Consider the following 71,148-nt stretch of genomic DNA (forward strand, 5'->3'; position numbering starts at 1 on the left):
GGTGACTGAGCAAGCCCCACACGACGACAGGCAGGCAGGGAGGAAAGTGAGGCAGCCCACCCTCACAGAGAGCTCCTCTCCATGGACCAGCCCCACACGACAACAATGGGCCTGACAAAGACACTGGAGGAGGAATTTCCACTTCCCTCCCACATTAATACACTCAGTCCATACAGCCTGATGCAGAGGCTGTAGGCTGCATTAAAGGTCGAATGGAGACATTTTTATCACAATATCAAATCATTTCTGGGTAATAATTAAGTTCCTTCCCGTGATTGTTTTCGATTAAAATGGTCAAAAAGAAAGAAAAATAGCTTCTTAACAAAGAGCAATTTCTCAAGCAAGAATTTGGCTTGGACTACCTGGGAGTGGTCTAAGTGGGGAGGGGGAAACTGAGAATTAACTGTTATTGGGAGAGAAGTTTGGAACTCTCTTTCTCTATTTGTCTATTAACTAATTTACCTGCATCATGTGTAACTCCAACCCACCAAAACAAGCAGAAATTTCAGGTGGTCTTTTCAAACAGCTCTTACACTAGAAGGGCATTGTCATCATTTTCACATTTTCACAGTATCATTCCAACCTCATAGTGTGGAAATATATACAAAACACAGGAAATCACGTTTTTGACTACACTGGGCCTTTAAAATCTGCAGCGTGCCAAGATTAATTGGATACTAATGGCTTTCATTTGTTACCATTATCATAATTGAACATGTGTCAGAAAAAGACCAAGATGAAGGGAGATAGCTGCATTAAAACCTCAATGCTAGGAGTCTGGATTTAAAATGACCAGCTGTATTGTCACATCATTTTCAATGAATTCATATGTTTACTTGGCATATTCTACTATGACAGAATTGATCTAAATGAATGCAGTGATTACAATGCATTGATTATGCTTTTTTTCCAAGCGTGCAAACAAAATCACTTCCTTCCCCATAATAGAGTTGCTAATTCGACAAGGCTTGGAATAAGCTAAACCGCATTGTCGAAAATCCAAGTGTTTCAAGGTTGCCAGATATACAGTATACAGCTTGAAGAATCTCAAACTGCATTCTCATGGAGGGAAAACGTCCCCTCCTAATTCTGTGCGTCTCCCCCTCTCCCTGCCACATCAGCCTGTTTGATAGGGGGGCTTAATGACCGCCCACTGAGCGTTGTGAGAATGGCTGTAGGGCCCTCTTAACATTTTTGTAATACCCCCCAACCCCTTCTACCCCTCTACCCCTCCACTCTGTCCCCTCATCCAATCCTCTTTTCTTCCATCTTTCTGTGAGAGATGAATCAGATGCTTGGCTGAGCAATGCAGGCATCCGTTGTGGTCCTGCTGCTGTTACTGCTGCTGGTGCTGCTGCCTCTCTCTCTCTCTCTCTCATATCTCTCTTTTTCTCTCCTCTTTCCCTCCTCCCATCCCTCCCGTTCTAATGCTCTTCTCCTTCTCTTTTTGACATTTCCTCTCCCTCTCTTTGCCCTCTTCACTCTCTCCTCTTTCTCTTGTATTCTCTCCCTCTTCTGCCCCACTTTGCCCTGCCACCCAGATCTCTCCATTTCACCAGTTGGCACAGTCTGGGCACTACAAGTGCCAAGCCCTCTCTAAGCAGACACCATTTTGTGGGTTGGATGATTATACAGGCAGGCTGTGAGAGAGAGACTGTGAGCAGAGAGAGAGAGAGAGAGAGGCTCTGGGATGAGTCTGTGAAAAGGTCATAGTCTGGGATCTCACCCAGCATCACTCTCCTCACCGCCTCATGACTCCCCACGGTGAGGGGAGCAGAGATCACGGTTTAGCCTGACCCTGGGCCCTGCTGAACACACACAGATATACACACACGCACACAGGCACACACACAGGCACACACATACACAAAACATGCACACACCTCTTTCTCAATCTCTTTTACTCTCTCACTTCCTGGAGAGCTGCAGACCTCTCTTGCCCTATGAGGTATAGTGAAGATCTACACACAGCGCAAATGTACACAAGTAATAACGAAATACAACATATGAGACTACAGCATTTGTGTATTCTATAAAGAATGTTCCTGCCCAAAGGCTTAGCCCAGTCTGATAAACAGTGGTAAACCATCAGTTATTTCATGTATTAAATGGCACAGTGCTTCCACCATCCATTCTATGATAAATGAGCTACCCATGTGATGACGGAACAGAACGCTTCTACATTCTAACCCAGGCCCATGTATGTACATGCATATCTAACATTCGTTTGCTGTAACACCGTCATGGACATTCCAATGGAGTTGCAATCCACCGCATTTTGACCTTCATATCTGATAGCTTAACAATAGCAGAAATGTTTTACATTTTTAGAACCTGTGCCATGCCATTTCTCATTTGAAAACATTTATTCTGTCTTTTTGGCTCGGCTGTCGTGTCAATTTTACAGTCGCTTTACACTACAAAAACGAGGTATTTTGTTTCTCAGACTTGAGAAGTTAGTGTAAATAAAATAACGTAGTAATTGTGGGTAAACATCGTCCACGGTTCATACAAGATCATACAAGATCGGTTACAAATAGACACAACTTATATAGACTTAGACTATGAACGTATGTCATGGAGAAACGTTGAAATACACTGCGTGCAGCATTGGTACATTGTGCCTACCGTTTTACGCATAGGCCTATTCCCGCTTTATAAAGTGCAATTATCTGTTAATAAACTTCAATCAATTCAAGTAATTTTTTTTGTTCAATTGCTGCTTTCATAACTATATAATTATTTTACAATGTTTGGATTCAACACGGCTAAATAAATGCTCTCTATAAAATAAACAATGTGGTGCTATAGAAACACTGTCGGAATGGAAGAGCTACTATCTTCAATACACATCCAACAATATGAATTAGAAACGGTTGTATTTAAGCATCCTAATCCTTTATTAGTCGGAATGAACAATCGAAGTTGATTGCCTTTATCTAAAACTATTGGCACAGCTATTGACTAGAGATGCATCAGAGTCTGGAGTCAAACCAGTGAGTTTTTGTACCTGTGTGTTCAGAGGCGGATATAATGATCATATGGGTCGAGAACAACATTGGCTATAGGCCAACACGGCGGGAAACGTATCATGTAATCAAGGTGTGAGACCATGTATTAAAAGAGTCTACTTGCAAATGTGCAACCACACCCAAATGATGACCAATTCTCGCAGGGTTGGCAGGTTGGTTTATTTAGCCTACACCTGAATTCTCACAGCCTACAGTAGTTTGTGAGTCTGGAATAGGGTTTATTAAATGGGGCGATATTTGTTTTACTTGAAAACTAAATGCTGAAACAAAAACAAAAACTACAACATAAAACCATATCACGTAGTTCAAACAGACCTTCTGAAACAACAATGTATTTATGTGCAATGCGTTTCTAAGCCTACTTTAGTAGGCTCGTTCGTCTCTGTTCAGTGGTGATTATACAAGGTTAGTTAGTGTGTTATGTGGTTGTGCTGAGTTGGATGTTTGTATCGACGTGAGAGACAACACAAAAATGCACTTGCGACATTCCATCAAACTCTTATCAGGGAAAAGTCGGCAGCAGAATGACAGAATGGCTGCGTCAGGAGCAGCCAATGAACAATGAATGATCCCTTCAATGTGTCATAAAATCATCCCTACTAATATCACTTCATGGAAGGGGAATGAATGCATGTAGCCTACTACTATATACAATTTTACAGCCATTGAAAAGAACACCTCTAAATTATAGATATCGTCTTCACTCCACGGCTTCATGTTGCCTCCAGCCATGCATTTCGTTTCTAAAACGCTTAACTAATAAGACAGGAAATTCGCAAACGATAGAAAAACGTGAGCGCTACCTATGACATTTAATTACGGGCTGTATTGGCTCTACAGTCCCAGTTAAATTGTATTTCGCTCCGAATGCTGTTGCTAAGGGAGCAGGGCGTATTCGCTCTCTGACCGCAGTTGAAGGGCAAATGAAAACCGTGAATATGATCCAAATCCGTCGTTTTCACGAGCGCTTTTACGGCAGGCGGTATCAGGACGTCGCCCAGTATGTATTTCGAGTGTGAAACATGGCTTTTAATTATTACACGGTGTGATATTACACTCGTTTCTATCCATTACCTTATAAGGAAGGGCAGCGCTGTATCGTGCCTGGTTGCAATAGGCTGGCGGTTGCCGCTCTATGCAAGATCGTGCATTAACCCTTTTGGTGCTGAATTATAGTTGAGAGGGAAACGCTTTATGTAATCAGCTAGAATACTTGGCATTTTGGTGTTGACTTCTCGACTTACCCCTCGTCTAATCGTTTCGAGGTAGACCTGATCAAAATGTGTCACCATTGCGGCATATACACCAAATGCGCAATGGTGTTATCGGTCGTCTAATCAATCATTAATTTCCTACAAACGAGTAGCTTAAATATTAATGGCACAACTATTAAATGAAGTAGTACCCGACACAGCAGGGTAGCATATGAAGTTGCTTTACTATAGCTCGTATCTTTCTGCACATGCATTTTAATAGCCTATTGAAATATTATTGAGTTACATTTTAGAGAGCACATTTAGCCATATATGGCTAATATAAGCCTAAAGTTACGCAAAATATCGATTACAGCAGTCGTCTGATGTCTATCAATGTTCAAATGGCATTTGTGAAGGACAGGGGTATACGAAAGTGGTTTCGGTGTAGAGTAGCCTAGTGCATGACCTAGATATTTGGTAACCTCATAACCGATAGGCTCTCCACATTTTACAATAATTCAAGCAGGCTACTGCATTGAGTATGATCATGAAAGTTAAAAGGTAAAGTCAATAGGCAGCTTTTGGTCGTCGTTGAAGAACATGACGCATAGCCTAGCCTACTGGGGTCGCATTAAACCAATGCCCACTGAATGCCCCTCTTCATTGAATTGTGCCCATTTCTTTAGGAAACCTTAAAATATGACACAATTTCCCTTTGAATAATGTAAAGTTATTATTAACATTTTCAGCATCCACAACAACACGTTTATATTAATCTGAAGGTTGACACGTGTTGTCCCACTGACCAATTTCGGCTCTTCGGCTTCATTATGAAAACTCTTTCATAACGTATTTTGATTAGCAATTCTTGAAACCATTGCATAATGTATGTATTACATTTACAGACACGATCATCGTATCGCGCCTATTGTGCCTAACATTCGGAGAAGACTTTGCACCTGCGCCTTATATTATATTATGTTCAATTCCATTCTATTCCCAGCAAGTTGATGATACAAATAGCCAAGTATCATTTTTGGGGAAAATAGACTATAAAGCATCAATAGCATGTTGTTATACACCTCTGAAAAGTCCTAAACATAAAATACAAACTACATTTTTGTATTTTATTTTTCTAAATGGCATTGGAAGATTCCAATTCAACATACACATTGTGCAGATCGAATGAACCTGGTATAGGATACATATTTAGTCAACAAAGGTATGGTTTGCTCGTGGATGTAAATGATACAGTAATGGATTATCATTTCCATAGCTGCCTGTCTCTTGCAGCCCAACTCTGCTCCACACACACGGAGCGGGCACAAACCTCTGCCTTTCACCTCCCCCTCTTCGCTCTGACGTCATGTGCCTGGCTATTGCATGAAGTGTTCTTGCAGCCCCACTAGTGTGGACTGTGGATATCTTTCTGTTTACTGCCTTCGAGCCAGGACCCAGCTAGAGTGTGTGTGTGTGAGAGAGAGGGGGCAAGAGAGCGACAGAGAGAGCGAGAAGGAGCGAGAGAGAGGAGTGGTGGAGGGATTACAGTTTGGTTTCTTATAACTGGAAAATTACCAAAGGAGAGAACGCACCGAGTGAACGAAGGCATCGACGTATTTCAACGTTCGTTCGTTTCAAACGGATTCAAGCCAGAATGGAGCTACCTGCCGCGGGAGAGCACGTCTTTGCGGTGGAGGGTATCGAAAAGAAGCGCATTCGGAAGGTAAAACTTATCTCCAATGCACATTTCAATAGCGTTGAGCTCAATTAGAATGTTATCGGTTTTCTCACCGAATCTCTCTCTTTCTCCCTTCTCCTACAGGGCAAAATAGAATACCTGGTAAAGTGGAGAGGGTGGTCTCCCAAGTAAGTGTGAAACATTGTATTGCTCATATGATTTTAAATGCTCGGACACACGATAGTACCCATATGTGGATTTTGCAGACAGCAACCGATTTTGTTTTTCAAAAAATAAATCCTCGCTCGAAAGGCAGCTACGGGGACGCGCACGCGAGCTAAATAGAGATAGAGGGGAGCGAGAAAGCCAGCGAGAAAGAGAGGGAGAGCGATACGGATGCCTTCACTAATTTATGCGAGGGAAGGGGGTAGGCACAGCCATGTAATCCCGTTTTAATTATTTCTGCACTGCCAGCGAATTTACGAGACAGTGGTGTTAAAATGGCCGACTGTAACTCGGTGCACAGTGCAAAGAGTATTGGTCTTATACCGTTCGCGTTTGGATAGAGCAGGGACCCTACCCTGTCTTTTGAATGGTGTACTGCTCTCTCTCTCGCGCAGCCTACTTGAGACATACCCAGGGTTATTTGCTATGGCAGGCATGATCCGCATTGGTTTTGGAATTGGCTTCCCTTGCCAGACATAGTGAATCATCCAAGAGATGAACCCATTAGTAGGCTATAACACATTTTTGGAACATGCTGGTGTATAGGCTACTTTACGCATGAAGACTATTGTAACGACGTTGTGGGCTAGAGTCAAGGACAGTATGTAATTCATAACCTATAATATATTGAGACAACCTTAGCCTCTATATTGTAAAAGGGAATAGTCTATGTTGTTTTTCTCAACATGGATGACATATTGTTTTCTGTTCTTTCTACAGATACAACACATGGGAACCCGAGGAAAACATCCTTGACCCGCGCCTTCTCGTGGCGTTCCAAAACAGGTGAGAGACCTTGGATATGGCCTAGCAGCCTCGAGTTGAGTCATGACCTTATATGGTCACGAGAGGAGGGGGGCGGTGGGTAGCAGCGCATGTTATTCATACACCACACCGCCTCCCATGGGGGGATGTGTTTGAATGTTGGGAGAACTTTTTAGGAATAAATTCTGCATTTTAATAGCCTAGACTATGCCATGGGTTGTTGTCAAGGTCTGGGTCCCAATGAGTCCATGCTCCACGGCATGGCAGTTAATGTAGGCTAGTCCTATGCAAAGAACTGCTACAAAATAAAATAAACTTGAGAAAAATAAACGGAGGAAGATGTTGTAATTAGACATTCGGTGTGAGGTTGTCCATCAATAACCTGTGTAAATATATATAATGAAGTCAATATCCTTCATTAGCAATCTTCCTATTGGCCTAATTTACCCTTTTACGGCCCTATTGTGTAGCCTATTACAATCGAAGACTTGGGCTGCTGTCAAAAGTGAGCCAGTTTTGGAGGAAATAACGGCGCTGGGATGCTATTGTGAATGAACGACGAATTTGTGCATATAGGCCTAATACTATTTTGATAGTCTGGTCCCTGTGAGTCAATTCATGAATATGTCATTGTGAAAGTCCTTATAATGACAAAACCACTCTTGTGTAGTCCGAAACATGGGCTGATTTCAACAATTAGCTTTAAGACGAATGATTAGGCCTATCGTTTGGCTACATTCAAACGCAATGGGATATTTTAAACCACATTTTATTTAATAACTATTGATCGGAATACTCTTTGTATTAGCTAAAACCTTTGGAGTATCTATGAGAGTTGATTATAAGCAAGGCTGCATAAAAGTATCATGTCTGTGCGAAAGCCAATAGGGCTTAAACAATTTTGCGCCGCAAATTCACAAATGGCCTACATCACATGCAATGTCATGCATACTCGATTGCGTTGATGACCACATATCTCGCAATCATTTCACTCCAACAACCTATCACAACAGCATTGCGTGGTGCAGGCGGCTGGTCTCTCTCTCACCCACGGGATAACCTAGGCTACCCGCCCCAAAGGCCACCACCACCACTCCGTGCTTCACGTCGGTGTGGGGACAGGGAGATGCATAGAAGGCTGAAAGCCTAAAGCACGGGGGATGGGTATCACATTTATGGAAACCGTAATTGACATCCACTGCTCTCCGGCATTTCCAGTTGGCGACCTCATATTCTCCAGTCCCCCGGCGGCCTTGTCGGTGTCGGCTGGACGGTCGGTCTCAGAGCGCTGCTTCTGCGCTGTGTGGGGAGGGAAGGAGCAGGCCTGTGTGTTCGGCTCGCTCTGCTCTGGTCCCGGGGGATGGGGGAGGGGAATCGACATGGGAGGTTGTAATTGCCAAATCTTCTATAAAGGGAGGTTGCCCCGCTGGACGTCTCCGGTGTAAAATCACACCACGTTATTGCTTTATGATGCCGAATGTTCACGGGGACTGGCCGTGTCATCACGGGTTTGCTCAGTGTTTTGCTTAAACATATAATACATAGAATACATACTACATTAATGCTGTGTGTTAGCCACATTCGCTAATGCACAGCGGTGCGGGTGGGTCGAGTCCAGCTGCCATTGGGCTAGTGGGTCATATTTACGAGAATGTTATGACTTAAGGCCTCAACCAGGGAGCAATTATTTCATATGGACATGACTGTGCATATGATCACAACAGAATAATAACGTCCTGCACAGCTCTCTCTCTTCTTTTTGTGGGAAGAGTTTTGTAAACCCAAACAAATATAATGTTATTCTTGGTAGGCTATAGTTCTCTGGAATCTAGTTATACATTCATTTATTCAGTGAGTACAATTTACTCGGGAATACAACCCAATATATTCAAATGTGCATAGTTAATAATAGACCATTGTGTTCACCTAATCTTTATGCAGGGTAGATGCTGTTGTGCTGCAGTTATTTCATTTTCAGTAAACCCTACTTCAACCTTGTATTTATTCAATTTCATACACACCATGTGACCCTAATTAGGATTTGACTGTGACAGAAGCATAGGGAGGTGTAAGGACTGGCTGTGGGAGAGGATGTGGAAGAGAGGGGGAGATTCTCCCCCTGCTGTAGAACTAATTGAATTCCTTCATTATAATGGGAATATGGAATGATGGGCATATTACTATGGAGAGAGTTATGCAAATACAGACAGACCAGAATGCTTTGCAGCATGTCACACATGGGTCTTCATTAGCCTTCAAAATCAGAATTCCACTTTCGACCTTGAAGAGATTATTTCAAAAATAAATTGGTCTAGAGATGCTATGGAATTATTAATAAGACCAATAGAGGGATATATTTGCAAACTTAGTTTTGTTTGTGCACATCTGTCAATATGTACTGTTCATTAATATGTTGTAAAGCTACCAGTATGTCAATACGTCAACCATCTTTTGATGACACAAGATGATGTTTCCTGCCAACCTCCACCCTCATGGTAAATATATGTTTTTTCATCATCTTTTACAGAGAGAGACAGGAACAGTTGATGGGATATCGTAAACGTGGACCAAAACCAAAACATCTCTTAGTCCAGGTAACGATCATCATCCCCGCCTTATTGTCCATATTGTTGTTATGTTTAATAGTTCCATTTGTTTAAAAATAACTGGATTTTCAGTCAGCCATTCTGTTGCCATGCCACTGAACAGCAGAGAGAGAGAGAGAGAGAGAGAGAGAGAGAGAGAGAGAGAGAGAGAGAGAGAGAGAGAGAGAGAGAGAGAGAGAGAGAGAGAGAGAGAGAGAGAGAGAGAGAGAGAGAGAGAGAGAGAGAGAGAGAGAGAGAGAGAGAGAAGAGAAAGAGAGAGAGAGAGAGAAAGAGAGAGAGAGAGAGAGAGAGAGAGAGAGAGAGAGAGAGAGGAGAAGTTTCTGTAACACACAAGTGTCAGGTGTTTTGGAGATCCCTGTCATTATATCTGTGGTTATTTTGAGTAGATTTGCATTAGGAAAGAGAGAGAGAGGTATGGGGCCCTCCAGCTGGTCTGACCTACACACTCATCATGAAACCCAGTTTGTTGCCTCAGGCTCTGGAAGTATTGCTTGAGCGCATTCATTTTATTTTATGCTAATAGCCACATGTGCAAATGGCTGTTTCCCTTTTAAGATTTTACAAGTGTTATTTTCTCCTCCCCAAATGAATAACCATGTTGCCTATGGGAAATTTGGTATGCCATTCCATTTTCACGCAAGCAATTTGTTAGCTCTAAAATGTGCCTTTTCTAGAATTATTCAAAGCAGAAGTGAAAGAATAACAGAACATAGTTCACAGTTCCCTGAGGTTGAGTATTTTGTAAGAACACACTTGGAGCCAGATTTAATTACAAACGGCTAGTGATTTAGTGCCACTGTGTTTATTACTACGAGTAGTCAAGCCCTGAAAAACCCACTTAATTTGAAAAACAACAAAATGGCAGCCCTGCCACTTAGTTTGCTACAAAGCTGACGGATAAGGCTGGAGAAATGTAACCACTCTCAAGTTCATAGATATGGATGCAAGGATAGACAATCCTCAAAAATGTCTCTACAAAGTGGGCCTTTAAGAGACACCACATTGCTACAACCGCACGTGGTTTGACATCAAGGATCAAGCGTGACATGTCTAGTGGCACTTCAGTGACCCTGAGGTCACAGACATAGCGTCTTCCTCCCCTTTCTGAAATAGCATTCTCATGGCCTGGGGGGTGGGTCATGCATGGGAAGTAGAGAGGGAAAGAGGGGGAGGGATCTGAGAAGATGGAGGAAGGAATCCCAGGAGGAGAACACTGACTGGATGCTCTCCTCACACAAAGTTATAGATCGGTTGTCTGTGTCCTTTATGCCAGGTTAGCCAAGAACTAGAATGTAATGTTCCGATAACATCTGAATCCCAATGTACAAATGTAGCCATTAGCCAAGGCCTGTGTGTTGCATTTAGGCTTACAGTATGTGGATAATTTATGCAATGATATTGTGCTCCGACAATGTCTTGAATTACCCTTGAGGGGATTTATAATGTCCTTTTGAATTGGATTGGATTGCTGGCTACGGCTAAGGACTAGTTATGAGAAGCAACATAGCATAAATGTAGACTTAGGATAGATTTCTGTTGGTTATCTTTTGCCTCTTCTATCTCCCTCATCAGTTAAACCCGAACAATAAAAGATGAAAGGAGTGCCTTCATTTTTCAGAATAATAACCTTCCATTGTCTTCCGACTTTTTCAGCTTCCGTCGTTTGCACGGAGATCCAGCATCCCTGCTGGATTTGAGGAGTCTCCGGAGGCCGAGAACCACCTCAGATCAGACCCGATCCAGATGCACCGCTCCCAGCCCCAACAGTACCAGCTGAACAGCAAGAAGCACCACCAGTACCAGCCCAGCAAACAGGAAGTCTCAGCGGACCAGCTAGGCAACGGGAAGAAGAAGTTATTCTATCAGCTCAACAGCAAGAAACACCACCACTACCAGCCTGACCCTAATATGTACAACACCCAGTCCACCAGGCCCAAAGACATGGTCAAAGGTCAGGAACCCAGTCCGCCCACCAATCCCAACCCTGGGTGGAACCTGCCGCCGGCACTGCAGCAGAAATGGGTTCGCGACAAAAACACGGGCTGCCTGAGCAAAGTCAAAGACGTGACAGTGGTGGAGCTGAAGAAAGCAGCGGTGCGTGTCAACGAGGCTGAGAGCGAATGCGCCCTGAAGCCCAGCCCAAAGGAGGCAGCGCTTCCCAGTGCTGTCAGCAGCAAGATGAAGATCATCAAGAACAAGAACAAGAATGGACGCATTGTCATCGTCATGAGCAAGTACATGGACGGCAACAAGGCTGGGGCGGCCAAGGGTAAACACTCTTCAGACTTGACTGGAGAAGAGAAACCTCAACACACTGAGCAGTCAGACATGTCCAAGGTACAGGGAACCACCAATGTCCCTAAAGAGATCTGTAATGCCAGTTCCACGCCGGCCGCTGAGCATCCCAAGAAACACTCTCCAGAAGACGGACATTTCTCCAAACCATCGCCCAGCACGGCTGAGGAATACAACACAGAGGTTGCGAGGGGCCAGGCGGACTTACCGGATGATCACCCCCTACAGCTAACCACCAACCCAACCCCTTCCCCCTGGGCGATGGATACTAGTCTCCCCACCCCTAGCCCTATGGACCAGATCCGGACACTCCCCACCACAAATAACGACCGCAAACGCAAGCTCTCCCACCCCGAGGAGGACAGGGGCGCGTGTAAAAAGTTTCTGAGCTCCAGGAGCATCAGTGTCCCTAGTGCTGTGCCCACTCCGCCCCAGGACAAACCCATGGACCTCCACCTCATTGTCCCCCGCCGGAGCAGCAGTAGCGGGTATGGGTATGAGATTACGGACACCAGCACCAGTCAGGAAGAACCTATGGATCTTAGCTGTTCTAGAACCAGAAAGCAACCTGAACCTGAGCCAGTGCCAGAGCCAGAACCGGAGCATAAGGATACAACTGCAGTGGTACAGGAGTCAGAGACAACGACAACGACAACAACAACAACAACTACAGAGGAAGCTAAAGAAGAGTCTGTCTTAATGTTCTCTCCTTTTATGGGCAACATTGTCATCACTGACATCACCACGAACTGTCTCACGGTCACTTTTAAGGAATACGTTTCTGTTTAACAGTCCCTGGATCAATCAAAACAGAGGACTTCTGATTTGACGGCCTTATCAATATGTGTATATGTAAAAAGAAACGTGAAGATTTGTACATATGGAGATTTATAATTTATAATTCAAAATCAATACATTTCTTATGATGTTTTATACTTCAACTCTTCGGTAATGTGGTTGCCAAGAAAGTGCCCTCGTGGATTTCAGTGACTGCATTCAGGTGGATGTTAATTACTAGTGAAATGTCCATTATGAAATACCAAGTCATATAGAATAACTTTTGCTGTTGTGGCTTGATGGTATATACCAAACATATACAATCTTAGAAAAAAGGGTTTGAAAAGTTTTTTTTGTCTGTCCCCATATGAGAACCCTTTCTGGTTCCAAGTAGAACCCTTTTGTGTTCCTTGTAGAACCCTCTGTGGAAAGGGTTCTGCATCGGACCCAAAAGGGTTCTACCTGGAACCAAAAGGGTTCTACCTCGTACCGAAAAGAGTCCTACAAAGGGTTCTCCTATGTAGACAGCCGAATGACCCTTTTAGGTTCTAGATAGCACCTTTTTTTCCTAAGAGTTTAGCCTGAGATGTAAGCCGTTTTATACATACAGTATGTTCTACTTAATAATGGTGGTTATTTTGGTCCATAAGTAGATGATGTTGAGTAACTATGGTGATCAAAGATCCGTTTAAAAGCACTTCATTGCATTCACCTATGTGTGTATATTCATTTGTACTATGTACTGTATATGTATTCTCCATATGATTTATACGTATGTCCATTGCTTTACAATCCCCTCCAGCCAGGTGTGCTCAGTCTGAGGCTACTGTGTCATATTTCACGTTGGTGACTTTTGTTATTGTTTGTGAGTGCAGGAGAAATGAATGGAAGAAGAAATGCAAATATGAATGTTGGGTGTGCCGGGCACCCACAGCAACATCATACAGACCCAGTTTCACCGAGGGGTGTACTCTGACATGAGATTGAAGCGAACTTCCGACAAATCCTCCAATGCTCTCGTTTGAAAACTAGAGTTACACACATATATTTCAATTAACTGAACACCGGTTTCAGCAAACCCTGTCAATCTTAGCCATGAGCTGCTACATTGCATGTTTTCCTTTTGAGGAAACAAAGTGTATAATATAACGTGCACTATTGAATTGCACGGTGGCAGGAAGGCAAACCATTTAAGAAATTAGCTCTCAGAGGTGAGTAATGATGACCAGAGTTTTCATTTATCAACTGAGTCATTTTTCCTTTAAGATAAATTCTGATGAATTGACTTGTGACCCTAATTAGGTTGATGCATTGCATTGGTGAAGACCCCACAGATGGTCTACTAAGCCCATACAGCAGGTCTATGTAGGACTATTTGTGGCAGGTCTATGCAGAACTATTTGTGGCAGGTCTATGTAGGACTATTTTTGCATTTAAGTTGACCTTATGACAGGGTGACATTTTTCTCCAGAGGAGGCTGGTAGGAAAGGCTTATCGTAATGGCTGGAGTGGAATAAATGGATTGGAGTCAAACATATCAAACATATGGAAACCACATGTTTGACTCTGTTCCATTAATTCCATCCCATCCATTATAATGACTGTCCTCCTATAGCTCCTCCCACCAGCCTCCTCTGCATTTCACACATACAGTAGGGGCATTCATCTTAACTTGCGATTGACGCTTGCTTTACAAAGGCCTGATAGATTGACATGTATAACTTCTTTGTCTTTAGCTTATCGAAGCTACCTGGGTTACAAGTCATAGATGTGTATTTTCAGTGTTTCCTAACACCCATCTCTGTGCAAAATATAAAAGCTAATTGTGAGTCGCTTATGTTTAGAGGCTGATATTTTGATCCTAACACACATGATCCAATGAGCACAAGCTCTTTTGATATTGCTGCTAAAGTGTATGTTAGAGTTGTTTCTTCTGTCGTTGAAACCTTGTTGGATGTAACCTACATTACAGTCTAAATTGCCTTCGATGCACACTGAATGCAAAGCAAGAAAGAAAATGACAGATTATGGATTTACATATGATTGTTATGATGATAATGATTAAATAGATATTATTTATTATCATTATTATTTTGCTGTCCAAAACTAAGCTCACTTAGATGCCCTCTGCATTAGAGATGGAACATCTTATACCTGTCTGTACAACATTTAGCACAACTCTGTCACTTTTTGAATCCTTTTGGTTACCATTGATTTGTTGGAGTCAGGTTACATTTCCCTGCACTTGTTGGTTCAAAGGCAAAATAACTGTTTTAAGGTGTGTTCCGATGGGGAGGGGCTGGAATTAGTACTGTTGGCACAGCTATGGTATGTTTTACAATAAAGCAAGAGAACGGACCTTTTTCTGACATTGTCTGACTTTGGCCTGCTATGGGGACATGCTGTGCATGACATTCAGTTCTTAAGGCAAATGAATTGAAGTATTATTTCAGTCAGTATGGGAAAAAATATATTTTTAGACTGGCACATTGTAACAGGCATTATAATTGCCTTCAACTACCCCCCCAAAATATTATATATATATATTTATATTTTTTAAATAATGATTCACCTTATTCTACTTATATGCCATGTGATGTTCTTTATTTGGACACTAAAGTTAATATTTAGGCCTTGGCTACCGACCACGTTTTTTGTTTTCAACTTGACAAAAATGGCTAACTTTCCTTTAAAAAACATTAATGTTGGTAATAATGTGACCTCTGAATGGAACCACATATGAAGTTGCATAAGCACATATACAATCCAGAACAAAGGGCCTTCTGTCTTAAATAACTGTTAAATAACTGTCAAATAACTACTGGGCACTTGTGTTATTACTACTTTACTGATGGGTTATTCTTCTGTTGGAGCGAGACAGCTTGACCCTTGGCAGGAATGTAATCAGAACTACCACATAGAGGGGGGGTGAGGGTCTTGTGCAATATCACATTGTGATTGATACCTCTTGTATCACAATGTGAAAGGCTTTGTAGAATGGGAAGGAAGACCTCTATTAGACTTTCACTTCTATCAACCAAGTCTCACGTCTTTTACATTAACTTTGAATGAGACGCACAGCTGCACATGTGGAGGCTGTTTGATGTAGGCTACAACTGACCTATTCTCACACTCACTCCATTTTTGTAAGAACACAACTGAGGCTTTTACAAACTCACGTGCCGTTTCAGCAATGTGTCTTGGTCTGACTACATACAAGATTTGTCCTTCAGGTAAGTTCTGTCATGGGGTGGTAGGCCTCGTCTTCGGTTGTTCTTTTCCCCACACACGCATAACCTTGGCCTATCCAGTAGGCTCGTCTAATGAGCATGCAGTCGATCTATTCATAATTCGGCCGATATAATGGCCGTGAGATGCGTCAGGTTGCCTTGTCTTTTGGTGGGAGACGTTATACATTTGTCAACTGTATCTAGGGTTTCCATAATGACCATTTGAGATGTATGCTTAACTCTATTTAGATGTGCATGGTAGCCTACAGTAACTCCCAAAGCCCAATTGATTGACAACCCAAATTATGGATTCGAATGCAGTTGCAAAAAAGCGCACATACCTGGAATTTTGGCTCAAAATGTGTCAATGTATTGCTTTCTGGAATTTGCGAGTTTACTGGCGGGCGCGCTTCTCAATGATTCGGGCCCAGACCAGTCAAGTGTAACAAGGAAAGTAGAACTATCTATATTGGGAGGGAGTATGCATATACATAAACGTTACATGAACATCAGAACATGTTGAATGGCTTGTTTAGACTTCATAATATGGGCCATGACCTTGTCTATCGACCTAATCTAAAGCCAGTGTAACCGTTACATTGTGAAAGACCTTGGACTGGACTGGAAAACATGCCGAGGTCTTTCATTGGGAGTTACTTATCAAATAATGTTTTTCGGCACTGGGAGTGTGCCATTCAATTTTGGAACAGATAGATATGTCAAGATTGATGGGCCAATTTAACACATTTTGAAAAAAGTTTTAATCGGCTGATAGCCTAGCGGTTAAGAGTATTGGGCCAGTAATTGAAAGGTTGTTGGTTCTAATCCTAGAGCCAACTAGGTGAAAAAATCTGTCGATGTGCCCTTGAGCAAGGCAGTAAATGTTGCTCCTCTATTAAATGTAAATTGGCGATGCCGCACATGGGGAGTGTCCGGTGATGTCCTTATTTGAAAGCATTTTTCGGGAAATAGCTGGTTCTATTAATCCTAAAAGCAGGGACAAATAAAATAATTTCAGCAATTCTCTTTTGGAATGCGTTCGCTTCTAAATTGAATTCCCTTTATTTGATCCATGCACAAAAGTCAAATTACACAATCAACTTTTTTGTAGCTTATCAAATGTTGTTTGATATTTTTGCAGATAGCTCTCATACACAAAACCAAGCGGAGGTTTTCACCAAGTCCTGCACATTTCTAGAAGCACAGCGCATTGCTCTCTGGGCTATATCATGCCAATAAATGTTGAAATTGTCCATAGAATGGAAAACCGTTTCGCCATAGATGTGAGTCTGATCAGGTAGACTATATCGGTGTCATATATAGGCTCACTGACATCCCTTTGCATTTGTTGCAAGTTTGAAATCTCACTTTGGGCTTAATCACTTTGGGCTTAATCACAACTTTAAGAATTCAAAACTCTCAAGTTTGCACTGTCCATGTTCATGGCCACATATTTTAGACATTTTATTTTGTAGGTTAAAGTGTATAACTGTATTATAATCCTGTTAATATAGCCTATATCATTTTACAATCGTCAATGGTTCTTAATCGGATATCAATAGGCTAAGAGCAATAGAGAATGGGTCTATTTTTTTACCTAGAATGGCGGTTCTTTGTTTGGTGAACCATATAGAAAAGTTTCAATGAATTGGTTTGCGTGGTTTCATCATGCATTTCAGGAATGAGGACTTTATCGATGTGTGAATGAAGGTGAATGAAGGCTACATTTCGTTTGTTGAGGCATCTACTTTCCAACTGTCCCCCAAGTAGCCTATGTGTTTGTTTTCCGTTTTCAGCGTTAAATGTTTAGATGTTTACAGCTGCAGTAACTGTTTATAAACAAATGTTTATCATTAAACAATTCGGCACATAGCCAGCTTGTATCAGTCTCCATTTGATTTGCTCTGGAATCCGTTGTAGACGCAAGGGTTAGAGGATAGCTATATTGCATCTACGTTAATAAGTCTTCCTTTTTTAGGATAATATCTTGGCCCTATAGTCAAAGGTTCCATTATTCATACACAGCGTGTGTGACTTGCTTAAAATGAGACAGCCATTTTCTCTCGTCTATACCCGCTTCAAGCAGCGGATCGAATGTTCGCAGGGGCTTTGCGGTGTATGAAATGGTCGCTCGGCATAACGCGCTGAGAGTTGGAGTTGTAGCCTAATAAACTACAGATTTGAGTTGTGCAATGGGCGTTCCATGTCAGTTTCAATACATAATCACATTCTGAATTTGCTTACTGACCGAAGAAGCGCGCCATTTTAGTTTATTACACAGTGTAACATAGGCAAATGCAACGTTGACGTAGGCACATTTCGAGAAATTGTATTTGATCTTAACGAAAGACAGAATCACTAGTAAGGGGAACGTACGACCTTAGTTTTGGACATATGCACTTGGATAGTAAACAACAGAAATGCTTCATCGAAATTCATCAACAAGTCTATTTTCAATCAAGGTGTTAGGTGTGGATAGCAAATTGCCAAAAGTGCACGAAATACAAATCGGAAAATAGGTTTAAATATATCTGGAGTTGGGACATACTCTTGTAAAAATTGGCCCATAAATTGTTCTTCTGCTGTCTAAAGGATAACCTAATGTAGTTCCAGGCAGAACACTTTTTGGTTCCAGGTAGACCCCGTTCACCCAACAAATGAACCCTCAATGAATACTTTAAGAACCCTTTTGGTGAAAATGTTCTGTAACTTAAAGGGGTTCTATATTTGGGAGAGCCGAATATCCCTTTATGATTCAAGGTAGCCCATTTTTACCTCATACACACAGTCATATAAGGCGAGGCCACTTGGCGGTCAATTTGAAGAATATATAATTAGGCTACAAGACGGGCCATTGAACTGGAACAAGAAAACACACACAGGACTATCTTTACAAGTGAAGGACATTAAAGAAATAGCCAACCTCAAGATCGCATAAGAGATCGCATGACTCTGAGATGACTCAGCTTTCTGTAGTCAAACAGAAACCTCGTTGTACACGTTGGAGCATATAAATAGAACAAGTGCGATGTTTCACATTCCCCTTTTATCACCACACCACAACCTTCCAGTGCAGCCAGCCATTGCTGTATCATCTTACATTTACAGACGTAGCCTACTGCAAGGCGTATTTGCAATGAAGCCTAGGGCAAACAACAACTAATAACACCAATCAATTCGAATGACTGTTTTGTGTATTTGTTATGAGATGTTTTAAACACTTCTGATGGGGGCCAGTAGCATACAGCCTATATGCCAGTCTAATTATAAAGGATTCACAAATAAGTCAATTAAATGTCATTTGTGAAGATTACATTTATTTTGTGTTAAATCATGGCCAAACACTAATATAATCCGCCAAGATTTATTTGCAGCATCGAGAGAGAGAGAGAGAGAAAGGCACAGTAAATTCAGTTTGCTTTGAGGCTGTGGTTCTTCTTCTCGAGCTGAAAACATACATGTATTTTGTGTGTCTGTGGTTTTCCTCTTACTCAGGCTACGCGTTTTGCACAACAGATAATGTCCTCCATGAAAGTAGGACAGCGATCAGCACTTGCGAGTAGTGAGCTGAGTAACCGCGGTTGCCCAGAAACGAGCGAGCCAATAATATTTTACCAACTCGCACTGTGCATCCATGTATGGCTGTCGCCATTGCTGCACTGCAGTAAAGCTGAGACCAATCACCGAGACCACAAAATATGGAGTCCTGCAGTTAGGTGTTACCTAGGCTTAACGCGTTCCCTTCATAAAATGTAGTCGTTGTAATACCCACATTGCGCTGAAATGTCGGTATCATGGTTTGAGCGTATCAAAATGGTGGTGCCATATGATTTCCAATGCATCCCATGCATCTTTTGTCCGCTGTCCTTTGTCTCCTCGTCCGTAATAAGGCTACAGTGGCCATATCTACGTGTTATGTTGAACATGTGTTGTTAGGTAACAGTGTAGGGCGAAATAATCTGGCATCTGAAGGTCAAATACGGAACAAATCCGATGTACATTCTGCTCTCCCCTTCGCATAGGCTCTAGAGCCATTCCACCAAACGAACGAGCGTTTTCTTTCCAAACCCGAAGCATATTGTCGGTTTGATGAACCACTAAGGCGTTATAAACACTATATTATCACACATTGTGCACACTAGCCATGCTTTGTATGCTATTCAGTAATAGACTGTAATTGTGTAACAGCAGGCTTTCCCTGTTTCTTTTGATATTGTGGAAACGCCTGAGTAATTTAGTCATATATCAAATCACATTGTTGACAGAAACGCTCCATCATTTCGTTATCATACAAAGTTGTAAAATAGCTATAATGTAATGTTTAGTATGATATGTAAGTCTCTCTCGCGTTCTCTCTCCCCCTCTCCCTCTCCCCCTCTCTCTCCTCTCTCTCTCTCTCCTCTCTCTCTCTCTCTCTCTCTCTCTCTCTCTCTCTCTCTATCTAAATCAAATTCATACATATCTCGTTGTCTCATTATATTTTCATAACTCGTATGATTCCTTTTGGTAACTATGCCCCTTTTCTATAGATTATTATCTTACTTGTACAACGTAGTTGTGTACAAAAAATGCAGGCTACAGTTGATTACTTGATTTTTCCCAATTTCCTTTTCTGAAAAAGTTTAACCTTTGATTTGGACTTGTATAACACTGTACTCTAATGACTTAGGCCTACTCTTAAATACATTCAGAAGATAACAAACATGGGTTTTCGCAGTTTGATCTTTATGTAATTCATAGCTCTGCCTTCAGTACCCTTTATTTTTCACTAAAGAACGGTTGTAGTTTGCATGGATCAAGGGACAGAACTCAAGGGGTTTATATTTTTATTCATTTGTTTAATAAGTTACCTAACGAGGACTGAACGCCACATTTTGTCAAATACTATAGGTTTCAAATACTATAGGTTTCAAATACTATAGGTTTCAAATACTATAGGTTTCAAATACTATAGGTTTCAAATACTATAGGTTTCAAATACTATAGGTTTCAAATACTATAGGTTTCAAATACTATAGGTTTCAAATGAATGTATGTTTCTGTAGGATCTGTTTCAGATCTCAGAGTTATCTCTTTATTATAGGAGGCGTAAATCATATTATTCTTTGTTCATGTATAAAAATTCCGTATAAAAACAAAATCGTTATGAAAAACACAAAGCCTAAAAACTTTCGTAAGTAAGCCTAATTATTAAAAAATGTATAAGTTCACGAGGCAATTAAAGCAACCATAGCGTCTTGACAATAATAATAATAATAATAAACAATAACATTCGTTATAGTAAATACAAAAACTGGTATACATTTTTAACAAACCAACATAATTTATTTGAAGTAATTTGGTTATTTAGCAATGTATTAATATTGTTATCATTATTATTAGTAAGTATACACATCATTATTGTTATTACCTTGTGCTAGATTATGTTATATGTCATTATCATGTCATTCTTTTTTCCAGAGACCTGTTTATTCGTGTTATGGCTATGTTATCACATGTTCACATTTCTATGGCTAAGTTGTGTTTGAAATATTTGATCGTTTTCAGTTGTGTTTACCTATTCATCTTCAGACAGTAAAACTTAAAATTCAACTCTTCTTAATTGGACTTTTAATTGTTTTCATAAATTCATAAATCTTCAACCGAATTAGTTTTTAAAAAACTATCGGAAGACCAGAGAGACCAGAGATTCAGCACCCCACAATAAAGTAAATTACCTATGAAAAACAAACAATATCTTCATGAAAATGATATACTTGAAAGGTCCATTTTAATTGACCTTTGTAGAGTTTAGCCTCACGTAGTTGGACATTAATGAACAATAGCGCAAGATGATAAAATAACATACTTTCCCATCTCTAGGCTACACATAGCTATCCTATGCATTTGTATTTAGGTTGGTGCATGGGATTCCTGGCAACTATAGCTTATCAGTTAGATTCGGTGGAAATACAATCGAGCCTCAAGGTCATGTTCATATTGATTCTCCACTTTGATATTTTCATATCAAATAAATGAATGCTCTTTTTTATATTTCTAAATGCCGATGACTGGCTATTTAAAGATCTGTTCAAGGAAATAGTCACAATGCAAGGTAAGAGGTTGGGTAGACTATACAATGAATTTAAATTAACAAATTATTTTCAAATTGATAATACTTTGGTGTGCCATAGTCAGACGGTTATTTATTCGTTTATGCCAAATACATTCCTGCGCACAAACCAGACAACCACCAAATCAGCGTCATTTCCTTAGACTCAATAGGAATTAACTCCTCCCCTTCACTTAGCAACCCAGAGCACGTAGCAACAGCTGAGCCAATGCGCTCTACCAGATACGGTCCCACCGACTGCGGTGCTTGGCAACCCACATAAAACGTGATGACGTCTTCCTCACTGAGCGTATTATGGGATGTGTGGAATTAAACAGCGAGGGCTGTAGATAGAAAATATATATATAGCTTATAAACGAGGTTGAAGTAAACATGGAGCTATCGGCTGTTGGAGAGCGTGTCTTCGCTGCCGAGTCCATCATCAAACAACGCATAAGAAGAGTACGCAGTTTATTTTCGTTACACCTCCGCGTTTCTAACAATAATGTATGCTAATCGTGTGTTTGTGCACCATCGCAATGACATATCGACAATAAGTAGGCCTAATTCTCTCCCTATTTGTTGTTATATTGCAGGGTCGAATGGAATACCTTGTGAAATGGAAAGGCTGGTCTAAAAAGTGAGTAGGCTACACTCTGGTTTGGAAGCTGACAGCAGAGCTTCCAGCCTGTCGTGTTATCTCTCGAATGCTTGTTTTTATGTGCACCAACGTGTGCTCATGACATGCTAAGGCCATGTAACCGAGGCTTGTTGATTGCGTACAGGGCATGGTTTTGGTAACATTCGCGTACTTTGCTTAGGCTATTTTAACGCACAAGCACACGACAAGAGTGTTGCTAACATTAGCAGATTGCTACCTCCACATACGTCGCTGTCCGCAAAGGCAATGCCATAATGAAAGCAACGAGATTCTTAGCCGACATTGTTTCATTTGGTGAACGCTTTCGCCACAAATGTGATACTCTTCTTACGCTACCGTATCGTTCTTTTGGATAGATATAGCACCTGGGAACCAGAGGAAAACATTCTAGATGCGCGCCTCTTCGCTGCGTTCGAAGAAAGGTAAGGTTTTGACAGCACAGCAGGCCTCTTCTGGCAGAGTGCGAATATGTCATCTTGGGCTATCCCCAACAGACGACACGCATTTAACAACTCAAATATGACTCAATTATTTCGAGCGAGTTACGTTTCATACGAAAATTATATGTATTTATTTCACAGGGAGCGTGAAAGGGAGTTATTTGGGCCTAAGAAGAGGGGACCGAAGCCGGAGACATTTCTGCTGAAGGTGGGGGAATTTAACAGTGACTGTCATGAGTTAGTTAGTTCATGTTTCAGTCATATTTCTTTTCTTACTCATCACCTATGTTTTCCGACAATTGATTCATGAGTCTTGTGGTCTGATAGAATGTCAGACTAGAAAATGTCTGATATTCAGCTAATAAATTGATGAAAGTGCAACATTGTCTGTTATCTTGCTCTTTAATTGTTTACCTCTGCTTTAATTTCCGTTGTGATGTTATTGTTCAAACTCCAAGTTGAATAAAGTAACACACGTTTCCAAGTTAAAGTGGGAAATAAATGTATCGCAAAAGAGTGAATGCATGGGGCTTACTTTTTGTTCAAACATTGTCATTACCAACCAAATTGGCATCATTGTAATAAGGATTTTGGTGTAGGGAAATGGCATGTGGATGAACAATGGTAAATAGGCTATAGGCCTATTTCATTGTTGGAAAATATATGCAATGATACAGCTTATTAATAACAGGATTTAGCCTTCCAAGTACATGTTTATGAACCCCCATACTTATCTAACTTGACCACCTTTATACAGGCAAAGGCGAAAGCCACAGCAAAGACTTATGAATGCAGAAGAGAAATGCCAAGGGGGATTCGTGTTTCATACCCTGTTCCGATGCCTATGATTACACCGAGAGCTCGAGAGGGACTACGGGCTGTCGTGCCCACAATCTTTCCCCCTAGCACGGTCAACCGAGGAGAGAGCGTGAGGGTCAGACTGCCAGAGACAGAGAGAAGGCCGCGACCGGCGCCTCCGCACCCATTCATGGCTGAGGAATTTGTCAACATCCCTAAAAAAAGGGGACCTAAACCCAAGTTGCGTTTACGATTCAACGTGGAGCCAGACAGCTGTCCAACAGAGGAGCCCACAAAGAGGAGTCGGTTAGAGGAGCAGCAGGTCCCATACGGCCTGTCTAAAATGTCCAGACATTGTCATCATGAAGGCGAAACATCTAAGAGAAGTGTCATCCAGTTGACACGCAGGTTTCAAGAGGGAACGAGCATTGTGCCAAAATCAAACAAAGCTCAAAGACGGGTGGGGACTGTGTCCCATCCTGGCACCCATAGCCATGACGGTAGACTCCTCCATAAGGCTAGACTCGATCAACAGAGCCGCAGGACTTTAGAATGTCCTGGGGGCATGTCTGTCCCACACCCCAAACTGAAGCATGTGTCCAAAAACCATTTCTACAGAGCCAGTGACTCTTCCTCATCCATGCAACAGTCTAGGCCCATTGTTGTCGCCAAATCGCCTGCATGGAGGAGTTCTGGAGAGCAGTCAGCAGTGTCTTGGAGGCCTTGTCTGGATAATGTTGAGAAGGTGGTGGTAACCGATGTGACAACAAACTTTTTGACAGTCACCATCAAAGAGAGCAGCACAGACAAAGGTTTTTTCAAAGATAATAGATGAAATGAAGTCAGTATCTGCTTCACATAACATGACTAAATGCAACAGCTATTTGTAAGAAGTTAGTAATAGCTTAATCATGATCATTTGAGATACATTTTCTATAGGCCTAACTATATCCAGAGTTGTATGTTTAATATGTATTATGCCAAAGTATTTAATGTAATAATGACCAAATTAAACATGTCTATATAGTTTATTTGAATATAATTTTTTGGATAACTATTTCATATTTTAATTTAAACTTTTAAATACATTAATTAAGAGTCTTACATTTCCTCACCTTCTAATGGGGCTTTCAATTCAGCCTGGTTTAAATGTGGTAGGCTATAGAGGTATGTAATGGCTGTTATTTAATATAGCAATAAGGACTTTCCCTAATGTTTCATACCATTTTCTGTACACGTTTAAAAATATATATTTAAAACATATTTTCACATTTTGTATTAACATAATTGCAAGGATAGACATGCATGTAGACCTACCTAGTGTAAAATAGGCCTAATATTTAAAAATATTTGGAAAATACCTTCCATTATCCATAGCATATTCTATGCAATAAATCGAGAATATTCGTGTGAAAATGTATGTCAGGTAAGGTTCAATGGACGACCTTGACCTATAGTTAACAATTACCCTAATACACAACTCTGTGCTCCGGTGCAGCAGCCAGTGCAGTTGGAGCTCGGCGGTTGAAATGTTCCCTGGACTCCCTGATGTGCGTAAAATCAGTTCAGCACAGCTGGGACTGGGACTGGCGATATTTTAGTTATGACTTCCACTGAACTGCTTTAGAAAAATGCACGAGCAAAACACACCAGTTTCCGATGCTGAGTTAATTTGTTTTGGGATTTGAGGTAATCATTTGTAAAAATGTATTTTGTTGGTTTATTCAAATAGCCATTTTGGAATTGTTTTGCGCAATATTCAAAATAACCCATCAGTGGATTTTCATGACACGACTAATTGTTTGCTTGAAGAAACCTTGGAACAAGATAATTAAATGGGACAATGACTAACTGAGGTTTGGGGTTTCTTCAGGCAAACAATTAGTTGTCAAGAAAATTCGGTGTTTAAGGACCGGACTGGTTAGAGTTGAACTTTTTTACGGTGTCTAAACGGTACGTTTACTTCAGTTAGGGTAGATAACAATTAAATACCGTTTAGCTCTGAAGCATTGGTCATGGTGCGAGCTAATGAGTTTTGATGATATATTGCTCGTTAGACCAATTTTGTCCATTCTAATTATTTGTTCACAATCTAGATGGATATTCGCATGGGGTCTTGTTTAGCAGACAAGAACGTGCATGTATGTTGTCAATATTTGATCACTTGACTTATTATTCTTAGGTCTATTGACAGACTGCCGAAAGAAATGGCACACATGGGGCCACAGACTGCTTCATCTTTTGGATCTTGAATTGGACCACAACCTTTTAATTAAATTAGTCGAACGCTCATTAAAAACAATTCAAAATATGTCCAACTGCATCTTAGAAGTATTCCTACTTTTGATAATGCCAATATCTAATGGCTTCTGCGTTGTAGATTTGCTTAGTTATCCATAGCCTAATATAATACAGGTTTTTACATTCATGTCTACCTAACAATTGACGTTTCTATCTTTTGGAAAGTACGAAATATGACTCATCACACACCCTGATGACCCACGCCTCCTTTTATAAACTGAGCTATATGACTCGCCTATTAAATAAAGGTTAAATATTAATACAGTAGGCCACACACACCATTTATCTACTGCAATCAATTTCTGTCGCACGCCCGGGACTATAGGCCAACCCATGTGTATGTGCAACGTTATGTCTCCTAATTGTTTTAGGCCTAAGCATATGTCTTTTGCGACAAGCAATGTATAGACGGTGCCAGACACACGGCAGTTGAGTAAGCTATATTACAATGCAGGGACCAGAGGGCACGGGAGTCTCATTGCAGGTGGTTGCCGTCGGGGACCGTTTTAGCCAGCCATGGGTTGGTCCTGGGCAGGAGGGCCATGATCGTTCAAAAGGTGCAGATGAAACGCGGATGCTGCTGATGTGTGTGATGATGGAACGTCTGTGTGGCATATTTGACTATTTTCATATGATGTGGTCGTGCCTCGATATGGGATGGGGTGCTTGCCCTTGCAGGTACGGCAGTAACCCTCAAGACCCGGGTGGAGTGTCACAGACTCAACTCTATGTTGCCATAAGCCTTTTATTTTATTATTTATGATTTTAATATATATTATTCAATAGGAGTTATAATACCACATTAAAGAAAAATATTACTTTGGCCAATTAGCTAATTCGTTTTATGGACAGATGATGTAACAAAATGTAAATGACATGCCTGCAGGGAGACAGAAATATTACAGTGCTGGAGCTGAGCTAGAGGCTGACTGTGACCTTAAATCATCTCTGCCATTTCTAACACTCTGGCCCATTATTTTATTTGGGGACCCCAAACGAGCCCATTTTATTGCTTGAGGACACCATTATTAGCCAGATAATGATACTTTTGCGAAGAAAAAAACAAGTTATGCAGGCAAAAAATGGACCAGCCCTTCTGGCATTTGCCCGAAATGCCAGATGGCTAGTCTGCCCCTATGGGACACTGAACCACTAGCCTAGAATTCAGTCAGTCTGGGGGCTGAATGCCACTCGGACTAGAGGGTTATTCTCTCTCTTTTTGTAGAATAACAAAGTGTCCATTCATGTTGCTCTCCCCAGGGAACTGGGCTCTGGCCTCCGAACACGTGACTCAAACAGACCAACCTGAGAGCGCGTGTGAAAATGAACCTGGCTGTGACAACAGCGCGAGCCACTCAACTGCCGTTGACATTTACAAGGCCTTCCCTTACAGCTGAATTCTGATAGACGATTGAAAATAATAGCTATTCCTGGGTATAGTTCGGAATACTTTTTATAGACTACATTAAAATAATGTAGGTTAAGAAATACATACATTATTAATGTTTAAAATGAATGAAAGGTGCCCTATTTGAGCTCTTTGCAATTTAAAAAATCTAGCCTATAGACTATGTTATTACTACACAGTAGGCCTATGTCTGTTAAATTTCCACCTGGTTGAGGAAAGGACATATCCCTTTCGTAAGCCTATACCCTAGCAGAGGACTTTCCCCGCAACTGAGAAAACATCTGCCTAAATTCTCCATATGAGTGCAATTTACCAAACTACATTCCCATCAAAACGTATAAGCCTTTGATCTCGCACCACCGGAGGGGGCCAACCAAGTCCTGTGAACAACCAACAGTATTATACACATGTGGTTGCTGAAAAACCCCGCAAGATGTCGCCATGGTCTTGACTTGCACCTTTTGTTGCTTGGGCCCAGAAGGATTGCTATTTTGTTCACAGGTTGTAACCCTCATTAACGTTAAACCGAGACGCGCATGACCTGCATTTTCCAGATGTGCAGTACATGTACACGGCCACTAGATAGAGCCCAAGTATCAAAAATACGTTATACCTTTTTCAGTTCTTGGCCTGGGCCTGTTCCTAGTTGTTCCTAGTTGGGGCCAACATTGGGGTCATCATTACCGTTATTCGCAATCCCCATCTCCTTCACCACCACTCACCACCCAAACTATACTATCTGTGGCCGTTAGGCCTACCATTCGTTTTTATAGAACCAAGCCTATCATTACAAAATGCGATTTAAATTATCTGCATATATATACAAACAAAATCGTATTATTTTGTTCATTTATTTTATGAGTTATTTACTTTTATATGCCAATGTTTAGGGGTTGAATGTGCAAATATAAAGTGTTCGGAAAATACGTATCAATTACTAGCCTACATAAATAAAAGGCTTCGAAATAACAAGTAATTGGCATTTGTCGGCAGTTATTTCCCAAAGTTTCACGAAGGCTCCAATTATCCAGGTGTGGAAAAGCTGTGAGTCGCGCAGTGCACTTGAAGGTAACAGATGGCTGGAGCCTGTACTGCGGATCGTCTTTTCACTGAACTAACCTAAAACAAAAGCTAAAACGCGTATTAAGTCGTGTGGGAACGTAGGCCTAAATAATGCGATTTGAAAAATGTAATTCCGTTTTGGTCAACCTTTTTCGATGACTGGACCCACAGGCTATTCCGATTGATAGCCTATACCTACAATTAGCCACAAATAGCCTACATGTTGTTTTTTCCATTTTACACAACTTCTATCATTAAATGATGTCACGACAAAATACAAATTACCGCGTTTGAAACGGTTTCGATTTACAAATCTTTGGGCTTGGTAATTACGCCATTGATTGATTGATTGAATTTATTTGACAAGATGTAAAATACATACATAAGCGCGCTCCAGCAAGTGACGCCTCCACATACAATTTAAGAAAATCATCAAGGATAACACAATTAAGCTTATTAGCTTATTTCCATTGTGGTCCAACGGTAATGATGACGAAATCCATTCCCGGTTGTATCAACCACAATCATCCTCACACATACACACATACACATAGCGAGGACATCCATAGGACATCCATTTTCTACCAACGCTGTCAGGGGGCGAGGGTGCACGTGGCTAATCATACAACGCAGCCGCAGCGTCAGTCACAGGCGTCCACAGATGTTGCTAAGAGAGCATCTCAGTGAGCTAGCAGAAGGATTGGAGCGGAACATTGGTGATGTTTTCTCGCCAAGTTGATTTTGGATTCTATTTTTATTCCTATATTTGTTGCAATGTCACCAACTCTAAGGCTGATTTTCATGTATGTACTGTTCCTCTGCTGGTTGTCTCCCTGCGCGGCAGACCTATGCAACTGGAGTGGAAGGTGAGGGATTCTGCTTTTTTTTAGTAGCCAGAATTCCAAACTGGTAATTGACTTTGAGATTGCGTTTGCCGTTCTAAAAACCTTGTTGTCTAAATATGTATGGTTATTATCTGTTTATACCAATATCCTCATCGTTTTCAGGTAATTGTGTATTCTTATTGTTGCATATTATTGCAACAACAACAATAATATGCAATAGCACTACTTGCAGTTATCCTATAAATGGGTTTTGCCAAAACAATAAATGTTTTAACACTTGGATTCTCTGCGTTGTTTTCTGAGTGAGTGTGCCCATTTGAACCCTTCTCCTTGTTCATGGATTGCAGTGGTTTGGCGCGTGAGGCTGAGGCTAACTCGCGGACTGTGCAGCAGGTGCGGCTGCGTTGCACAGAGGGTTCGGTGGAGTGGGTCTACCCGGGCCAGGCGCTTCGGGTCGTCCTGGAACCCAACCTGTCCTCTGCGCGCCACACAACGGTCTGCATCAAACCGTTCCGCAGCTTCAACGGTGCCAGCGTCTACATCGAGCGGGCCGGGGAACTTGACCTGTTGATGACGGATGGAGGGCGGCCGGAGCAAGTGTTCTGTTTCCCGGCGGACGGACCTCAGAAGCCAGCCATCTTCCTCCTGGCGAACCCGCAGAGGGATATCAGCCAACGCGCAGTAGGCTTCAGATATGAGTTGCTGGGCGATCGGACCACTGCGCCCAACCTCGGCCAAAGTGTGTTGCAGGGTGAGTATTTGACAGTTGTGAAAAAATTACCCAATTGTCATAGTTGAGTAAAAGTAAAGATTCCTTAATATAAAATGACTTAAGTAAAATAGGAAGTCACCCAGTAAAATACTACTTGAGTAAAAGTCTAAAAGTATTTGGCTTTAAATGTACTTAAATATCAAAAGTAAATGTAATTGCAAAACTATACTTAAGCATGTAAAGTAAAAGTATAAATACTTTAAAAAAAAATGCTTATGTTAAGCAAACCAGACCGCACAAGCTTATTTATCGATAGCCAGGAGCACACTAACACGCAGACATGATCTACAAACGAAGCATTTGTGTTTAGTTAGTTCAGATCAGAGGCAGTAGGGATGAACAGGGATGTTCTCTTGATAAGTGCGTCAATTGGACAATTGTACTGTCCTGCTAACCATTCAAAATGTAACGTATACTTTTGGGTGTCAGGGAAAATGTATGGAGTAAAAAGTACATTATTTTATTTAGGAATGTAGTAAAGTAAAAGTACAAGTTGTCAAAATATAAAGTGAAGTACAGATACCACAAAAAACGACCTAAGTAGTAGGCTACGTTAAATTTTTCGAATTTAAGAAATTTGGACCACTGAAATTTGGAGACGATACGAATTCTCTATTTGTATGACATGGTAATAAGATGTTAATTTGACACTTTTGTTGGAGTTGCAATCCCAATTGTAAATAGATGTAATCATTTATTGATATAACAAAAATAATGTATGTTTTGTCAGTTGTATTGGTGTCAAAAAAGAACATTGCAGTGAAGAATGAAAGTGATCAACAAGTATCCTTAATGCAAATCATCACCTTCAGTTGTTTTTACTTTAGACTCATCTTCTTGACCATCATTTAACCATTTCCAAGAAAGTGCATGAATAATAAAACACTGATACATTCTAACTTAATCATAGAAGACAATAAACTCCTAGCATCACAGCACACGGCACAAGAGGTGGGCCCATTCACTGTGTGGGTGGAGGGGTGTGCTGGGGAGACTGAGGGACAGTTTGGGGCCCAAAGAAATCAGTCAATTATCCAATTAAAAACCAAATCTAATCTTGCCTGGTCTAGGAAGCAGCTGCTGACCGGTCTGTTGTTTTGTCTGGTGGTCTCATTTCCACCGGAGGGACAAAGCTAGGGAGCAGGGGCCAGGGTGGCGGAGGGCCAATGGCCCCCGGGTATCTCAATGGAGAGAGCAAATACTTGTTGGATTCTACAGATGCCTCATCTCTGTGTGGGCCTGTCTCAATGGGGTGACGTCATTCTCCTGTCCTGGTGATGTCTGTCTGTCTGAGTCCTTCTCTCCCAATATTGACAGAGTGGAGGAGTTCAGTGGAGGATACCAGTGATTGGGGTCACCAGTCAGGTCATTCAATTAGACCGCTAAACAATAGAAGTCAAACATGGAGGTTGAGACTCATCAAGGCTTTTGATCTGTGTGGGCAGTGCTAGTATGGTGGAGGAGATGTGAATGGAGTAGAGACGCATGCCAGACATTCCTCCATCTGACCCCTTGCCTTGTTGTCTGGATGAACTGAGGAGGGATGGATGAACGGAGGGATGGAGCTGCTGGTATGTGTGTGTCAATGGAGTGGCAAGCTGTCTGTAATCCCCATCCATCAATCAGTTATCTCAAGCCCAGCCGTCACAGTAGGGTGATGGGTGTGGGCTGAAGTGTTGAAAGTGGACCATCACAGTAGGGTGTTAGTTGTGGTCTGAAGTGTTGAAAGTGGACCATCACAGTAGGGTGTTGGGTATGGTCTGAATTGTTGAAAGTGGACCCTCACAGGTGGGTGTTAGTTGTGGTCTGAAGTGTTGAAAGTGGACCATCACAGTAGGGTGTTAGTTGTGGTCTGAAGTGTTGAAAGTGGACCCTCACAGGTGGGTGTTAGTTGTGGTCTGAAGTGTTGAAAGTGGACCATCACAGTAGGGTGTTAGTTGTGGTCTGAAGTGTTGAAAGTGGACCCTCACAGGTGGGTGTTAGTTGTGGTCTGAAGTGTTGAAAGTGGACCATCACAGTAGGGTGTTAGTTGTGGTCTGAAGTGTTGAAAGTGGACCCTCACAGGTGGGTGTTAGTTGTGGTCTGAAGTGTTGAAAGTGGACCATCACAGTAGGGTGTTAGTTGTGGTCTGAAGTGTTGAAAGTGGACCATCACAGTAGGGTGTTAATTGTGGTCTGAAGTGTTGAAAGTGGACCATCACAGGTGGGTGTTAGTTGTGGTCTGAAGTGTTGAAAGTGGACCCTCACAGTAGGGTGTTAGTTGTGGTCTGAAGTGTTGAAGACCCTCACAGTAGGGTGATAGTGTCCAGTAAGATGATCACTATAAGAAGTGTAGATGATGATGGTTAATATGAGAGAAAGAGAGAAATGGGTGGTGATGCAGAGTATGGAGTGGGCAGAGTGAGAGAGATAGATTCTGAAGCGAGAGAGAGATTCTGAAGCGAGAGAGAGATTCTGAAGCGAGAGAGAGAGTTGTGAGAAGACAAGTGAAGTGAAATGATGTGCATTGGTGCTCCACAGGGTGATGTGTGTCCCTTTCCTCTGCATAGACCAACACTATAAACTTCTCTCTCTCCTCCCACAGCTAGCTGCCGTCCCTGCAATGACACAGAGCTCCTCCTGGCCATCTGCAGCAGTGACTTTGGTATGTATCAATGGAACATAAATAATTCATTATTGTTCTTATTTACAAATCTAGATCCTATATCAAACATTTATAAAAACTGTAAACAACTATAGCTTTTGACTCGTTGTGTCCTATCTCCTTAGTTCTCCATAGATCCATGTAGCCCAATCTGTCCCCTCATCAGCTGGGTATCACCACTCATTTATTCTACAAAGGCCTGGGGTGGAGTGAGTGAGTGAGTGAGTGAGTGGGTGTTGGAAAGGAGATTTTGTGTCTGTGTGGATGTGTTGGGGGGGGTGGTAGTGGCCTGATCTGTTCCCAGCGAACAGCTTCTGTAGCTGGGCAGAGGGGCCTGACAGATGTGAGGGCTGAGGCTGCACAATGGGAGACCCATTGGCCTAAGGCTGCAACAGAGCAGAAGCAATAGTACCATTGAGTCCACTTCATTTATAGGCTGACTCCCGTGCCCTGATCTCACAAGTCGCCATCATCGACTTTTTGATGAGCGAAAATAGCTGGCTAATGAAAGTGTAAATGGCCACAGAGAGTGAAAGGAGGGAATGGAAGGATTTCTGTGGAGTGAGTGGGGGATGTGGAGACTGAGAGACTGAGATGAGGGAGAGTGAGTGGGGGATGTGGAGACTGAGAGGAGGGAGAGTGAGTGGGGGATGTGGAGACTGAGAGGAAGGAGAGTGAGTGGGGGATGTGGAGACTGAGAGGAGGGTGAGTGAGTGGGGGATGTGGAGACTGAGAGGAAGGAGAGTGAGTGGGGGATGTGGAGACTGAGAGGAGGGAGAGTCAGTGGGGGATGTGGCGACTGAGAGGAGGGAGAGTGAGTGGGGGATGTGGAGACTGAGAGGAGGGAGAGTCAGTGGGGGATGTGGCGACTGAGAGGAGGGAGAGTGAGTGGGGGATGTGGAGACTGAGAGGAGGGAGAGTGAGTGGGGGATGTGGAGACTGAGAGGAGGGAGAGTGAGTGGGGGATGTGGAGACTGAGAGGAGGGAGAGTGAGTGGGGGATGTGGAGACTGAGAGGAGGGAGAGTGAGTGGGGGATGTGGAGACTGAGAGGAGGGAGGGAGAGTGAGTGGGGGTTGTGGAGACTGAGAGGAGGGAGAGTGAGTGGGGGATGTGGAGACTGAGAGGAGGGAGAGTGAGTGGGGGATGTGGAGACTGAGAGGAGGGAGAGTGAGTGGGGGATGTGGAGAGTGAGTGGGGGATGTGGAGACTGAGAGTGAAGTTTCTGGAGGGAAGATTTGAATCCTTTTTCCACTCATACTCACACAGCAAGATCCTGTTAACTTTTTAATTTCCCTCTTGGCCGCTTTAAAAAAACACATTATTGAAATGCACATAACAATTTAGATCAGCTGAATCATACTGTATTGGTGGCTGTTTAATTGATACATTTCTCATCTTTCTGTTCATATTAATTGGTTTTCATTACAATAAAACATAACCATAAATGATTGGGATGACTGAAAACAGTCTCTAATGTTAGTCCCCTCCTCTGCCCTTCCAGTGGTTCGCGGCTCCATCAGGAACGTATCCCACAATGCTGAGCGGCAGACATCGTTGGTGGAGGTCTCAGAGGGGAGGGTGTACCGGCAGCGTAGCGGGGTGTTCGAGCGCCACACTGGCACCATAGGGGTTCCCGGTTCCAGTTCCTCATGGCACGGTCACATCCACACACTGTTACAGTGTCACGTAAAGCCTGGGGGCGGAGAGTTCCTATTCACAGGGACAGAACACTTTGGGGAGGCCTGGCTGGGTTGTGCCCCCCGCTATAAAGACTTCATGTCTCTCTACCAATCAGCTTGGGCGGCTCGTCAGAACCCCTGTGAGTTCCCGCTGGACTGAGGGTGTGTCCCAGTTCCGAGTGGCGATCCATGAGCCCTGTGACCTATATGTAGGGTTTATTTTCTTAAATGGAACACATTGAGTCTCTTCTTTCTACCCCAGTTGGCATGGTAGAGATTATGTCGCCGTGGCAGCAAGTGAGCGAGATGAGTTCCTCACGACCACAGCGGTTTGAGAGATGTTGTCCCTTCTACTCCTCATGAATCTATACCGCTCACAACACCAGCAGGGACAAATCTGTTGGAGCACTTGTAGAGCACAAGGACTACAAGGCCCAGGGCAGGGGCCCACAGGGGACCCATCCAACCAGCACTAGAGGGGCCACCCCAGCCCCTGCCGGCCCCAGCGGGGAAAGGCTTAGAGAGCCTGGCCCTTTGTCTGTCTCTCTTCTCAACGCCCACAGCTCCCAGAGACTAAAAATGGTTTGACTGCTGCTTCACTCTTTGTCTCTCCCCACACCAACTGCTACTTCACTCTTTGTCTCTCCCAACACCAACTGCTGCTTCACTCTTTGTCTCTCCCCACACCAACTGCTGCTTCACTCTTTGTCTCTCCCCACACCAACTGCTGCTTCACTCTTTGTCTCTCCCCACACCAACTGCTGCTTCACTCCTTGTCTCTCCCAACACCAACTGATGCTTCACTCTTTGTCTCTCCCCACACCAACTGCTGCTTCACTCCTTGTCTCTCCCAACACCAACTGCTGCTTCACTCCTTGTCTCTCCCCACACCAACTGCTGCTTCACTCTTTGTCTCTCCCAACACCAACTGCTGCTTCACTCTTTGTCTCTCCCAACACCAACTGCTGCTTCACTCTTTGTCTCTCCCCACACCAACTGCTGCTTCACTCTTTGTCTCTCCCAACACCAACTGCTGCTTCACTCTTTGTCTCTCCCCACACCAACTGCTGCTTCACTCCTTGTCTCTCCCCACACCAACTGCTGCTTCACTCCTTGTCTCTCCCCACACCAACTGCTGCTTCACTCTTTGTCTCTCCCCACACAAACTGCTGCTTCACTCTTTGTCTCTCCCCACACCAACTGCTGCTTCACTCTTTGTCTCTCCCCACACCAACTGCTGCTTCACTCCTTGTCTCTCCCCACACCAACTGCTGCTTCACTCTTTGTCTCTCCCCACACCAACTGCTGCTTCACTCCTTGTCTCTCCCCACACCAACTGCTGCTTCACTCCTTGTCTCTCCCCACACCAACTGCTGCTTCACTCTTTGTCTCTCCCCACACCAACTGCTGCTTCACTCCTTGTCTCTCCCAACACCAACTGCTGCTTCACTCTTTGTCTCTCCCAACACCAACTGCTGCTCTCTTCAGGGTCTCGGTGTGAGAGGTGTCTTCTGAACTACTGTGGCAGGAAATCATATGAATTTGATGTCTGATTGTTAGGTTTTATGTGGTCTTGTTTATTCCTTTGTACAATAGATTTTGAAATATTTTATTGTAATGTAAATGAAGTGTTTTGTAAATTCACAAGGATTTGCTTATTTACATATTGACTGTATCATTTTGGTTTTATTACAGGGTATGGGGATGATGCTACAGTGTAGGTGCAAACCTTCAGTTTGATTAACATTTATTGCCAAATATATAAGCAATGCTTGTGGGGATTTCTTGTGTACTTTTTTGATTGACTTGCAATGCACTTTCAAGCAATTACTTAAACTTTTGTTTGAACGAGATTTATTTTATTTTCATAACATTCTTTATTCTGGTTCTTGAGCATTATGGGAAAATATTTGTTGAAAATAGCTCCTCCTGTAGGAAATAATGATTATGAATGTTTGCATTACAATTTTCTGCAACACATTTAAATGACAAAAACATCTATTGCACTATTGTATCTATTGTCTATTAAAATAATACTGTTAAATGTGGTAAAGATGTATTTTCATTTCACTCATTGCGCTTTTGGCATTAAGTGTTAGACAACCCTTAGCATTAGAGGGAGAGTTTGAAAGATGAGGGGATGTCAACCCCAAACCCCCTCACCTCTGCCCCCAATCACCAGGCCTCCCCTCAGTGTTAGCCTGGGCGTGGCAGCCCCTCCTGCTCTATTGTGGGTAGTCAGTGGACTGAGTGACGCAGACAGAGTGGGGTTTTACAGAGCTACTGGGATCGTGAATGAAGAAGACCATTTTTCTTCAGCTTTAAGATTGATTATATGTCTCAGACCCTCTGTCCTTCATCAGCCACATTCAACAGACCTGGGCTTTAGATGGAAGCAGTGGGATTTAAACTCACGTCTCAGAAGAGGCTGGAGCCAAAACTCAAGGCACTATAAAATATTGTATCACATTAGTATTGCCAGTCTTGCTAGCTCAGCAAACTGTGGACCAGACGGACAGAGAGAAAGCTGAGGTGATGAATGTGGGAGTCTTTATTAGACTGCAGAGGTAGATAGTTTGGGCTCTTTCTCTTAGCAATCTCAGCAGTGTTGACGGTGGAATTTTTTAGATTAGAGTTAATAAATACTTAATAGATAGTTAATGGCTAATGTTCAAGGAGATTATTAATATGGCCTCAAATAACCCTCGTGATAGAAAACAGTCCATTTAAAATCTCACTGCTCACAGGTGGAGTGGTTGCTCTAACCAATAATGAGATTTTTCAAAAATCTGAATTTTAAAAGTATTACAACCTGCGTCTGAATGCAAATGATTAATATAGATTTGTATTTAGTCTATCCAGTCCATCTAGCTGTGGTCTATAGAGTGTTTCACAACAGAGACATGAACAGTAAAGTCCAGAGACATGAGCCCCTCCTAAAGACCAGCATGTAAAAGCACACGGCTGTTGTGTCTTTTGATATATCTGTTATGGAATAGTCTTAAATGGGATGTTATACCCCCATCCATATGCTACACAGTGCATCATCTCTGTTTTATAGGGGAATGGGAGTTTAGAGCCAACTGTCCAACACTTTTCTACTTTGGCCCTTTTCCACTGCATCCTATACCGGCCTAATTATAAGCAGTGCTAATGTTAATGGAATAACTCAGAGTAAAATGATATACAAATGGCTAAGATGGGGGACAGAAAATGAGTAGGCTGAATCAGTCTATTCTTTTGGGGCTGTTGCTCCCCGATCACAGCCTGGGAAACAGAGTGAGCAGAGGTGGGAGGGGGACTTTTCGGCCCCCAAAAATCTAAGGCCCCACCCCCAAAAAGATGGAACAATTCATTGACTTTTAAAGCGACTCCTTTTAATGCCTATTCCACACGTCTACTTGGCTGAGCAGGATTCACAAATTGCTGTGTTGAAGGTTTTATTGGGACTAAATGGCTGCCAATGAAAGTGTAAATGACCGTGGGCTGAATGGGGCCCCCACAATGGGCCCACGGTGACAAGGCCCCGACAGACATAATGATCATTGTCACAGACGCTGTTAGCCTCACTGGGCCTCATGAATCCAAGCGGGCAATTTCAAGCCATTAGACCGGCCACTTTATCCACCAAGATCAACTCTATCTTTTAACTCTTTCTTTCTTTCTTTCTTTTTTTCTTTCTTTCTATCTCAGTTCTTTCTCTTTCTATCTCTGTTCTCTTTCTCTTCTCTTTCTATCTTCTCTTTCTATCTCTCTCCTCTTTCTATCTCTGTTCTCTTTCTATCTCCTCTTTCTGTCTTCTCTTTCTATCTCTCTCCTCTTTCTATCTCTTTTCTCTTTCTATCTCTGTTCTCTTTCTATCTCTGTTATTTTTCTGTCTTCTCTTTCTATCTCTCTCCTCTTTCTATCTCTTTTCTGTCCTGGGGCTTTTCTATCTTCTCTTTCTGTCTTCTCTTTCTATCTCTCTCCTCTTTCTATCTCTTTTCTCTTTCTATCGCTGTTCGCTTTCTCTTCTCTTTCTATCTCCTCTTTCTCTCTCTCTCTTCTTTCTATCTTTCTTCTCTTCTCTTTTCTTTCTATCTCTCCTCTTTCTTTCTATCCATCTTCTCTTTCTATCTCTCTTCTATTTCTTTCTGTCTCTTCTCTTATCCTTTCGGTTCGTCCGGTTATTGTCAAACTTAGTTTCTTGGTGAGGTTTTGATCATAATAACTCCTGATGCTAATATCCACTAGGCTTCATCTCTTCACTATTTTTTGTTTCTCTCACTTTCCTCTTTCTTCTCTTCCCACTTGATGAGGTTAAGGTTAAACTTATAAGATCAAACTGCTAAAATCCACTATGTTTGCTGTTCGCCAACTCAGGCAGGACATTTTTCTTAGAAAAGCACCCTTGAAAACCCCTAAATGGCATAGCATTTTAACCAACATTTTAAATACTACTAAATACAAAACTGAGGTGTGAAAAAATTATGAACCCCTTTCAACTCTAATTCATATCTCCTAAAGTCTCCAAAAAAGTATATTTTCAAACTCAGGTCTCCCTCACCAAGTCACCATTGTCCTCCTGAGGGGCGTACCATACCAAATTTCTGAGCTGAATATTGTTTACTCCCTGGGGCTTTTGAGGTCACACAATTCCCATCTTTGGGAATTCTCCAGACGGAATCTGAGGGAACGACGTCCCGGGGGTTTCCAGGAGCGCCTGGAAGCGGGAGGCCGGGAGCCCCTCGGATGGTGTGCCGGCAGGAGTCCCCTCCATCTGGGGGGTAATTGGTTTATCCCGCCGCCTGGCCAGCTTTCCCATGTGGGCCACTGCTGTGGGGAGGCCCGGGGTACAATGTGGAAACAGCATGAGACCCTCCAGGCCAGCCTTTGACTGGGTCTCCTTTACAGGCTATAGGACCAGGAGCATGGGAGCACAACGCTTATGCCAGAGATGGACCCTGTGGTTTTGAAAAGGTCCTTCATTATTTTGCTGTCTGTTGTTTGCGTTTGAACTGAGTGTTTTGGTAATTGACTTATGGGGAAAGTTCATTTGTTTTAATTTTTTTATATCCCCACTGATTTATAAGGTAATGAGATGGAGAGTTGGGCCAAAGGTTTACAAATTTGTGAAGCCCTCCATACACAAAACACCTGGTTGGAAATGGGCTTTTCCACATTCTTTTCTACAAAATGTTCTGCATTTGGGCATTCTTTTGTTGGTCTTCTAAAAGGGAATGCTGAAATTGAGTATCAGTAACTGACAGTGTTGAACACATTTCTACTATTCCTGGGTGTTTGCAATAGTCAGTCCTCGACACAAACTGTTCCGTGCTGATAATAACTTGACTGATATACGCTGAGTGTACAAAACATTAAGAACACCTTTCTAATATTGAGTTGCACCCCCCTTGCCCTCAGAACAGCCTCAGTTTGTCAGGGCATGGACTCTATAAGGTGTTGAAAGCGTTCCACAGGGATGCTGGCCCATGTTGACTCCAATGCTTTCCACAGTTGAGTCAATTTGGCCGGATGTCCTTTGGGTGGTGGACCGTTCTTGATTCACACAGGAAACTTGAGCATGAAAAACTCAGCAGCACTGCAGTTCTTAACACAAACTGGTTCGCCTGGCACCTACTACCATACCCCGTTCAAAGGCACTTAAATCCTTTGTCTCAATTGTCTCAAGGCTTTAAAATCCTTCTTTAACCCGTCTTATCCCCTTCCTCTACATTGATTGAAGTGGATTTAACAAGTGACATCAATAAGGGATCATATCTTTCACCTGGATTCACCTGGTCAGTCTATGTCATGGAAATAGCAGGTGTCTTTTAAATATTTTGTACACTAAGTGTATGTTAAAAATACATGGTTGACAATAGCTTGTCACTTTGTTTATAAAAAGCTTTTAATCTCAAATAGTCACAGGAAAATAGTGTCCCCAAAATATATTGGGAAAACAAAAAAGGTAAAAATATAACAATAATGGTGATAATATATTCAACAACAATGGTGATAATATAACAGTAATTGTGATGATATAATAACAACAATGGTGATAATATAACAGTAATGGTGATAATATAACAACAACAATGGTGATAATATAACAATTATGGTGATAATATATTCAACAACAATGGTGATAATATAGCAATAATGATGATATAATAAAAACAATGGTGATAATATAACAGTAATGGTGATATAACAACAACAATGGTGATAATATAGCAATAATGATGATATAATAACAACAATGGTGATAATATAACAATAATGTTGATAATATACAGTACCAGTAAAACATTTAGACACACCTACTCATTTAAGAATTTCTCTTTATTTGTACTATTTTCTACATTGTATAATAATAGTGAAGACATCAAAACTATGAAATAACACATATGGAATCATGTAGTAACCAAAAACGTGTTAAACAAATCAAAATATATTTTATATTTGAGATTTTTCAAAGTAGCCACCGTTTGCCTTGATGACAACTTTGCACACTCTTGGCATTCTCTCAACCAGCTTCATGAGGTGGTCACCTGGAATGCATTTCAATTAACAGGTGTGCCTTGTTAAACGTTCATTTGTGGAATTTCTTTCCTTCTTAATGCGTTTGAATCAATCAGTTGTGTCGTGACATGATAGGGTTGGTATACAGAAGATAGCCCTATTTGGTAAAAGACCAAGTCCATATTATGGCAAGAACAGCTCAAATAAGCAAAGAGAAAGGACCGTCTATCATTACTTTAAGACATGAAGGTCAGTCAATCCGGAAATTTCAAGAACTGTGAAAGTTTCTTCAAGTGCAGGATGAAAAAACCATCAAGCGCTAAGATGAAACTGGCTCTCATGAGGACCGCTATAGGAAAGGAAGACCCAGACCCTCTGCTGCAGAGGATCAGTTCATTAGAGTTAGAGTTACCAGCCTCAGATTGCAGCCCAAATAAATGCTTCACAGAGTTCAAGTAACACATCTCAACATCAACTGTTCAGAGGAGACAGTGTGAATCAGGCCTTCATGGTCAAATTTCTGTAAAGAAACCACTACTTAAGGACACCAATAATAATAAGAAACTTTCTTGGGCCAAGAAACATGATTAATGGACATAAGACCGGTTGAAATTTGTCCTTTGGTCTGATGAGTCCAAATGTGAGATTTTTGGTTCCAACTGCTATGTCTTTGTGAGACACAGAGTAGGTGAATGAATGATCTCTGCATGTGTGGCTCCCACCGTAAATCATGGAGGAGGTGTGATGGTGTGGGGGTGCTTTGCTGGTGACACTGTCAATGATTTATTTAGATTTCAAGGCACACTTAACCAGCATGGCTACCACAGCATTCTGTAGTTATTCGCCATCCCATCTGGTTTGTGCTTAGTGGGACTATCATTTGTTTTTCAACAGGACCAAGAAGGAGAGTGATGGAGTGCTGCATCAGATGACCTGGCATCCACAGTCTCCCAACCTCAACCCAATTGAGATGGTTTGGGAAGAGTTGGACAGCAGAGTGAAGGAAAAATAGCCAACAAGTGCTCAGCATATGTGGGGAAAGCATTCCAGGTGAAGCTGGTTGGGAGAATACCAAGAGTGTGGAAACGGTGGCTATTTTGAAGAATCTAAAATCTAAAATATATTTGGATATGTTTAACACTTTTTTGGTTACTACATGATTCCATGTGTGTTATTTCATAGTTTAGATGTCTTCACTATTATTCTACAATGTAGAAAATAGTAAAAAATAAAGACAAACCCTTGAATGAGTAGGTGTGTCCAAACTTTTGACTGGTACTGTATGTAACAACAATGGTAATCTCCGACCTGTCAACTCGATATGTGGTATTACTTCATGAGAATACGTGTCTTCCGGTCTCCAAGCAGTAGTCTGAAAAAAACAGATAGCATAAGAGGTTCTGAAGATGATGCTTTATTGTGACATGATAGATCTTCATTCAGTATGCTCGCTTTCACATCAGTAATAATAAGACTACACATTGAGGAACATGAGAAAACACATACAGTGAAATGGTGCGCGAGTACTTCAGTTTCTCAGTGCATCGTCCTGTACAATCTCAAACACATTCTTACAGTATAGCTGCTGAACCAGACTATTCTGTCTGGGACGTAGCCTCATAGAATGATATATTAGAAGTCATTTAGTAGGATCTCTGTGTGTAGTCTATCCTCACCTAACCAGTGCAGCAGCCACCAGTCCACCAGTGATGGGTCCTACCCAGTAAACCCAGTGGTAGGTCCAGTAGTTGGCCACTATAGCAGGACCCAGGGCTCTGGCCGGGTTCAGACACGTTCCAGACACATCTCCACTGAAGAAATAATAACGACAAAGAGTTTCAGAACTATGATAGTATTAAAGATGATTATCTCCACGTATGCAGCAGAATGATGCCCATCAAAACAACCATGTGCTGTATCTCTACCCATGATGCTATGAAACTAAACGTTGAGATAACAAGTATTTCATGTTTTGCCATGATCATGGCGTCGTGTGGGAACAGTAAATACGTTACTTAGAAATGCCCAGAAATGTTATCTGAACTACCTATCTAAGATGTTTATCTAATCTTTATGTCACAATAATGCACGTTTTAGCAATGGCTGTTCCATATCTTCAGTTGTGGATGTAATCGTTGATGACAACTCTACTTGAACGTTTATTTATCTTCCATTATTTCTTTGTTCATTATTAGTTCACATTCCATAAATCAGTATATCATTTGTTTAAACAGTGTATAATAATGCATGCTATATCCATGTAAATAATTTATAACAAACTCTATTTAATAGGGAACACATGATATAATAGTGGTTTATAAATAGTTAATAAACAAACCTTCAAACAAACTTTTTCCAAAACGTATCTATCCAGGCTAATTATTAAGAGAACAAAATTACTTGTACCAGGCCCAGGAAAACCTCTAGGCCCTAGTAACCCTATAGCAAGAACTGACCAGGTAGCCAGGAAAACCTCTAGGCCCTAGTAACCCTATAGCAAGAACTGACCAGGTAGCCAGGAAAACCTCTAGGCCCTAGTAACCCTATAGCAAGAACTGACCAGGTAGCCAGGAAAACCTCTAGGCCCTAGTAACCCTATAGCAAGAACTGACCAGGTAGCCAGGAAAACCTCTAGGCCCTAGTAACCCTATAGCAAGAACTGACCAGGTAGCCAGGAAAACCTCTAGGCCCTAATAACCCTATAGCAAGAACTGACCAGGTAGCCAGGAAAACCTCTAGGCCCTAATAACCCTATAGCAAGAACTGACCAGGTAGCCAGGAAAACCTCTAGGCCCTAATAACCCTATAGCAGGAACTGACCAGGTAGCCAGGAAAACCTCTAGGCCCTAATAACCCTATAGCAAGAACTGACCAGGTAGCCAGGAAAACCTCTAGGCCCTAATAACCCTATAGCAGGAACTGACCAGGTAGCCAGGAAAACCTCTAGACCCTAATAACCCTATAGCAGGAACTGACCAGGTAGCAAGAACTGACCAGGTAGCCAGGAAAAAGCCCTAATAACCCTAGCAGGAACTTGCCAGGAAAACCTCTAGTTACAGCAAGAACTGACCAGGTAGCCAGGAAAGACTTTGGGCCTAGTTACAGTACAAGTGATACATTCCACTCTTGGCCCTCTCAGTATCTCACCCAGCCAGGATGTTGATGATTACAGTACAGCCCACCATGAAGGGAACCATGGGGCTGCTACTCTTGGCGTTGACCGCCCCCAGCAGCACCACCATGGTGACCAGGCAGGTCATGGCTATCTCCCCAAACAGAGCCCCCCACAGCTGATCTTGTGATTGCAGCAGTGCAAACGCTGCCCCCTGGGCCTTGGAGTAGTTCTCTGTTGTGGTCATCAGCTGAGGAACAATGGATTCAGGTTCATTTACTGGCAGTGATGTCATTATACTACTACAAAACCCAATGCATTGTCTGACGAACTAAACTGGGGTCATGACAGTTGTCTGCATATCTAATCACTGTAGTTGTGAATATTCATTTTATAGTTTTGATTTGATTCAATCCAACTGATATTTTTTTCTGCATTTCAAATCATTTCAAGGTGCAAGACAAAATTCTACCTCCACAGATACTGTTCGTCATAGATGTGCATTGAATGACCACTGATATCAGGTTTAACCCTCACCTTTGACATGGAAGCACCTAGCACACCCCCTATGAGCTGACTGATGAGGTAGGGCCCCACCATATTCAGCTTCATGCCTCCACACAGGTAGATAGCAATGGTAAACGGTGGGTTAAAATGGGAGCCGCTGTGGAGGTCAGAGAGAAATAGCAGAATGGTCAGATAGCCCAGGAGTGTTGGGTTTTACACAATATATTTCACAGTTTAACATTACTCACCTTCACACTTTCACCTTTGTATCAGTTCAAGGAGATCGGCTTTAGATATTGATTAGACATTGTTAATATGTTCACTCAATTATTATGTATAACAAAATGAATGGGGTCACAGTTGCTTTATAAACTTGGGATATGTATGTGTCAGGTGCATCTGTGAAATCATAACACATTACACCATAATGGCCACTGTTTCGAAGTTGAATGGCACTCACTGGAATGACAATGGTTTTACAACCTTAGGTCTGTTACCTTTATCTGTGAAAGACTGGTTTTGAACTCTGCACATGACGAAGAAACTCATAATCACCACGAAAAAGAACAAGGGACTTATGGGTTTCCACTCCCTGTGTGTTCAGTATTTTGACCCCAAAATTGTAGCAATATAGAATGTTGTAGCAATATAGAACGTTGCATATATAATGGAATAATGGGCATGTATTACACTCACATACATTCACTCACATTAAAGCACACAACATACTGTTCATGCAAAATATAAATGCTCTATTGAAAACAAATGACTAACGTTCATCTCAAAAGGAGACCAAAGTACAACACTGTAACGATGTAATATGAGACATTTTTACAGACACTTATCCAAAACAGCACAGTACAGTGAGGCAGTTTATCAACACACTGTATATAAACACACAGACCTGATCTCTGCCATGCACGCCACCATGACTGCCACAGCCAGACCATGGACCAGAGCTGGCTGCAGCCTCCCTGCTGCCTCCACGTTCTCTATGACCGACACACAGCCGATGAACACAAAGAACATGGTCCCCACCAGCTCAGCCAGACACGGCTGGACCAGGCGCTCAAACTTGTTGGGAGGCTGGACCGGTGCTTTCTTAGAGTCTGATGCCATCAGGGATGTCCCCATGTCACCCAGTTCCATTGTCCCTTCTGTCATAGTGGAAAGGAGTTTGGAGAGATAGAGTGAGAGTAGAGGAGAGAGCGAATGGAGGAGTTTGGAGGGAAAATAGATGAGAGAGAGGAGTCTTTGTATATAGAGATACAGTGAAGCACTGGAGATAATGTCCGCAGGTGTGTGTCCAAATATCTACCTGCGTTGCTAATCACTTGAACTTTAGTAAGTTCAAAGAACGAAAGGGCGAGATAGAGAGTGGAGAGAGAGAAAGAGAGCGAGAGAGAGAGCATAAAATTGAATTGCTCCATTGACCAACGATGGACTCTTTGACACCGATATCCATGTTATGATTAATCCAAGTCAGTTTACTCTAGTGAACACAGTACAACAGACAACCAGTTTACAGTTTAAAAGTATAGTAATTGTCCAGCAGACAGATATTTTGTTGGCACTGACTTGAAAACAACATTTTCAGGGTAGAGCATATGTCAATATGACTATGATATGTTTTTACTATTTAAATCAACTAAATGTTTTGTTAGTTTGTTAATACAGCAGCCTACTACTAGACATAATATTCTAGATTTCCAGGCCAAACAAAAAAGTTTAATCTTGGTTAACCTGCTTGTATTAACCATGCATAGATCATTGATGTTAGCCAGTCCCAGCTAGATAAGATAAAGCATTAAAACTAGACAGTTTGACGAAGTCTCTGCACCTGTGCAAAGTCTGCTCCTGTTATTCTCTGAAGGGAGGAAAAGAGAATCCAGTGAAACATGAAACTGTCTTTTTACACTTTAGTGTAATATCTTATTATTTGTCCTAAATGGTAGACACATCCATCAGCAAATAACAGGGGATAAATACATTGACATTGTAAATGATAAATTGACATTGTAAATGATAAATTGACATTGTAAATGATAAATTGACATTGTAAATGTGTAGAATGTGGCAAAATCAGACTGTTACTGTGCATACAGGCATCATGTACAGTATGTACTTATTATTGAGGGGGCACTAATGGAATTCATGAATTCATTTAATAATGAATTTGTATTAATTGCGTATGAAAGAAACAGTATCTTCTATATTTCCAACGTACAAATCAATAAATGGACATGACGACAACTCCTCTGCTGTACACATTTATACTTCATTTCTTCAATCTTCACTGCAACATTTTTTGAACGTTCACATACTACTGTCTCAAATGAGTGTCTGCCATAGAAATATAATTACTAGAAGAGAGGTCCCCGTTCAAGTCAATGAGTCCATAATGGGAGGACCGGTTGTCTGAGGGGCTATGTCCTTTCTAGTAATTATATTTCTATGGCTGAGACTTTCAGTCAAGATAGCAATTACAGTGTCAAATTCAATGCTATCTAATGTGGCTAGTTTTTGGATGTCTGTGTGCAGATAATCAGTGAAAAGGCATGATGCATATGGAAGGTTGTATGACAGGACAGTGAGAGTCAGACCAATGCAAGGCTGTAGTTCACCACATAACCAAAAGGTGGCGGTATAAAACACAGACTATGGGCCAGAAGTCACTTCTACTATGTCAAAAGGGATCAATCATAGAAAGAAATATACAATGCAATATTTAATGTACAAAAATGTGTTTATACAAATGGCATTGAATAAAATAGATTGCATGTATGGACAATAGATAATCTATATATACCAGTAGAGAATCCTAGGCGGCAGCGTATCCTAGTGGTTAGAGCGGTGGACTCGCAACCGGAAGGTTGCGAGTTTAAACCCCCGAGCTGACAAGGTCTGTCGTTCTGCCCCTGAACAGGCAGTTAACCCACTGTTCCCAGGCCGTCATTGAAAATAAGAATATGTTCTTAACTGACTTGCCTGGTTAAATAAAGGTAAAAAAAAATAAAAAAAATAAATAAAGTTACATTGGTAAGATTATTTTAAACTAAGAGACATGGAAATAGTAACACAAAAATACTGTTCGAATTTATGTGGATTTTGGAAATTGACTTTTTTATGGACTTGAACTGGAAACCTACATCTGTATCACATCAAGAGAACTCTGGTTTTCTCATCCCCAAGCAGTAATCTGAAAATAGAAAAAACACACCATCAAAATAGTACAGAATTGTTGAATGTAACATCACTCGACAAGTTGTTGCTTCCACACATTGTTTCTTTAGTTATTTTTAACATAAATGTAAATAATTCCCCAAAATATGTCTTAGAAAAACACAAGACTTTAAGAAGGAAAATCCAGATAAGAAGGTGTTAAATCCACACATAGTTAAAACTAGGTTAATGACTCTCCCAGACTTAAGAATTGTATAAAAGCACCCATTGTAGGAGTAACTTTCCCTCACATAGCTAGCCATTGATTTTAGAGGGACCGTTCATGTTTATCAAGCTGAGGACAAACAGCCCTGTCTAACAGCCATGTGACGATACAGCGCTTTATCACACAAGACAACACACCCCGATATGGAGGTGGTAGATTCTCTTGCTGATTTGCCAAAATTTATGGGCAGACAAGGCTTCTAATCCCACACTTGCAGCTAGTGGAGGCAACTTCCATTCAGTAGTAAATATATTCCATTCTAATCTATGGAGCTCCAGTTGGGTCATTATTTTAGTATTAATGGTCATTTCAAGGACAAAGATTAAGGTTGCTTTCCCAACCAAAGTGTTTCAATAGTAGCTTGGGCTCCAGTCTGTTTCTGATTAATACCAAACAGGACAATGATGTAAACAGCCAGGTATCCAGGCCCCAGAAGATCAGAGCCTGACAGTACCGTATGAAGCTGGCGGTTAGCAGGGCTCCAGACATGGGTCCCACCCAGTAGATCCAGTGATAGCTCCAGTAGTCGGCCACCACGGCCGGGACAAAGGCACGAGCTGGGTTCATACATGCCCCAGACACTGCTCCCCTGTAGAGGATGTGATATAAAAGCGATGCATGAATGAATGATAGAGCATGTGGTGTCCTACGGTACACAGTAAGGAGTGTATTGTGGTGTACATTGTGTTTTATTGGTAGTGTACAGGTATTTATCTCAGTAGTAGTTAACTATACTGTACAAAGGTAGGCCATTACATCAAACATCAAGACAAAGGAGATGATTGTGGACAACAGAAAAAAAGAGGACCGAGCACGCCCCCATTCTCATCGACGGGGCTGCAGTGGAGCAGGTTGAGAGCTTCAAGTTCCTTGGTGTCCACTTCACCAACAACAACAACAACAAACTAACATGGTCCAAGCACACCAAGACAGTCGTGAAGAGGTCACAACAAAACCTATTCCCCCTTAGGAGACTGAAAAGATATGTCATGGGTCCTCAGATCCTCAAAAGGTTCTACAGCTGCACCATCGAGAACATCGACTTGTTGCATCACTGCCTGGTATGGCAACTGCTCGTCCTCCGACACTACAAAGGGTAGTGCGAACATCCCAGTACATCACTGGGACCAAGCTTCCTGCCACCCAGGACCTCTATACCAGGCGGTGTCAGAGGAAGGCCCTAAAAATGGTCAAAGACTCCAGCCACCCTAGTCATCTAGTCATAGACTGTTCTCTCTGCTACCGCACGGCTTGTGCGCTCTTGTTCTTGTTCCAAGAGGCTTCTAAACAGCTTTTACCCTCAAGCCATAAAACTCCTGAACATCTAGTTAAATGGCTACCCAGACTATTTGCAGTGCCTCCCTCTTTACACCACTGCTATTCTCTGTTGTCATCTATGCATAGTCACTTTAATAACTCTACCTACATGTACATACTACCTCAAATAACCGGGGCCCCCACACACTGACTCTGTACTGGTACCCCCCTGCATATAGTCTCGCTATTGTTATTTTACTGCTGCTCTTTAATTGCTTGTTACTTTTATCTCTTATTCTTATAATTTTTTAAAACTTCATTGTTGGTTAGGGGCTCGTAAGTAAGCATTTCACTGTAAGGTGTAAGGTTCACTGGTGTTTTCGGCGGATGTGACTAATAACATTTGATTTGATTTGTTTGTATCTGAAAAGTTGTTCTGCAGAATGTACAGTACAGTCATTCTCCAGGCTAATTTCTCAAACCTTTCCAGCCCTCCTCCCATCCTATCCCTTACCCACACACTTTACATCAATCCACTCCACGACCACCCCGCCCACCGCTCTTACACCACACCTTCTACCCCATGGGTCCTCACCCAGCCAGGATGTCTGCGGTCACGGTCAGCCCGATGCAGAGAGGGGCCAACAGGCTGCGCGTGCGTCCATTCACGGCCCCCATACACACCACCATCGTCAGGAACAGAGTCATGATCACCTCTGCCACCGTGGCTGGTACTATCTGGGTGTCGGTCTGCACTGTGTCGAATGCTGCCCCTGAAACTTTGGCATAGTTCATGGATGGGGAAATCACCTGGAGAAGGAGATATTACTGATATGAATATAGGATATGTAGGGAGAAAAGTATAGGTCCAGATACAGAAGAACATTATTTAACATTTGCTTATCGACTGCTACTTTCCACTGGTCATATTATACATCTGTTCAGAGTTTGTCTTTTCAAATGTGATAAAAAATAATATACAGTACGAGCCAAAAGTTTGGACACACCTACTCATTCAAGGGTTTGTCTTTATTTTTTTTACTATTTTCTACATTGTAAAATAATAGTGAAGACAATCAAACTATGAAATAACACATGGAATCATGTACTAACCAAAAAAGTGTTAAACAAATCAAAATACATTTGATATTTTATCTTCTTCAAAGTAGCCACCCTTTGCCTTGATGACAGCTATGCACACTCTTGGCATTCTCTCAAACAGCTTCACCTGGAATGCTTTTCCAACAGTCTTGAAGGAGTTCCCACATATGCTGAGCACTTGCTGGCTGCTTTTCCTTCACTCAGCGGTCCAACTCATCCCAAACCATCTCAATTCGGTTGAGGTCGTGTGATTGTGGAGGCCAGGTCATCTGATACAGCACTCCATCACTCTCCTTCTTGGTCAAATAGCCCTTACACAGCCTGGAGGTGTGTTGAGTCTTTGTCCTGTTGAAAAACAAATGATAGTCCCACTAAGTGCAAACCACCAGAAAAGTGGCCCCACACCATCACACCTCCTCCTCCATGCTTCACAGGGGGTACCACACATGCAGAGGTCATCCGTTCACCTACTCTGCGTCTCACAAGGACACAGCGATTGGAACCAAAAATCTCAAATTTGGACTCATCAGACCAAAGGACAGATTTCCACCAGTCTAATGTCCATTGCTTGTGTCTCTTGGTCCAAGCAAGTCTCTTCTTCATATAAGTGTCCTTTAGTAGTGGTTTCTTTGCTGCAATTCAACCATGAAGGCCTGATTCACTCCGTCTCCTCTGAACAGTTGATGTTGAGATGTGTTACTTGAACTTTGTGAAGCATTTATTTGGGCTGCAATCTGAGGCTGGTAACTCTAATGAACTTATCCTCTGCAGCAGAGGTAACTCTGGGTCTTCCTTTCCTGTAGCGGTCCTCATGGGAGCCAGTTTCATCTAAGCCCTCAATGGTTTTTGCGACAGCACTTGAAGAAACTGTTAAAGTTCTTGAACTGTTTTGGATTGACTGACCTTCATGTCTTAAAGTAATGATGGACTGTCATTTCTCTTTGCTTATTTGAGCTGTTCTTGCCATAATATCAACTTGGTACTTACCAAATAGGGATATCTTCTGTATACCAACCCTATCATGTCACGACACAACTGATTGGCTCAAACGCATTAAGAAGGAAAGGAATTCCACAAATGAACTTTAAACAAGGCAAACCAGTTAATTGAAATGCATTCCAGGTGACTACCTCATGAAGCTGGTTGAGAGAATCCCTAGTTTTCAAAGCTGTCATCAAGGCAAAAATATAAAATGTTAAATATATTTTGATTTGAACAAATACACTACTGTTCAAAAGTTTTGGATCAAATAAGAAAGAAAAGCACATTTTTTTGTCCATTAAAATAACATCAAATTGATCAGAAATACAGTGTAGACATTGTTCATGTTGTCAATGACTACTGTAGCTGGAAACGGCAGATTTTTAATGGAATATCTACAGTACATAGGTGTGCAGAGCCCCATCATTAGAAAAACCTTTTGCAATTATGTTAGCACAGCTGAAAACTGTTGTTCTGATTAAAAAGTAATAAAACTGGCCTTCTTTAGACTAGTTGAGTATCTGGAGCATAAGCATTTGTGGGTTCGATTACAGGCTCAAAATGGCCAAAAACAAATACATTTTCTTCTGAAACTCGTCAGTCTATTCTTGTTCTGAGAAATGAAGGCTATTCCAGGTGAGAAATTGCCAAGAAACTGAAGATCTCGTACAACACTGTGTTCTCCCTTCACAGAACAGCACAAACTGGCTCTAACCTGAATAGGAAGAGGAGTGTGAGGCCCCAGTGCACAACTGAGCAAGAGGACAAGTACATTAGAGTGTCTAGTTTGAGAAACAGATTCCTCACAAGTCCTCAATTGGCAGCTTCATTAAATAGTACCTGCAAAACACAAGAGTGAAGAGGCAACTCCAGGATGTTGGCCTTCTAGGCAGAGTTGCAAAGAAAAAGCCTTATCTCAGACTGGCCAATAAAAATAAAATATTAAGATGGGCAAAAGAACACAGACACTGGACAGAGGAACTCTGCCTGGAAGGCCAGCATCCCGGAGTCGCCTCTTCACTGTTGATGTTGAGACTGGTGTTTTGCAGGTACTATTTAATGAAGCTGCCAGTTGAGGACTTGTGAGGCGTTTGAAAATATTTTTGGGAACCATAGTAAAACATCCTCAGTACCTCCCTGAAACCTAAAAATTAACATTCCCAGAACAAACGAAATTAAATCGAATTGTATTTGTCACATGCACCGAATACAACAGATGTAGATTGTACTGTGAAATGCTTACTTACAAGCCCGTAACCAACAAAGCAGTTAAAAAAAACCTATGTTCTCAGAACGTTTAAAAAACATACCATTTTACCGGTCAGGAAACATATGGCTTCGTTCCCAGAACCAATGGGAAACCAAAAACCTATGTTCCCACAACTTCCAAGGAACCAAATGTGCTTGCAGGGTAATGGCCAATGAGCTCTTGACTTTACAAGGTGGTGAAACACAGACTCAACTAATCTTGTTCAGCTCTAAGGACACTGTACTGGACATGTAAATGACTGCCAATAGAGTAGAGTGGGTGACTGCCTGGTCACTCAACCCTCATGGACGTCAATTGCTTTATCGTTTTACTGTCCTGATAGCAGCCAAGAGAAGAGCAGGGTAGGTGCAGAAAGAGATTATTGTCATGATCCATATCTGAAGTGTTGACAGGATGAGGATGATCATACTGTTAGGTTAAGTGCAGATTGTACAAGTGTTGTGTATTATGGGACGATCAAACCTCTGAAAGTGTGAAAGATCTAGCTGATATTTTCCTGACGTTTACATAGTCTTTAGTGACAGTAGGCCTACCCATTTGGTGCCAGGTAGTTACCAAATACTGTATATTGAATTCTTGAATGTTCGTACTAGAAAGTACATATTGTTACCAAATTATTAAGTTAAATACATGTACATGTCTTCAATGTCAATAAATAAGAACAATTATAATTAAAATCCTATTAAATACCAAGTTAGTACTAGTAGAAGTGCAACCCACCTTTTAGTAGGCTACAGAGTGCCCACCTTTTAGTAGGCTACAGAGTACCCACCTTGGCTAGTCCTGCCCCTATCATCCCTCCACACATCTGAGCCAGTATGTAGGGGACCAGCAGTATGATGTTGAGACCCCCGATCAGAAACACAGACACAGACACTGCTGGGTTGAAGTGCCCCCCACTGCAGAGAGAGACATGGAATAATTGAATTACCCTAATACATTTTAATGAAGTTATTTTATTTTAAACAGTTCACAATAGTTTTTAGAAAACAAAACAAACTATTTTAAATATAGAGGCAAGTAGCAACAATAAAACCATATTAAGAAAAAATGCTAATGTAGATTGCCTCATCAAAATGATACAAGTGTGATTTTAAAATCCTGTTGTGCATTTTAATGATCTATTGTAGGCTACTTTGAAAGCACAGTCATAAAACTTCAAGTCAATGCTGATCAACAGATCCATTACAAGTCTTCATTTTTGCAATGATTTTACACAATCTGTTATGCATCAACATGCTGCATGTTGAAAGCCTAGGAACAGACTCTTCTGTTGCTCTGCTAACATTTGAAAACCTGAGCATCAACTTCCCAGCCTAGTCACAAAACCTATACCATGTCATGGCCAGAAAAGTTGGCTGTACAGCACAAACAGATCTAGGACCAGGTTATCACCTTCCAGCCTCTCACCACCCACCCCCAGAGGGGCCCCCAGCCTTACCTGATCTCCCCCAGCACGGCGATAACGATGCCCAGGGCCAGGCCGTGTGCCAGGGCCGGCTGCAGCCTTCCGGTGCCCTCTGTGTTCTCGATCACAGACAGACACCCCACAAAGATAAACAGAGATGAACCCAGCAGCTCTGCCAGACAGGGCTGGATATAACGTTGGAACGCATCCCTGAACGGCTCGGTACTGCTGTTTCCATCTGTGGCTGGATCTGGACCTTTCCCTTCTGGCTGGATCACATTGATGTCCAGGTCCCAGAGCTCGGTCTTAGACTCATAGAGAGCCATGGTGTTGGGTTAGACTGTGTAAGACTGGAAACAGCCCATGGGTCGTTAGTGCTCTTAAGTCCAGAGGTTACGCAAGAGTGCTGATAAGGAATAAGAAGGGAGGAGGAGGGGTGAGGTGGATGAGGAGGAGGGAGGTGGAGGAATGGGAGGAGGTGGAGGACCGAAGACAAGGAGGGAAGTGGAGGTGAGGGGCGGAGGTGGGGTGAAGATAGCGGAGGGGGAAGTTGATAAGTAATTTTCTTGGAATGGTCCAGATAGCTAGGCAGAAAAATGCTGCCAGATCATCAAACAATGAGACAAAATGCAAGAAATGTTCAGATATTGTTCGCTTACGTGATTACCGTTAAATGCAATACTTTTGGTCTAACTTCAAACATACTTGTCAGGACTTTGTATGGATAAAGAAATGCAATTAATAAATCAAATGATTTCCCCATGACTGTTATTATGAATATTATTATGAATACTAGTTGTGAAATAGCTTACATTTCAATATACATTATGCAGTTAGAATACAGGGACAGAAACCCTGCTTCTGCAGATAGAGCTATTGCCTAAAATACAATAGAAGTACAGCATAGAGGCTCTGTGCCACGTCTTAAATGTATGTAGTTCTGTCCTTGTGCTGTTCTTGTCTATTCATGTTCTGTATTATGTCATGTTTCATGTTTTGTGTGGACCCCAGGACGTGTAGCTGCTGCTATCGCAACAGCTAATGGGGATCCTAATAAAATACCAAAATGATGAGTGTGTTATAGAACATATGGACAAGCGGCCTCATTATATGACTGTCTATATAAGTTGTCATTCTACATAACTACTGAATTACCATCAATCCACTTGTATATCAGTGTAGGCTGCTGAGGGGATGATGGCTCATAATAATGGTTGGAACAGCGCAAATGGAATGGCATCTGTAACACTTCAGGTGTCGTAGGTGTGTGGAGTCAAACGCAGGAGACAGTGAGTGCAAAGCTGTGCGTCTTTAATAGCGCCAACGCATCACAGGGTGCTCACAATAGTAACGGTCCCAAACACAGGGAATGAGAATGTACAACGGAAAAGTAACGACCAGGCACTAACACGTACCTCTAACAACAGAGCCGAAGGTTACACTGAAATAATCCCGCACAACAACCAGGCGGGCCGGCTGTCTAATAAAGACAAACTAATTAACTGATTAACCATGAACAGGTGCTACCACTAAACATACAAGGAGGGAGAGGAAAAACAATCAGTGGCAGCTAATAGGCCGGTGACGACGACCGCCGAGCGCCAACCGCCCGGGAAGGGGAAACACCCTCGGTCGGACTCGTGACAGTACCCCCTCCTGACGCGCGGCTCCCGCAGCGCCGACACCGGCCTCGAGGTCGCCCCAGAGGACGAGGTGCAGGGCGATCCGGATGGAGGCGATGGAAATCCCTCAACATGGATGGATCCAAGATGTCCCTCACCGGTACCCAGCACCTCTCCTCCGGACCGTACCCCTCCCAGTCCACGAGGTACTGCAGGCCCCTCACCCGGCGTCTTGAGTCCAGAATGGCCCGGATCGTGTACGCCGGGGTCCCCTCGATGTCCAGAGGGGGGAGGGACCTCCGGTACCTCACTGTCCTGCAGGGGACCAGCTACCACCGGCCTGAGGAGAGACACATGAAACGAGGGGTTAATTCGATAATAGGAAGGGAGTTGTAATCGATAACACACCTCGTTTATTCTCCTCAGGACTTTAAAGGGCCCTACACACTGCGGACCCAGCTTCCGGCAGGGCAAGCGGAGAGGTAGGTTTCGGGTCGAGAGCCAGACCCTGTCCCCCGGTACAAACACGGGGGGCCTCACTGCGGTGGCGGTCAGCACTCCTCTTCTGCCGTCCACTCGCTTGTCGTAGAGATTCCTGGACGGCCCTCCAGGTCTCCTTGGAGCGCTGTACCCATTCCTCCACCGCAGGAGCCTCGGTCTGGCTCGGATGCCATGGTGCCAGGACCGGCTGGTATCCCAACACACACTGAAAAGGGGACACGTTAGTAGAGGAGTGGCGTAGTGAGTTCTGAGCCATTTCAGCCCAGGGAATGTATCGTGCCCACTCCCCTGGCCGATCCTGGCAATACGACCGCAGAAACCTACCCACCTCCTGGTTCAATCTCTCCACCTGCCCATTACTCTCGGGTGATAACCGGAGGTCAGGCTGACAGAGACCCCCAAGCGTTCCATGAACGCTCCATACCCGAGACGTGAATTGGGGGCCCCGATCAGAAACGATGTCCTCCGGCACCCCGTAGTGCCGAAAGACATGGGTAAATAATGCCTCCGCAGTCTGCAGGGCTGTAGGGATACCGGGCAACGGGAGGAGACGGCAGGACTTAGAAAACCGATCCACAATCACTAGAACCGCGGTGTTCCCCTGAGACGGCGGAAGATCGGTCAGGAAATCTATGGACAGATGTGACCATGGCCGCTGTGGAACGGGGAGGGGTTGTAGCTTCCTCTAGGAAGGTGCCTAGGAGCCTTACTCTGAGCGCACACTGAGCAAGAGGAGACATAACCCTTAACGTCCTTAACCAACGTAGGCCACCAATACCTCCCCTGAAGGCTCCCCACTGTCCTCGTCACCCCAGGGTGACCCGAGGAGGGTAGGACGTGAGCCCACCGAATCAGCTTGTCCCGAACATCAAGCGGCACGTACCTTCGCCCCGCTGGACACTGAGGAGGCGCGGGTTCAGCCCGTAACGCCCGCTCGATGTCCGAGTCCACCTCCCATACCACTGGGGCTACCAGCTTAGAGGCGGGAAGGATGGGAGTAGGTTCGGTGGACCCATCCTCGGTGTCGTAAAGGCGGGACAGTGCGTCAGCCTTCACGTTCTGGGAGCCCGGTCTATAAGACAAAGTAAACCGGAACCGGGTGAAGAATATGGCCCACCTTGCCTGACGTGGGTTAAGTCTCCTTGCAGCCCGAATATACTCCAGATTCTGGTGGTCGGTCCAGATGAGAAAAGGGTGCTTAGCCCCCTCAAGCCAGTGTCTCCACACCTTCAGAGCTCTAACCACCGCTAGCAACTCCCGGTCCCCCACATCATAGTTACGCTCCGCTGGGCTGAGCTTCCTTGAGAAGAAAGCGCAGGGGCGGAGTTTTGGTGGCGTACCCGAGCGCTGTGATAGCACGGCACCCACCCCAGCCTCGGACGCGTCCACCTCCACTATGAATGCTAGAGAGGGATCCGGATGCGCCAACACGGGCGCATCAGTGAACAGCGCCTTCAACTTGTTGAATGCCCTGTCCGCCTGTGCTGACCACTGCAATCGCACCGGGCCCCCCCCCAGCAGTGAGGTAATGGGAGCCGCTATCTGGCCAAAACCCCGGATAAACCTCCGGTAGTAGTTGGCAAAACCCAAAAACCGCTGCACCTCCTTTACCGTGGTTGGAGTCGGCCAATTACGCACGGCCCTAATGCGGTCACCCTCCATCACCACCCCCGAGGTGGAAATGCGATATCCCAGAAAAGAGACGGCTCGTTTAGAGAACACGCATTTCTCAGCCTTGACGTATAGGTCATGCTCCAGCAGTCTTCCAAGCACTTTGCGCACCAGAGACACATGCGCGGTGTGAGTGGCCGAGTAGATCAGAATGTCATCGATATAAACAACCACCCCTGACCGCACAGGTCCCTGAGAATCTCGTCTACAAAGGATTGGAAAACGGCTGGAGCATTCTTTAACCCATACGGCATGACGAGGTACTCATAGTGGCCGGATGTAGTACTAAATGCGGTTTTCCACTCGTCTCCCTTCCGAATACGCACCAGACTATACGCGCTCCTGAGATCCAGTTTTGTGAAGAACTGCGCTCCGTGGAACGATTCCACCGCCGTAGCGATGAGAGGTAGAGGGTAACTATACCCCACTGTGATGGCGTTTAGACCTCTATAATCGATACACGGACGCAAACCTCCCTCCTTTTTCCTCACAAAAAAGAAACTCGAGGAGACGGGTGAAATGGAGGGCCGAATGTACCCCTGTCCCAGCGACTCCGTGACATATGTCTCCATTGCCAACGTCTCCTCCTGGGACAGCGGGTACACATGACTCTTGGGAAGCGCAGCGTCTACCTGGAGATCTATCGTACAATCCCTTCCCGGTCGATAAGGTGGTAATTTAGTCGCTTTCACTTTACTGAAAGCGATTGCCAAATCGGCATACTGGGGAATGCACACCGTGGAACCCTGGTCTGGACTCTCCACCGACGTGGCACCGATGGAAACTCCCAAACACCTTCCAGAACACTCCTCTGACCACCCCTGGAGAACCCCTTGTCTCCACGAAATTTTAGGATTGTGCCGGGCCAGCCAGGGAGTCCCCAGCACCACTGGAAACGCAGGCGAATCAATAATAAAAAAACTGATACGCTCCCTATGATTCCCCTGCGTCACCATGTCCAGTGGGACCGTGGTCTCCCCGACCATCCCTGACCCTAATGGCCGGCTATCTAGGGAGTGCACGGGGAAAGGAGAATCTATCGGCACCAGCGGAACCCCTAACTTAAGGGCGAGTCCGCGATCCATAAAGTTCCCAGCTGCGCCTGAATCGACTAGCGCCCTATGCTGGGAAGAGGGAAAAAAGTGAAGGAAAGAGATTAAGACAAACATATGGCCAACAAGGGATTCTGGGTGAGTCTGATGCTGACTCACCTGGGGTGACCGAGAAGCGTTCCGCCTGCCATCTCTACTCCCAGACGGACCCCCCCAGCACCGATCAGACGTGTGTCCTCTCCGACCACAGTTGGTGCAGGGAAGGCCTCCTCCTCCGGTACCCCTCGGCGCAGCCCCTCCCAACTCCATCGGAATGGGAGCGGAGGGGCTGGGTGGTGGAACGCACAGGACCCTCTCTGAACGCCCGCGGGCAGCCAGCAGATTGTCCAGTCGAATGGACATGTCAATCAGCTGATCCAGTGACAGAGTGGTGTCCCGACACGCTAACTCCCGGCGGATGTCCTCTCGGAGACCACACCTGTAGTGGTCCATAAGGGCCCTGTCGTTCCACCCAGATCCGGCTGCCAAGGTCCGGAACTCCAGCGCGTAATCCTGGGCGCTCCTCCTCTCCTGCCTGAGATGAAAAAGTCGTTCTCCCACCGCTCGGCCGTCTATAGGGTGATCAAATACGGCACGGAAGCGGCAGGAAAACTCTGGGTAGTGCTCCCGCGCTGAGTCTGGGCCATTCCAGACTGCGTTCGCCCACTCCAGAGCACGACCCGTGAGGCAGGAGATGAGGACACTCACCCTCTCCGCTCCTGAGGGAGTGGGTCTAACGGTGGCCAGGTATAGCTCCAGCTGAAGCAGAAACCCCTGGCAACCCGCCGCCGCTCCATCATAAGCCCTCGGTAGCGTCAGACGAAGGGTGCTGGAGTCGAGTGATGGGGAGACCGGAGTCGGGGTGCCGAAGGTGGAGAGAGGAGACCACTCCTCTCCCATCGGTCCATTCTCTCCATCACTTGATCCATCGCGGATCCGATCCGATGGAGAATGGTGGTGTGGTGGAGAACCCGTTCCTCCATCGATGGGAGAGGGTTGGCTGCTGCTCCTGCTGACTCCATTCGATTTGATTTAGGTGCGGGATTCTGTAACACTTCAGGTGTCGTAGGTGTGTGGAGTCAAACGCAGGAGACAGTGAGTGCAAAGCTGTGCGTCTTTAATAGCGCCAACGCATCACAGGGTGCTCACAATAGTAACGGTCCCAAACACAGGGAATGAGAATGTACAACGGAAAAGTAACGACCAGGCACTAACACGTACCTCTAACAACAGAGCCGAAGGTTACACTGAAATAATCCCGCACAACAACCAGGCGGGCCGGCTGTCTAATAAAGACAAACTAATTAACTGATTAACCATGAACAGGTGCTACCACTAAACATACAAGGAGGGAGAGGAAAAACAATCAGTGGCAGCTAATAGGCCGGTGACGACGACCGCCGAGCGCCAACCGCCCGGGAAGGGGAAACACCCTCGGTCGGACTCGTGACAGCATCAAACACATGGAAACCATGTGTTCGATGTGTTTCATACAATTCCACTTATTCCACTCCATCCATTACCACGAGCCCATCCTCCCCAATTAACACCAACCTCCTGTGTTGTATATGTAATGTGACTGAAACATATCTACATAATAATCAGAATAACATATTACGATAACAATCTTTTACATATACAGTGCCTTGCAAAAGCATTCATCCCCCTTGGCGTTTTACATATTTTGTTGTTAAAAATCCATTTTTATTTGGATTTCATGTAATGGACATACACGAAACAGTCCAAATTGGTGAAGTAAAATGAAAATGAGACTAAAATTGAGCTTTTTGGCCATCAAGGAAAATGCTATACCTGTGTTAGGTGTGTATAAGGGAGGCGAAGTCAGGTTCAGGAGAGCAGAGTGAAATAAATAGTCACATTTTAATTCAGTTCCACAAATGACATACATGAAAAATCAACGTGCCAAAATAACACGGAAACAATAATAAAGTATAGCGCCAGACAAAACACCATCTAACAATTAACAATTACACACAAAGACAAGTAGGGGAACAGAGGACTAAATACATTCAGTATGATTAGGGAATGTGTAAGGAACAAGGCAAAACAAAGGGAAAGATGAAAAATGGAGCGGCGATGGCTAGAAAGCCGATGACGTCGATCGCCGAATGCAGCCTGAACAAGGAGAGGAGCCCACTTCAGCGGAAACAGTCTGGCACAAACCCAACACCTCTCATCACCCCAAGAACACCATCCCCACAAATGAAGCATGGTGGTGGCAGCATCATGCTTTGGGATATGTTTTTCATTGGCAGGGACTGGGAAACTGGTCTGAATTGAAGGAATGATGGATGGTACTAAATACAGGGAAATTCTTGAGGAAAACCTGTTTCAGTCTTCCAGAGATTTGAGACTGGGATGGAGGTTCACCTTCCAGCAGGTCAATGACACTAAGCATACTGCTAAAGCAACACTCAAGTCGTTTACGGGGAAAGTTTTTAAATGTCTTGGAAAGGCCTAGTCAAAGTCCAGACCTCAATCCAATTGAGAATCTGTGGTATGACTTAAACATTGCTATACACCAGTGGAACCCATCCAACTTGAAGGAGCTGGAGCAGTTTTGCCTTGAATAATGGGCAAACATCCCAGTGGCTAGATGTGCCAAGCTTGTTTTTTTTGCCTTATTTCTTGTTTGTTTCACAAGAAAAAAACATTATACATCTTCAAAGTGATAGTTGTTGTGTAAATCAAATGATACAAACCCCCCAAAAATCTATTTTAATTCCAGGTTGTAAGGCAACAAAATAATAAAAATGCCAAGAGGGGTGAATACTTTCATAAACCACTGTACTTTAAGGTTATAGGTTTCATACAGAGCTATGAGTTTTCCTGACCACCTTATGTATAAATAGAATCTGGAGGTTTTCCTGGTCATGTCACCGGGTTAGGAAAAACTCCTGGCCCTGTTCATATGCCATCAAATAATGTTCATCCTACTTTTGAATACAAGGTCAGAAAATATAAACCTCTAAATTATACCACAACATACCATAAATTATAATATTATGCGTGAATAAAATAAAGGTCAGGTGAGAAACATAATTTTCTGGGAAACAGCAAGGACCAAAACAATGGATGTAGTGTTGGCTCAATGTTAAATGGTCTAATCATTTGACATTGATATTAACCTCATAACTTGTTGATCTTTCCTGATACTTGTTTGTCTTTCCGTCTTGGTGGGGGAGTTATAGTGTATTGAATGTAATGACGAAATATGTAATCTTAGGCACAAATATTTCACATAGGGTCAGGATGAGATACGCCACAGCCCACACCACATCATGAAGAGAGGAGTGAGGGGAGGACCACATAGGGTCAGGATGAGATACGCCACAGCCCACACCACATCATGAAGAGAGGAGTGGGGGGAGGACCACATAGGGTCAGGATGAGATACGCCACACGCCCACACCACATCATGAAGAGAGGAGTGAGGGGAGGACCACATAGGGTCAGGATGAGATACGCCACACGCCCACACCACATCATGAAGAGAGGAGTGAGGGGAGGACCACATAGGGTCAGGATGAGATACGCCACACGCCCACACCACATCATGAAGAGAGGAGTGGGGGGAGGACCACATAGGGTCAGGATGAGATACGCCACACGCCCACAACACATCATGAAGAGAGGAGTGGGGGGAGGACCACATAGGGTCAGGATGAGATACGCCACACGCCCACAACACATCATGAAGAGAGGAGTGGGGGGAGGACCACATAGGGTCAGGATGAGATACGCCACACGCCCACACCACATCATGAAGAGAGGAGTGAGGGGAGGACCACATAGGGTCAGGATGAGAAACGCCACACGCCCACACCACATCATGAAGAGAGGAGTGAGGGGAGGACCACATAGGGTCAGGATGAGATACGCCACACGCCCACACCACATCATGAAGAGAGGAGTGAGGGGAGGACCACATAGGGTCAGGATGAGATACGCCACACGCCCACACCACATCATGAAGAGAGGAGTGGGGGGAGGACCACATAGGGTCAGGATGAGATACGCCACACGCCCACACCACATCATGAAGAGAGGAGTGGGGGGAGGACCACATAGGGTCAGGATGAGATACGCCACACGCCCACAACACATCATGAAGAGAGGAGTGGGGGGAGGACCACATAGGGTCAGGATGAGATACGCCACAGCCCACAACACATCATGAAGAGAGGAGTGGGGGAGGACCACATAGGGTCCCACACGCCCACACCACATCATGAAGAGAGGAGTGGGGGAGGACCACATAGGGTCAGGATGAGATACGCCACACGCCCACACCACATCACGAAGAGAGGAGTGGGGGAGGACCACATAGGGTCAGGATGAGATACGCCACACGCCCACACCACATCATGAAGAGAGGAGTGGGGGAGGACCACATAGGGTCAGGATGAGATACGCCACACGCCCACACCACATCATGAAGAGAGGAGTGGGGGAGGACCACATAGGGTCAGGATGAGATACGCCACACGCCCACACCACATCATGAAGAGAGGATGGGGGAGGACCACATAGGGTCAGGATGAGATACGCCACACGCCCACACCACATCATGAAGAGAGGAGTGGGGGGAGGACCACATAGGGTCAGGATGAGATACGCCACACGCCCACACCACATCATGAAGAGAGGAGTGGGGGGAGGACCACATAGGGTCAGGATGAGATACGCCACACGCCCACACCACATCATGAAGAGAGGAGTGGGGGGAGGACCACATAGGGTCAGGATGAGATACGCCACACGCCCACACCACATCATGAAGAGAGGAGTGGGGGGAGGACCACATAGGGTCAATTATAATAAATACCTTGAACGTCAGAATGGACCTGAACTCAGTGACCACGACCACAGTGGCAGATTACCGACAACTAACAGAATTTAAGTCAATTTAATAAGTCAATTAAAGTATTTAATAGATCATGTAATACAAATCTAAGTGTTAAAAAATGTTGGTATATAAAATAGAATGATGGCTGTTACCATTAGTTAAGGACCCTGGGACTAAGCATCTCCCTCTGCAACTGGATCCTGGGCTTCCTGAAGGGCCGCACCCAGGTGGTATGGGTAGGCAACAACACGTCTGTCATGCTGATCCTCAACACTGGGGCCACTCAGGGCTGTGTACTTAGTTCCCTCCTGTACTCCCTGTTCACCTACGACAGTGTGGCCAAACACGACTACAACACCATCATTAAGTTTGCTGACAACACAACAGTGGTAGCGATGGGACAGCCTATAGGGAGGAAGTCAGAGACCTGGTAGTGTGGTGCCAGGACAACGACCTCTCCCTCATTGTGAGCTAGACAAAGGAGCTGATCGTGGACTACAGGAAAAGGCGGGCCGAACAGGCCTCCATTAACATCAACGGGCCGATGTGGAGAGGGTCGAGAGTTTCAAGTTCCTTGGTGTCCACATCACCAACGATCTATCATAGTCCAAACACACCAAGACAGTCGTTAAGAGGGCACAACATCTTTCACCCTCAAGAGACTGAAAAGATTTGGCATGGGTCCCCGGATCCCCAAAAAGTTCTACAGCTGCATCATCAAGAGCATCCTGGCCGGTTGCATCACCGCCTGGTATGGCAATTGCTCGGCATCTGACTGTAAGGCGCTACATAGGGTAGTGCATACGGCCCAGTACATCACTGGTGCCAAGCTTCTTGCTATCCAGGACCTATATACTAGGCGGTGTCAGAGGAAAGCCTAAAATATTGTCAGAGACTCATAGACAGTTTACTCTGCTACCGCACGGCAAGTGGTACCAGAGCTCCAAGATATAAAACTGTATTTTTTTGTGAAGAATCAACAACAAGTGGGACACAATCATGAAGTGGAACGACATTTATTGGATATTCCAAACTTTTTTAACAAATCAAAAACTGAAAAATTGGGCGTGCAAAATTATTCAGCCCCTTTACTTTCAGTGCAGCAAACTCTCTTCAGAGGTTCAGTGAGGATCTCTGAATGATCCAATGTTGACCTAAATGACTAATGATGATAAATACAATCCACCTGTGTGTAATCAAGTCTCCGTATAAATGCACCTGCACTGTGATAGTCACAGAGGTCCGTTAAAAGCACAGAGAACATCATGAAGAACAAGGAACACACCAGGCAGGTCCGAGATACTGTTGTGAAGAAGTTTAAAGCCGGATTTGGATACAAAAAGATTTCCCAAGCTTTAAACATCCCAAGGAGCACTGTGCAAGCGATAATATTGAAATGGAAGGAGTATCAGACCACTGCAAATCTACCAAGACCTGGCCGTCCCTCTAAACTTTCAGCTCATACAAGGAGAAGACTGATCAGAGATGCAGCCAAGAGGCCCATGATCACTCTGGATGAACTGCAGAGATCTACAGCTGAGGTGGGAGACTCTGTCGTACATTGCACAAATCTGGCCTTTATGGAAGAGTGGCAAGAAGAAAGCCATTTCTTAAAGATATCCATAAAAAGTGTTGTTTAAAGTTTGCCACAAGCCACCTGGGAGACACACCAAACATGTGGAAGAAGGTGCTCTGGTCAGATGAAACCAAAATTGAACTTTTTGGCAACAATGCAAAACGTTATGTTTGGCGTAAAAGCAACACAGCGCATCACCCTGACCACACCATCCCCACTGTCAAACATGGTGGTGGCAGCATCATGGTTTGGGCCTGCTTTTCTTCAGCAGGGACAGGGAAGATGGTTAAAATTGATGGGAAGATGGATGGAGCCAAATACAGGACCATTCTGGAAGAAAACCTGATGGAGTCTGCAAAAGACCTGAGACTGGGACGGAGATTTGTCTTCCAACAAGACAATGATCCAAAACATAAAGCAAAATCTACAATGGAATGGTTCAAAAATAAACCTATCCAGGTGTTAGAATGGCCAAGTCAATGTCCAGACCTGAATCTAATCGAGAATCTGTGGAAAGAACTGAAAACTGCTGTTCACAAATGCTCTCCATCCAACCTCACTGAGCTCGAGCTGTTTTGCAAGGAGGAATGGGAAAAAAAATTCAGTCTCTCGATGTGCAAAACTGATAGAGACATACCCCAAGCGACTTACAGCTGTAATCGCAGCAAAAGGTGGCGCTACAAAGTATTAACTTAAGGGGGCTGAATAATTTTGCACGCCCAATTTTTCAGTTTTTGATTTGTTAAAGTTAGAAATATCCAATAAATGTCGTTCCACTTCATGATTGTGTCCCACTTGTTGTTGATTCTTCACAAAAAAATACAGTTTTATATCTTTATGTTTGAAGCCTGAAATGTGGCAAAAGGTCGCAAAGTTCAAGGGGGCCGAATACTTTCGCAAGGCACTGTATATATATATATATATATAAGGGCAAAAGAGTATGTAAACATTATTAAAGTGACCAGTGTTCAATGACTCTACGAGTATAGGGCAGCTCTAAGGTGCAGGATTGAGTACCTGGTGGTGGCTGGCTTGTGACAGTGTCCTAAGGGGCTACGTCCCCCACAATGTGAAAATAAATTATTCATATCATTTTCTGTCTATAGCAATGCTTTTAAAATACAAATGTATGCATATGGGCATGCTATGTTTCTTGTCAAAGTCATTGAACACTCATTCTGTGAGAAGGCATGTTATGCATGTCATGCAAATAGCCACAGGGGAGCAGCAGAACACTGGAAATGACAGCAGACATTGAAGGCTCCAGGTATTACCCCCCCAAGCATAGATCTAGTATCAGCTCATCATACCTACCTCAATCCATACAACTGATGACTGACAGGGTGGCAATTTCCATTGATTCCATCCATGGCTATATGAAACACCTCATGAAGTTCACATCAAGAGATCTGTTAGACTTATACATACATACTATTAACAGTAATTCAAGTTCAGTCACCATGTGGAATTCATATCACTGCACTGTAATAACACATTTGTTGTAACATAACATTTTAAAATAATGATAAGAACATTGCAATAACATATTGTATGGCCATAGTGCTCTTTATTTAATGACTTGAGAGTATGATTTTGTAAGCCTGACTTCCTAGTCACTGATTAGAAACATTGTTTTCATCATGTTGAGCACATCCCTGGGTGGACATAATGGCGTTACCAATTTCAAAAAGCAAAAATGTCCATAGAGAAACAGTTTCACTGACCTCTACTGTAGCTAAGGTATTGCAAGCCTATTGTGTGCTGCTGTTGAATCACATAGGTGGATAAGCCCTTTTAAACCTATAGTAAACCGCGTGACAGTTAGAAAGCCGTTAATGCATCTCAAACCATTCGCTTTACACATCGTTTTGTCCGTTTTTTTCGTACTCATAATTGCCCATTATACGTGTGTCACTTCGACAGGGTTGTTTTACCAAGGTATCACATGTCACTCACTAGCGGGCCATGTAGGCTAGCCTACAGTAGGGAAGTGAATTGCACTTCCTCCTTTTACACACCACTGTTCAGCACAGCATTATAGGAGTAGCCCACAAAGTGAAAATGGAAAGAGCGAAAACTGAACGGGGCTGTGTCCTGTAATTGCCTATTCACTTTGTAAGAGGAAAAAACATTGCGGGGAATGACAATCGATTCTTATTAGAACGCTCCAACAACACCTATTCAGCGACGAGCAGCAGAGTCAACGTAACATTTTCACAAATACAATGGCAGCGAACTAGATCAACTTCTGGACTTGCTTTCTAAAAGGATCATAGAGGGGGCCTTGCAACTTTTTGAAACTTGTTGGATACGGTGGAGCAAGGACGCAAACATGAAGAAACAGTTTAATCGCATGAAACAGCTCGCCAACCAAACAGTTGGAAGGTAGGCAAAGTATTTTGGATAAATAAAAGTGTAGCCTACTATTATCTAGTGGGCTCGGGCGGCATTTTCTTTTGCAGTGTTGCAGTCATTGCTGTCATTTATTTTGTCGGTAATGTTGCATTGTAGTTAGGCTACATTGTAGTTACATTGTAACTTTGTAGTTACAGTGTAGCCGCTGAGACAGGTTGGCAGTTGTAATTGTGATGGCATGACCAAACTGTCACTAACCGTGTTATGATACATATCTCCCTATCACAAATCGTTCTCCTGGCCATAGCCAGCCTCTGTGAGTTTTATCTCATCTCAGTGGGCTGTGTCAGAAGTGTTGGGCCACATATGAGTACTCAAGAATGGATTGATACCAATTAAATGTGATAATATAAGAAAGATATGCCTAGGAAATTTTACAATGAATAACTTTTATAATGAATACATAACATGTAATCAAAAAGCTTATAGTCAAAACCTGATGTGGATATGATGTCTGAATAGTTTGCCTGACAAATGTTAACTTCTTAATGGTAGGCTACATGCGTCCTATATGGATTGATTTGTTAGGCCTACACGTGGTGTGGGAAGAAAGTAAACATGGTGGTCTAACCAAATGGTGGTCTAACCATGATTTAATTAGTGTATTGTGGACAACCCGTATTGTGGACAACCCCGCCCTGTGCAATTGGGTTCTGGACTTCCTGACGGGCCACCCCCAGGTGGTAAAGGTAGGAAACAACATCTCCACTTGGGGCCCCACAAGGGTGCGTGCTCAGCCCTCTCCTGTACTCGCTGTTCACCAATGACTGTGTGGCCATGCACGCCTACAACTCAATCATCAAGTTTGCAGACGACACAACAGAAGTGAGATTGATTAGCCGCAACAGCGCCTCTTTGACCTCAGGAGGCTAAAGACATGTGGCTTGTCACCTAAACCCTCACAAACTTTTACAGATGCACTATTGAGAGCATCCTGTCAGGCTGTATCACCGCCTGGTACGGCAACTGCACCGCCCACAACTGCAAGGCTCTCCAGAAGGTGGTGCGGTCTGCACAACGTACCACCAGGAGCGAACTACCTGTTCTCCAGGACACATACAGCACCTGATGTCACAGGAAGGCTTAAAATCTCATCAAAGACAACAACCACCCGAGCCACTGCCTGTTCACCCCGCTACCATCCAGAAGGCGAGGTCAGTACAGGTGCATCAAAGCTGGGACCGAGAGACTGAAAAACAGCTTCTATCTCAAGACCATCAGATTGTTAAACAGCCATCACTAACTGCCTACATACAGACTTGAAATCAGTGGCCACTTTAATAAATGGATCACTAGTCACTTTAATAATGCCACTTTAATAATGTTTACTTATCTTGCATTACTCATCCCAAATGTATATACTGTATTTTATACCATCTATTGTATTTTGCCTATGAGGCTCTGTCATTGTTCATCCAAATATTAAAATGTACATATTCTTATTCCATTCCTTTACTGGGATTTGTGTGTATTAGGTAGTTGTTGTGGAATTGTTAGATATTACTGCACTGTTGGAACTAGAAGCACAAGTATTTCGCTACACTCATTAACATCTGCTAACCATGTGTATGTGACCAATACATTTTGATTTGATTTGTATATAGCTACATCAAATCACATTTATTTATATAGCCCTTCGTACATCAGCTGATATCTCAAAGTGCTGTACAGAAACCCAGCCTAAAACCCCAAACAGCAAGCAATGCAGGTGTAGAAGCACGGCTAGTGTGCTATGATGGAAAAACACTGACTGTTATATGTTTATAGCCAACTCCCATGTAAAGGGGGAATCCTCATCCATCCAACCAGGCACTGTGCAGCCCCCATCCCACACTGCTTCCTCACTGTGCCCCCTCTCCCTCTGACCCTACAGGGGTTGCCCTCAGGCACTCAACATCACTGTTGTCCTTTAGTCTCTGCTGATGTCCACTGAGCTAACACTGTTGTCTCTCAGTCTCTGCTGATGTCCACTGAGCTAACACTACTGTTGTCCCTCAGTCTCTGCTGATGTCCACTGAGCTAACACTGTTGTCTCTCAGTCTCTGTTGATGTCCACTGAGCTAACACTGTTGTCCCTCAGTCTCTGTTGATGTCCACTGAGCTAACACTGTTGTCCCTCAGTCTCTGCTGATGTCCACTGAGCTAACACTGTTGTCTCTCAGTCTCTGTTGATGTCCACTGAGCTAACACCACTGTTGTCCCTCAGTCTCTGCTGATGTCCACTGAGCTAACACTGTTGTCTCTCAGTCTCTGCTGATGTCCACTGAGCTAACACCACTGTTGTCCCTCAGTCTCTGCTGATGTCCACTGAGCTAACACCACTGTTGTCCCTCAGTCTCTGCTGATGTCCACTGAGCTAACACCACTGTTGTCCCTCAGTCTCTGCTGATGTCCACTGAGCTAACACCACTGTTGTCCCTCAGTCTCTGCTGATGTCCACTGAGCTGCTGATGTCCACTGAGCTAACACTGTCCCTGTCCCTCAGTCTCTGCTGATGTCCACTGAGCTACACACTGTTGTCCTCAGTCTCTGCTGATGTCCACTGAGCTAACACACTGTTGTCCCTCAGTCTCTGCTGATGTCCATGCTCCACTGCTGATGTCACTGAGCTACACAGTCTCTCTGTTGATGTCCACTGAGCTAACACCACTGTTGTCCCTCAGTCTCTGCTGATGTCCACTGAGCTAACACCACTGCTGTCCCTCAGTCTCTGCTGATGTCCACTGAGCTAACACCACTGTTGTCCCTCAGTCTCTGCTGATGTCCACTGAGCTAACACTCTGTCTCTGCTGATGTCCACTGAGCTAACACACTGTTGTCTCTGTCTGATGTCCACTGAGCTAACACTAACACTGCTGTCCACTCAGTCTCTGCTGATGTCCACTGAGCTAACACACTGTTGTCCCTCAGTCTCTGCTGATGTCCACTGAGCTAACACTGTTGTCCTCAGCTAACACTGTTGTCTCTCAGTCTCTGCTGATGTCCACTGAGCTACACACTGTTGTCCCTCAGTCTCTGCTGATGTCCACTGAGCTAACACTACTGTTGTCTCTCAGTCTCTGCTGATGTCCACTGAGCTAACACTGTTGTCCCTCAGTCTCTGCTGATGTCCACTGAGCTAACACTGTTGTCTCTGTCTCTGCTGATGTCCACTGAGCTAACACTACTGTTGTCTCTCAGTCTCTGTGATGATGTCCACTGAGCTAACACTGTTGTCCCTCAGTCTCTGCTGATGTCCACTGAGCTAACACTGTTGTCTCTGTCTCTGCTGATGTCCACTGAGCTAACACACTGTTGTCTCTCAGTCTG

At 43.5% G+C, this 71,148-nt stretch overlaps 5 protein-coding genes and 1 long non-coding RNA gene across 7 annotated transcripts; 4 read left to right on the forward strand and 2 right to left on the reverse strand.

Annotated features, from left to right (window-relative positions):
* Positions 1 to 5,609: 5,609 nt before the first annotated feature.
* cbx4 (chromobox homolog 4 (Pc class homolog, Drosophila)) lies at positions 5,610 to 14,932 on the forward strand. Its single transcript, XM_052503753.1, has 5 exons — positions 5,610 to 5,951; positions 6,051 to 6,094; positions 6,852 to 6,917; positions 9,424 to 9,490; positions 11,156 to 14,932. Exons 1-5 carry the CDS (start codon positions 5,883 to 5,885, stop codon positions 12,584 to 12,586), a joined length of 1,677 nt encoding a protein of 558 aa, XP_052359713.1. The 5' UTR covers positions 5,610 to 5,882; the 3' UTR covers positions 12,587 to 14,932.
* Positions 14,933 to 22,162: 7,230 nt separating this feature from the next.
* Positions 22,163 to 24,823, forward strand: cbx8a (chromobox homolog 8a (Pc class homolog, Drosophila)). The gene is made up of 5 exons (XM_035761530.2): positions 22,163 to 22,357; positions 22,492 to 22,535; positions 22,913 to 22,978; positions 23,138 to 23,204; positions 23,754 to 24,823. Exons 1-5 carry the CDS (start codon positions 22,289 to 22,291, stop codon positions 24,627 to 24,629), a joined length of 1,122 nt encoding a protein of 373 aa, XP_035617423.1. The 5' UTR covers positions 22,163 to 22,288; the 3' UTR covers positions 24,630 to 24,823.
* A 1,267-nt stretch (positions 24,824 to 26,090) lies between these two features.
* LOC118375038 (meteorin-like protein) lies at positions 26,091 to 35,029 on the forward strand. Its single transcript, XM_035761532.2, has 4 exons — positions 26,091 to 29,431; positions 29,758 to 30,161; positions 32,766 to 32,825; positions 34,328 to 35,029. Exons 1-4 carry the CDS (start codon positions 29,340 to 29,342, stop codon positions 34,663 to 34,665), a joined length of 894 nt encoding a protein of 297 aa, XP_035617425.2. The 5' UTR covers positions 26,091 to 29,339; the 3' UTR covers positions 34,666 to 35,029.
* A 5,341-nt stretch (positions 35,030 to 40,370) lies between these two features.
* Positions 40,371 to 45,949, reverse strand: LOC118375039 (aquaporin-8). The gene is made up of 5 exons (XM_052503755.1): positions 45,533 to 45,949; positions 44,659 to 44,785; positions 44,157 to 44,371; positions 42,686 to 42,820; positions 40,371 to 42,381 (listed from the first exon to the last, which is right to left on the reverse strand). The coding sequence occupies exons 1-5, from the start codon at positions 45,790 to 45,792 to the stop codon at positions 42,339 to 42,341; spliced, it is 780 nt and encodes a 259-aa protein (XP_052359715.1). The 5' UTR covers positions 45,793 to 45,949; the 3' UTR covers positions 40,371 to 42,338.
* LOC127919919 (uncharacterized) lies at positions 42,843 to 44,230 on the forward strand. 2 transcript variants are annotated; one of them, XR_008104525.1, is made up of 4 exons: positions 42,843 to 43,624; positions 43,729 to 43,832; positions 43,885 to 43,936; positions 44,083 to 44,230. It is a non-coding gene; the product is annotated as an uncharacterized LOC127919919 (long non-coding RNA). The 2 variants fall into 2 exon arrangements; XR_008104524.1 differs by having other exon boundaries at positions 42,843 to 43,832.
* A 184-nt stretch (positions 45,950 to 46,133) lies between the features above and the next one.
* LOC118375036 (aquaporin-8-like) lies at positions 46,134 to 54,483 on the reverse strand. The gene is made up of 5 exons (XM_052503754.1): positions 54,127 to 54,483; positions 53,458 to 53,584; positions 49,929 to 50,143; positions 48,531 to 48,665; positions 46,134 to 47,827 (listed from the first exon to the last, which is right to left on the reverse strand). The coding sequence occupies exons 1-5, from the start codon at positions 54,417 to 54,419 to the stop codon at positions 47,785 to 47,787; spliced, it is 813 nt and encodes a 270-aa protein (XP_052359714.1). The 5' UTR covers positions 54,420 to 54,483; the 3' UTR covers positions 46,134 to 47,784.
* Positions 54,484 to 71,148: the final 16,665 nt, after the last annotated feature.

This window comes from Oncorhynchus keta, unplaced genomic scaffold (assembly GCF_023373465.1).
Source record: "Oncorhynchus keta strain PuntledgeMale-10-30-2019 unplaced genomic scaffold, Oket_V2 Un_contig_17873_pilon_pilon, whole genome shotgun sequence".
Lineage (NCBI taxonomy): Eukaryota > Metazoa > Chordata > Actinopteri > Salmoniformes > Salmonidae > Oncorhynchus > Oncorhynchus keta.

Bases quoted from the DNA above. Each gene is read 5' to 3' on its own strand.
- LOC118375038 (XM_035761532.2), top strand. From the start codon at position 29,340: ATGTCACCAACTCTAAGGCTGATTTTCATGTATGTACTGTTCCTCTGC. The intron at 30,162-32,765 runs GTGAGTATTTGA...CTCCTCCCACAG, and splicing joins CGGCCAAAGTGTGTTGCAGG to CTAGCTGCCGTCCCTGCAAT. The intron at 32,826-34,327 runs GTATGTATCAAT...CTGCCCTTCCAG, and splicing joins CATCTGCAGCAGTGACTTTG to TGGTTCGCGGCTCCATCAGG.
- cbx4 (XM_052503753.1), top strand. From the start codon at position 5,883: ATGGAGCTACCTGCCGCGGGAGAGCACGTCTTTGCGGTGGAGGGTATC. The intron at 6,095-6,851 runs GTAAGTGTGAAA...TTCTTTCTACAG, and splicing joins TGGAGAGGGTGGTCTCCCAA to ATACAACACATGGGAACCCG. The intron at 9,491-11,155 runs GTAACGATCATC...CGACTTTTTCAG, and splicing joins CAAAACATCTCTTAGTCCAG to CTTCCGTCGTTTGCACGGAG.
- cbx8a (XM_035761530.2), top strand. From the start codon at position 22,289: ATGGAGCTATCGGCTGTTGGAGAGCGTGTCTTCGCTGCCGAGTCCATC. The intron at 22,536-22,912 runs GTGAGTAGGCTA...TCTTTTGGATAG, and splicing joins TGGAAAGGCTGGTCTAAAAA to ATATAGCACCTGGGAACCAG. The intron at 22,979-23,137 runs GTAAGGTTTTGA...TTTATTTCACAG, and splicing joins TTCGCTGCGTTCGAAGAAAG to GGAGCGTGAAAGGGAGTTAT.
- LOC118375036 (XM_052503754.1), bottom strand. From the start codon at position 54,419: ATGGCTCTCTATGAGTCTAAGACCGAGCTCTGGGACCTGGACATCAAT. The intron at 53,585-54,126 runs GTAAGGCTGGGG...CTCTCTCTGCAG, and splicing joins GCCGTGCTGGGGGAGATCAG to TGGGGGGCACTTCAACCCAG. The intron at 48,666-49,928 runs GTGAGGACCCAT...CATCCTCTACAG, and splicing joins ACCGCAGACATCCTGGCTGG to GGGAGCAGTGTCTGGGGCAT.
- LOC118375039 (XM_052503755.1), bottom strand. From the start codon at position 45,792: ATGACAGAAGGGACAATGGAACTGGGTGACATGGGGACATCCCTGATG. The intron at 44,372-44,658 runs GTGAGGGTTAAA...ATTGTTCCTCAG, and splicing joins TAGGTGCTTCCATGTCAAAG to CTGATGACCACAACAGAGAA. The intron at 42,821-44,156 runs GTGAGATACTGA...TTATTTCTTCAG, and splicing joins ATCATCAACATCCTGGCTGG to TGGAGATGTGTCTGGAACGT.